This window comes from Serinus canaria, chromosome Z, assembly GCF_022539315.1.
Source record: "Serinus canaria isolate serCan28SL12 chromosome Z, serCan2020, whole genome shotgun sequence".
In the NCBI taxonomy this organism is placed as follows: Eukaryota; Metazoa; Chordata; class Aves; order Passeriformes; family Fringillidae; genus Serinus; species Serinus canaria.
Window position 1 is genome coordinate 73,176,241 of NC_066343.1, and position 69,661 is coordinate 73,245,901.

The window sequence follows — 69,661 nt, forward strand, 5'->3', positions numbered from 1 at the left end:
GATCCTTCATTTGCATGAAGGTTTAAGGCGCTTGATTGGCCTATTACAGTTCTGTCCAGGCTGGCTCGTTTCGCTGGGGGTGGTGCACTTTACTTACGTGTAATACGGTACGTTGAGTACCGTATTTCCTATAACCACCCTTTTAACCCCTTTTACAATAACCAAAGTAACAGTACATGCTTAACGATCTATCAACTATTTTACAACAGTTTCTAACCTATTTTTTGCACTGGGACTGTGTCACACCCTGGCTGGGACAGCCCAGGGGCCATTACCCACATGGGCACCCTGGGCTCATGTCCAGTCGCACCCCCAGACATCTTTCTGCTGTACTCATTGATGCCTTCCCCCTCTTGCATCGCTTGTTTCGTTTTTCTGTTGCTGAGGTTCGTTTGGCGTTTTTTACCATCTTCCCTTAACTGACAGGCAGCTCGATTCAGGGCGTTTAACGCTCCGATTAACTGTTAAACACTTTTCCTTCGCTATTTCCCCGGCTCCGGTGCAAGCCCGGTGCCACCGCCGTGCCGCGGCGGCGCCGCCCCTCAGCCGCCCACTCCCGACAGGCTCCGGGCAGGATGGCGGCGGCGGGAACACCGGGCGGCGATTCCTTCCAGGAGAAGCTCACACGGGTAACGGGGGCCGGCGGGGCTCGCTTTCACTTTTCTTCACAGTTTTCTGCACGCACGCACACACGCACAGACACATCGTTGGTGCTGTTTGCGCCTTATGGTGCGGTGGTTTTCTCCATTGCTGCTTTGTGTGCGCGTCGGCAGCAGGATGAGGGAGGAGGTGCTAGGGAGAAAAAATACTCCTAAAGTTATACGGCTGCGTCCATTCTCCATCAGGTTAATTAGGCAGGCTTATGCAAGAGTTTATGTTCGTTACATGCCGTAGAACTTCCATGCTCTTCAGTTATTACTGGTCATAATCTAACCTTTCTAATCTAATTAGGTTGGATATTAGGGAAAATTTCTTCACTCAAAGGGTTGTCCAGGCCTGGCACAGCTGCCCAGGGCAGTGATGGAGTCTCCAAAGCCGTGTGGATGTGGCACTTGAGGACGTGGGTCAGTGTTGGCCTGGGCAGTGCTGGGGGAATGCTTGGACTTGAAGATGCTGGAGGGCTTTTCCATCCCAAGCAATTCCATGGTTCCACGATCACAGCCCTACCTGGGAGCACTGCGTTGATCTCTTATTTCTGACCTTGTTTCTGATGATCCACCTGCTTCGCAGGGCTTGTGGCTTCGCATTGTGGTGGCTCTCTCCTGTTCTCCTGCAGAGAGACTGTTCCCAGTGATGGCTCAGGAATTTTTGTCCCACACACTTTAACATAGTGTTCACCATTTTCTCTATTTAACATCCCTTGGGTCCTTACTGTGTCTTTAGCCAAGAGGTCACATGAATAAAAAGGTAAAATTTTATCACATGGAGATAAGCAGGTATTCCAAGAAATGAGGGAGATTAAAAAGGATATAATATAGTCTTCTAGACCGCAGAGGGTGTTAAAAGAGGGAAACGAATTTTTCTCCGCTTTTCCCACCCATGCCTCCTGGACTGATATAGGAATTGCTCTTCAGGAACACAGAGTTTGTAGTGGTTTGCATCCTTCTCGTCTGTCAGCTATTTTCTGTCATTTCACATGATTGCTTGCTCTTTTGTCTCCCTTCTCTGGCAGGTTACTGTATGGCTAAAGAAATTATATGGGGATGTGCCTATTCCAAAATATGAGGTGAATGAAAGGACAGTGGATATTTTGCATGAAATTATGGAGTGCAATGAAGAGAGAGACAGGGATGTTAAGTTGCTGATAGAGGACATGAAGGACAGGACAAGCAAATATGAAACAGAAGGTGAGTTTGAAACTCCATTTCTTAGTTCCACCTGAGTCAGGCTGCTCTGAGTGATCTTGAAGATTATATTCTTTGAAAACTTTGGAATATGTGTAAACATATGTAATTGAAACAGACTCAGCTCTTTTTTTTATGCAGTTTTTACTGCAATTTACAGTGACTTAGGATTGCTCAAGGATAATTTTTTAAGTCATCTTGAGCAGGCCATGTATGTGGACAAGCAGGTTAATTGCTAAAACCTTCTAGTCTGCTGGGCTGGATAGCACAGCATGGAAATATTGCCTGGATAGAGAGGGAAGTGTTCCTGCAGTTCATTCAAGAGTCTGAGCTGGTGCTAAGCCGCTGTTAAGGAAAGCCCTGGAGGAGCCTAAAACAACATTGAGATTATTAAGTTGTGCTGAAGCTGCCTAGAGTGACTATTTTTTAATTTGTTTGGGGTTTTTTGAGCAAGTGAGTGGTTCAGAGGACCACAATATGTTTTTAACACACTGTCACTTCACAAGCTTTTCTCAGGAAGGAATTTTACTTTTCTGTGCAAAGGCTGGCATAGTACAGATGAAGATGTTTTTGTGAGAAAACATGTTTGGCTTTTGTTCCTTCAAGTGCCTTGCCACCAAAAAAATAAAAGATGGAGACAGACTTCCTGGGTCTGCCATGAACAAGGCTCAGGCTGAGCTTTGTGGGAGGTGACCTGCATGTGCTCATTGCTGTAGAACAAGGGTGAGCTCTTGTTTGCCTGATGTGAGACAACTGGGAGGGAGTGGAGCAGTGCTTTCTCCCTTTATACACTGAATTTGTTTGACAAACAGAGATATGGCAGCACTTAGGCATGTTTAAGCCTTTTTTTAAAGTGTCTTTTTCCCGCAATAGCAGGGAGGGAGCCAAGTTTCCAGTGTGGGATTGGGTTCTAGCTTTGAAGAGTTCCATAAAAGAACCATAATATTAAAAAAATCACTGCTTTGGGTTGTATATATTTTCCAGCTAAGTACTGGCAGGATATTATTGGTCAAAGCCTTGGTTTTTTGGAAGGAGAAATGTCCAAAGAGGCCAACAAAGACCTCAGTGATCTGGTACAAAGTGCAATAGAACTTGACGTGGAGGACACGTCTCTTTCCAGGTAATTCTTCACACTCTGCATTCCTGGTGAAAACATGTGCTGTTTTCCTCTGTTTTTCCGCAGGAGCAGCTCCAAACTTGGCACTAGGAATCTTATTTGTCAGGCTTATTTTTCTCCTCTTGGGAAGCTTTGGGAGTGTATGGGACCTGAGCACAAAGTGCTAGCACTAGGTTATCCTGGCACAGGAAGGCTCTGAAGCCTGAGAAGGGCCTGGGATGGAATTAAATCCCTCCTTTTCCTCATGCTTTTGTGGTCAGTGGCTGCAGGCTGCTGCCAGTTGGACTGTTGTGCCAGGTATCCCAGGCTACAGCAGTGCTCACACTGCGTAGGCAAAGACTGGGGAACTGTGACTGATCTTCCAGCCTCAGCTCCTCATCCTTGTCTGTCTCACCTGGCCTCAGTTCATGCGAGGAGATTCCCTCTGCCATGGAGAAGTGGCATCTGTTAATCTGTTCTCTTTGGGCCTCTCTCCCTAGCATGGCTTTGGCCCGTGGCACTGCAGCACTTGCAGCAAAGAAGGGGCAAAGTCTTCCTTGGAATCCAATTTTTATGTGATATTTAGGATCTTGGCACTTAGATCTCTCTTCCTGAGCTGGAGTGGGAAGAGCTTTGGGCCACTTGGGAAGAGGAAGATACTCAGATGCTGCTGGGCACATCTTGTGACCTTTTTCAGGGTCTGAATACAGTTTCTCTCAAAGGCAGTGAGGCAAGCCAGGAGGGGAGCACATGGTGGTTTTATTCACCAGAGTGCCAGTTGTGTTGTTCACTCACTCTTACTCGGGTTGCTGGGCTGTTTTCCCTTCCAGGTGGAAATTTGTGTTTGTTATGGAAAGCAAATTCCCTTAGTGTCTTATTTAAATTTACTCCTGCCACAACATCAAGAGGAAACTAAGTCATTTGTTCAAAGTGTGGAGAAACGAATAACAACAACTCTGACTTTCAGAAGAGCTGACTCCTCAGCATTTCCACTGATTCTCTCTTCACCAGCTTCTACAGTGCCATCAATGACATGACCTTGGAAATGTATAAAACGAAATCAAAAAACAAAGAAATGGAGCAGAAATTGAGGACCCTCAGGAAAAAACTAACTTCAGCACTGATGGTGGAAAAACAGTTAGAGAAGTGAGTAATTGATGAGGAAGAGGGAAATATTAAGGTAATGCTGGTGAATTTTGTCTTGGGCCATGTTGGTTGTGGTAACTAACAAGAAAAACTGAACTTTTGAGGGTTTGACACATCTCCAATTCAAAGCATTTGGAAGTATCTATCAAAACCCGTGTGTTACGGATACTTTCAGTAGTCACAAGAGATCTGGGAAAACATCAAACCAATTATTTTAAATCAAAAGTGATCTACAAGTTTTTTTCAGATATAAGTTTCTGTCTTCCACCAGTTACTTTTGTCTGAGGCTGAAGACAAATCTGATTTTCTTAGCGTGGCCTCTGTAGTCAGACTAAGGGAGGCAAAACAAAAGCCATTCTCAGGTAAGAAGTTCCCTTAACCAGTGTGTAGAAGATGCAATAATAGTGATAACTCAAAAAAAAATCAGTGTCAAGTCCATTCCCTGGAGGATGTAATCTGAAGGGCTTTGCCAAGCACAGCACGATCAACCCCAGCCTTGAGTGGGGGCTAGCCCAGATGCTCTCCACAGCTCCCTTCCGGTCTAATTATTTCTACTGGGGTTTTGGTTTTTTGGGGGGTTGTTTGTCTTTTAAAGTGGTAATTTGGCTTGTAAAAGAGATTCCCATGTGCTTTCTGCAGGTCTGCCTCTTGATCTGAGGTTTAGCTCATGTAACAGGTCTCTAAGTAAGTTAAGGAATTATGCACAAGACTATTACCCTTTCATTTTAGGCATATGGCTTTTTTCTTTGCCTCTATTTTCCCTGATCTGTGGGGTTCTGGAGGTAACAGCTGTATATGTTTCCATTGGAAAATCTCACAGGGAAATACAGAGTTTTCTCAGTTTTCTTCCTTCTTGTATTGCAGAGTTTAGCTTGAGCATAGGTAAGTAACAGTGTTTGTATACTGATACATCTTTAAATGTAACAGCTTTTTCTTTCTGTGCCATTTTTCAAGGGATATTGAAAATCTGAAGAAATCTCAGGAACCACTAATCGCCAAAGCTGATACTCAATCCAAGAACACGAAGTTCCTGGAAGCTAAATCTAAGGATCTGAAAATAAGGATCCATGATGCTGAGGTAGGTGGAAGGAGTTTTCTTCCATGACACTGTGATGAGATGACACAGCCATGGTTGGTTGAGCCCAAATTTGTAGTTACAGCGACATTCCATAACCTTCCTAAACACCAGTACTGGAGTTTTGAGCTAACAGGACAACATGTGAATATAGTTCAGTTGTCCCTGATGATCTCTCCTCAGTGCATCCTGTGATCAGTAAAGTGCTGTCTCCTCATTCCCTGAGAAACTCTGGCAGGTTACTTTTTGGTTAAGGTCAAGCCATACCTGATACCTTGACAAACACGAAACATGAAGAAAGTGTTAATTACAATTGACATTTTCCTGAGAAGCCTTTCTTCAGCCTTGCCGTGTGCCCTTCTCCCAGTGCTTTTCTGGAAAGAGTTGTTATTCTTAATACAAATTTTAGCAGCACCTCATTTTGTACACCAGCTATAGCTGTGGCTCCAGTAGCGCACGTGTCTGCTGTGGACAACCTCTCTTCTTCTCTGCCTATTCAGATTTAAACAGAAGGAAATGGTGAAATCTTTCTCCTTGTTGCATTTTGTGCTCTCTCCTGTTTGCAGGATGAGCTTATTGCCAGGGGGTTGGACCAATCCCTGACACATGCGGCACTGGTGAAATCATCTGAGGTAGGTTTTTGTATACAAAAGGGTGTTGCTATGGTGGGACAGGCCAGGCTTGATTGTTGGGTGCTTTCAGGAATTGTAGTTTGCTCTTTGGTTGCCTGAACAAATCTTAATGGTCAAAGGAAGCCCAAAAATAATCCTGTAGGTGGTTCCCATAAACTGGGCCATTTTGGGTGGGTTTGTCTCTCCTAGAGGCATCTACTGGAGAATTTCCACAGAATAAATTCCCTGCCGCTGTAAACAGATCTGCCTCCTTTATTTCTGATCCATGTTATAAACAGTGGATATTCTGTGGACTATATCCCACTACATGGCTACCTGTGTATTGCAGAATGACCCATGTGATTCTTGCTATTTTGTGTAAAGTAAATCTCTTCCAAACACTTGAAAAGAAAGGGGATAAAGTAAAATGAAACCCAAATTCAGAATCACTGTGTACTTTTTTTGTTGTTGTTGTGTCTTTAAACATAACATTTTTCAGCTTTATTGTAAGCCTAGTGGAACATCTTAAAGAAAAACACATTTCTTGAGTTAGTAACTACAGATTTTACATGTTTGTCTGTGCACTCAACACATCTTCATACTTTTTGCAGTTATTTTAGTGGGAACTCAAGTCTTTCTCCTTATTACTTTTGCTATCTTTTCCTTTATGTTTTCGAGTGGAGCAGTGAAAATAGGTTTCCTGGTTTCTCTGTTGTGCTTCTCACCAACCAGCACTGGGTGGCAGTGCTCACATTGCCCAGTGTTACATGAGGGTACTGACCAGAACCCTCATTTTTTGTTGGAATTTTGCATCCAAAAAGCCACAGGCAAATTTTCTAGGCTTGTCATCTTATACATCCCAAGCATGAAGTACGGTTTGACTCCTTGACATTGATAGAACTGCTTTGCCAAGAAATCAGTGAAATGGGCAGCACAGATGACTTTATTTTTTTTATTTAACTTTGATTATTTGAAAAGAGTTCTGGACTGTAGAAGGTGCTTAGTTTGCAGCCCTAAAAAGAAATTACTTCCACTTGATAAGCATAAGGGAGAGTCTTTTTGCTGTGCAAAACTTTGGTTTTCCATGTGTTTTATAGAGGATGAAATCTCTCAAATTCTGAAATGTTGTAGGTAACTGTGGATCTATCTCACTCATTTCCATCAATTCTACAAATGATTTCCTGGAATATTATCTGCCTTTCTCTCTCTGCAGGAACTGGCTGCACTGCGTAAAGAAATAGAGCCATTGAAGACAGAACTGGCATCCTATCTTGATTTACCTCCTGTAACTATTTATTCCACTGTTATGTTGTATTTGCCATCAGGTTAACTTTTGTGGACTTCAGAATGTAAGGGATATATCTTTGTGATGCCTTTGGTGGACAGGTAGATGTCCTACAAGTCTGTTAATAATGCAAAACAAAGACTTGATCTGTATTTATTAATCAAAACCAAGAAATTAAGTTCCTTTGTCAGGCAAATTTTGCTCTAACAAAGTAGACAGATTTGCTGGGTAAATTAGTATTTGGATGAATTAACTAGAAATTGGACAAAGAAATATGGAAGAAAAGGAATCCCCTAGGATAACCAATGTTTTGAGATTTACCAGTATTTTAGCTGTAATGCCCGTCGGGCCATATTGGTGGGCACAGCATGTGGTGCAGAGTTTGGAGCTCTGAACAGGATTTTAAGGATCCTGAAGAAATTGCCAAATGTAGTTTTTGTCCCCTAAACTGGCTGCTCCATCATTTTCTTTGATTTTTGTTGAGGGTGCTGTGTACTCAGCTCCATGAAAATGCAGGTTTCTCTTCTCCCTCATACAAACACTGATGTTTTGCTCCTAGAAAAAAGAAAAAAAATGGCTGTGGCTAGAAAAGTGGGACTGCTGCTCTGTTTAATCCACCTTCCTCCAAGAGGCAGCTTCCTCCTTCCTTCAGGTGGAACAGGACATCCAAATGGGATTAGGTTCTCCAATTCCCTCCTCCAGCCTTGCTGTCGGTGGAGACAGGGAGAGCCCCTGGTGCAGGCAGGAGGAGGGAAGGGAGGTTTATCCTTGCAAACCTATTGTGCTTTGGAAAATTCTTGCAACAAATATTGTTGAAATGAAGTCCCTTGATTGGTAGGTTTGGAAAATTGCTTAAAATGAAGGGGTTTTTTTAGACTTTAGGCCATACCACACTTTTGAAAAATATATGATTGCCCAAACCAAACCAATACTGGACTTTCAATGGCAATAACTTCTGCATGTGAAGTGTGTACACAAAACGTCATTAATTGTCTATTAATTCACCTGAGGCTCATCATTAGACTCTTGTAAAGGTGCAGTGACTCTTGTTTATGATGAAATGCTGATTTTTATGCCATTTTCTCTCATTAGAGCATTCCCCTGGCACAAGTGAAGGTTGAAGAAGCGAGAAAAGAACTTGTAAGAGTTTTTTTTCTTTCCAGGAGCTACATGTATTAATTGATTACAGATTTACCCACCTTAGACTGTAGGCTTAATGTTCTCTTGGGGAGATTTTGTGATGCAGAAGTTGTAGATACTGATCAGGGGAACTGGTGGAGTGATGTCTGAGCTGCAAAGGTAGTTGGGCACAGTGATATCAGTGCAGATTAGGTAGCTATATCCCCATGAATTTTGCCTGTTGGAATGTTTATCCACTCACTGTAGGTCTCAGAAGCTTCCTTGCTCCTCCTGAACTCAGAGGGTTCCAAGCTTATTTTAGTCAACATCTGCCTTGTAGACTGCAATGGGGACATTGCCTTGTAAAACACAGTGCCCATTTCCTCCGTGCTTGTGTAATCTGCAGGTGTGGCTGCTGAGCCAAACACCATAAAGCTGCTTGGGAAGTTCATATGTAGCTTTCCTGAGTGAGCTGAGCCACATTTGAGCCCCATAAAACGTGTGTTTGTTCCTTTGGGCTGCTGCCTCCTTGCTTGTAAAGCACAAATGGTAAGCCTTAAACTTGTGATCAAAAATCACATCTAGGTAAGAGCATTTTGCACATTTTCAGGTGCGACTGCCTGGGTTGGTACACCACTTGTTTTTGATTCAGGAGTACAAGCTCCCCTTACCAGCCTGAGGCTGTTCTGAGGTCAGAATGCTCACCTCGGGGAGGGCCAGTGAGCTGGGACGTGTCCAAAATCACACTGGGGCACAGAGGAAAGGCAGCTGAGCTTGTCCAGCCCTCTGTTTGGAGGTTTCCCTGTGGCTGTCTGCCCTTTGCAGTGACAAGTCCATCCAGCTCAGCACCAGGGTTAATCCATCATTGCTGACAGCCTCCCAGGGTTTGATCACTGCAGATGTGTTTGTTTGACAGCAGTGTGTGGAAGCTGTCTCGTGGTCCCTGATTCCTCTTGGTTTTCTCTCCTCGTAGAAAGCCTTGGATGAAGAGCTTACAAAGGAGATTGAGGCTTTGCCTTTTGAGCTGACATAGCCCAGCAAACCCCAGCTCACCTGAAGGGGGGCCTACGTAGAAGATGGTTTTCCTTCTGTTGCCTACTTATTTGCACTAGCAATGCACTTCAGAACTCTTACCTGTACCTTGGCAGCTTCCTGCTTTATTCTTCTCTCTATCAGCCTGTTTGTAAACTTCACCTATTTTTCATTAAATAGCATCCAAACTTGCTGTTGTCTTTATCAGTTATTTTTTCTTCTGTGATACACACCTGTAAAGCAGCTCTATGGGTAGTGCAGGCAGGGATAGTTTTCAAACAAAACAGAAAAAAAACCACACAGTGAGACCTTTCTAGGTCTGAAAACAGTATTTTTGCAGAACCCCTGTGGGACATGATGATTTTGAAGTCAGATTGCCCTTAACAATTCTACCTCAAATATCATCTTCTGCAAGGGTTCCCTGAGCCCTGTTATTTCCATGCCATCACCACACCAGCCTTCCACACTTTTAGAAGTGGTTTGCATATGCCAGCTTTTAGAAACCGTTTAATTCCAAAGCCAAAAATCAGAAAATCTCCTATGGATTGGGGAAAAGCAAAACCTAGAAAGAGTGGTAGCACCTGAGGACATTGAGCATGGGCCTTTTTGTTGTGGGAAGCATCCAGGCAAATAGTGGTGGTCTCAGTGACAAGCTCTTTGTAATTGGAGTTGCCAGAGATTATGGCCATGAGAGCTTCACTCTCATGGCCATAATTGATTTTCCACTGCTCAGCAGGAAGAGAGATTCAAAATTACACTGGTGTCAAACACGACAAGTGTGACCTCTGTCCTCTCCTTTTTTTTTTTGCTGTGATGGGGAGGAACAGAGGGATGCCCAGAGAGCCACTGCCCATGAGAATCTCCAGCCTCTTTCATACAGCAGAAGGAGTTGCTGTTTAGTTGCAGGTGTTTAAATCAAGCTGTGAGGAAAGGGTGAGTTGCCTTAGTTTTGGGGCTATTTATCTTCACTCCTTCTGGGGCAGGAAATGAGGGCAAAAGCAAGTGGAAAGTTGCTGGGCTAAACTGGCTGAAGAGAAATTACCTCAGGGGGAACTGATGTGAAATTTGGAGCAGGCAGCATAGTGCAGGGATGATTACAGGTACAGCTACTTCTTACAAGTAAAACCCACACAAAAGTAATGTGAATGGTGTTTGAACCTGGAAAGAAGAAGATAATCTGATTTTCCTCTTGTGGTAAGGGAAAGAAATTGTAGTCTTGGAAGACATCAGAACATGGCTGGGTAGACATCAAAGAAAGATCTAACAAGAAAGCTAATGTAAGGCACTGGAGGTCATAGCCTGGCAATTAAGGAATCTTAATCACTGGAAGCTCTTAAAAGCAAATTAGAAATTATTCACTCGAGTGTTTAAAACTTGAGGGAGTGTTAATCACTCTTTGGGATACAAAGATGGGATAGATGAGGGTTTGAGGGTGCTGCCAGCCCCGCTTTTTAATGAGAGCCTCAAGACTTACTTGGCTAAGATAAGAAGACTTTTTATCTCACATGTGTAACCATGACTCCAGGCTTAGGAGGATTTCCCGGGGACTGTGGCACTTCCAAAGCTCCACCTCATCATGAGGTGCTGCGCTGCTTGTGAAGCCTGGGGCTGTTCTCCCCTCCCCACGCCCACGGAACAGCTGCACCTCTCCCCAGCTGCTGCTGTTTCACAGCACATGAAGAGCCTGAATCTAGAGAGCAGCAGGGCCAGACTGTCTGGAGAGCTGCCCAAACACAGACACGTGTTGCTTCCTAACACTGGAAACTCAAGGAGGAAAAGGAAAAAAATCCCCAGCAGCTGCATCCGAGCTGTGTGTCACAGCTGAGCCGTCCCCAGCCCATGCAGCGTAAATCAGGCAGCTGTCAGGTCTGACTGCTCAGCTCTTGGTTGGAAATCGGGAAAAGTCAAATAAATGAGATTTGTGGAGCCCCTTGGGAAGGTTTTCTTTGGTTTTGCATGGGCAGAGTGCCTTGAGAGAACCCTTTCCTTTGGTGTTTTGGGACAGACCAGCTTTTCCCACTGGGGATGGGATGCTGGAGGATGAACAGCTCACTGAAGTCGTGCTGAGACAGGAGCACACCAGGCTGGCTGAGAAAAACCTCTGATTCTGGGCTTCCCCCTCTGCCCTGGCAGCTGTTGAGTATTTCCACAGGAGTCACAGTGGGTGGCTGCCAGCTGGACCCTCGGCTGTTGGATAGTATGGAACTATCACCCAACTGAGAGAGAGTGAGGCTGGGGAGGCCTTCACTGCTTCACTGTCCCTACAGGGCATCAGCTGCTCCACTCTGAGCTCCTAGACTGAGCTTTGGAGACACCTGTGTTAACACCTGCAAGATGAGAGCAGGTGCAGGGGCCAGGCTGAGCTGCAGACATTCCATTTTCCCAACAATGTGCTAGAGGTGTTTGTGTTTTATTGCTGTGTGCTCAGTTCCTCCTCCTGGAAAACATGGGGAATTCCACCAGAAAACAAAAAAAAAACAAACAAAAATCCAAAAAACCAAAACCACACACATAAAAAAGGAGTCATTAAAATGATGAACTAGATGTGAAAAATGGGGATCAGCCTCAAGCAAAAACTCATACACATTTTACCACAAATTGACATACTGTTCTTATCAGGCCAATATGCAAAATAATAACTCCTTTAGGGAAAAAAAAATCCTCTGCAGACTAGCATTGTATTGTGAATCTATTTAAAAGAAAACATTCAAATACTATGCCCAAAATAAATAAAATGCTAGAGAAATGCAGAATCCATCAGGCAAATTTAAGGCTTCTAAGCTGACATATGTATCTTTTTACTTAAAATGCATTGAATCAAAAGGTGGGGCTGGAATCTCTTTTGGCTGTGTCTTTTGGCTAGTACTATAGAAATACTCCATCTGTTGCAAAAATTTCATTGTGGTTCATTTCCAGTTTTCCTTGACTGAAAGCATTCAGAAATCTCCTTTCATTTATATAAATCCTTAGGTAGATGTAGGATATTAAGATTAAACTTTAATTAAAAATAACTAAAAATATTAAAAGTTTAAAGATTTATTTTAAAAGTAAGTTGGTTGCATTTGGTACCACCTCCAGTAAAACAGTCCAAATGTCTTGATACTCGATGCTGTTTTGGGTACTTATAAGCAAAATTTTATGTGTCAAATGGTAATGTGTAAAAGATCTTTCAAATTACATTTAGAAGTGAATGGGTCTTAGAAGTCTGGGAAATGTTTTGTGTTTCTAAGCTGTTCTTTGGATTTTTAAAGTACAGGGTCAGCAGTGAAACAATAGTGATCCTGGTCTCTGTGACCTTGCAGGATATCCTTCACTTTGCCTGCAAGCCGGCAGCTGCTGTTAGTAAAATCAAGCAACTTTAGAAACATTTCTTATTTTGTTAAATGCTCACTTCCCTAAAGAATTTCAGCACTGGGCTGTGTTTCTGCTTCTGCAATTCACAAATATTTCTCCTACAGAACAACACCACATGTGAGTAAGCAGAGGGTTTTACCAATGCGAGTGTGTCTTTAAAGAAGACTTGTGATTCCTTCTGTCTTTGCTTTTACCAATGAGAGTGTGTTTAAAGTAAGACTTGTGATTCTGTCTGTCTTTGCCAGGTCCCACCTACATGGGAGGAGGACATGGAGCTGCCTCCCTCTGCCTTGAAGTCCTTCAGCATTGCACTGTCCTGAACTGTATAAACTCTAGTAAAAAAAAATCCAGCAACTCCAAAATTACAAGCTAATCTAATAAATGCTTCCTCTAGCCCTTTGATAAATATGCCTCTAATGCTAACAAAGCAGCTGTGCTGGTTAATTAGGTTATGTTGGCTGATAAAACCTAGCAGCAAGGAAATGTTTTATTTCTTTTCCTTCCCAAGGAGACTCTGGCTGTACCTCAGGGGTGGATGAACACTCTGGTGTTCTGGATACCTTTTCCATGGTCCCTGTTTGGCCACTGCTGTGGCTGTAGGAGTGCCTGGGTGACCTCAAGAGCAGCAGGAGGATGGCTTGGCTGCATCTCAGCAGCACATTTGTGATTTCACAGACTTGGAAAATGGGTGTTTTTAAAATGTGGCTTGGAAGGTGAAGCATCCTTTGCAGAGGATGCTTAGTAATGTGCCTATGAATGCCTCCAGGATGAGCTCTTAAAAAATCATTCTTCAGGCTGGAGTTGGAGGGAAACTTTTGGGCTGGGGCTGGGAAAGAGAAGGGAGCAGGGACAGAAGAGTGTCCTCCTGCCAGGAGCTGGCTGAGTGAAGCCAGTCTGGGAGCCCTAATGAGCCAAAATGCTCTCAAAACCAACTTTTACTTTGACGAGAGAATGTGGCTCAAGGTTGTGCTCCAGCACTGAGTTTATTTCCTCCCATTGTCCTTGGGGAAGCGCCGAGATTCCCTTTGCTCAGCCACGTTTCTTCCTGGCGGGGGAGTTCTTATCAAGTCCTTGCGGGGTAACTAACGCTGAATTCATTGCACTCTTGGCAGACACAGTCAAAGAATGATAACATGGAGCCAGAGGAGCCTAGAAGATGTGCTGGGCTGAAATCCCAAAATTCCTGGAGCCAGCACCACCTCCAGCCCTTCCCTCTTCCCTTCCTAATCTTTCAATGCAATCTCCCTGATGTTTCAGAATGAGTCCCTTGGTATTTCCCCTAATCTGTCATTTAAAATCTCAGGCAATAAAGCTTTCACCACTTCCCTCAGGGAGACGATTTTTCCAGCCTGTGCTTCTCCATTCAAAAGCTTTCCACAGGGATTCTCAGCTTAGACATGCCCTTCTGTAATTTCACCCCATTAAAATAATTAATGTATCCCCAGCCTTCTCCCTTGATGCCACTTGCTTCATCCAGACATTTACACATGACTGGTGTCTCCCTGCTCAGTTTACTAATTCCGCGGTACTTAAGGCAGTCGGAATTCCTTTTCCTCTCTTTTTGTAAAGCCTGCCGATTCCTTCAGCCGCGGAGTCTTGGAGCTCCTTCCCGTGTATAAGTCTTCCTGCAAATCCAAGGCAGATGCTGTTCGCCCTCGCCCGCGTCCTAATGCTTTCCTGTACTCCATCCAAAACTGCTCTGCCCGTTCCCGACTGCCGTGTCCCAGCGCCTGTGAGCTGCGTGGTGTCCTCCGGGTGTCTTTCAGGAGCCAAAGCACATTGTTCCCCAGAATTGCAGGTTCTGTATGTTATTCCCCCCTTGAAAATGCAGGTTCTGGATCTTATCCGCCCACCCCCCACCCCCGCCGCCCCCGAAATGAAGGTTCTGGACCTTTCCCGCCGCCCCCCCCCGGAAATGCAGGTTCTGGATTTTATTTCCCCCTGGAAATGCAGGTTCTGGATGCTATTCCCCCCTTGGAAATTCAGGTTCTGGATGTTATTCCCCCTCTGGAAATGCAGCTTCTGAATGTTCCCCCCCTTTGGAAATGCAGTCTCTGAATATTATTTCCTCCCTGGAAATACAGGTTCTGGATGTCATTCCCACCTTGGAAATGCAGCTTCTGGATATTATATTCCCCAGGAAATGCAGGTTCTGAATGATATTCCCCCCTGGAAATGCAGCTTCTGATTACACCCCGCCCCCTCCCCCCCCCCCCCCCCCCCCCGCCCCCGAAATGCAGGTTTTGGATGTTATTCCCCCTGGAAATGCAGGTTCTGGATGTTTTTCCCCTCCAGAAGCACCCAGCTGGGTGGTGAAGGTTGATGGTCCCAGCCGCGCAGGAAATCGGAGCGGGCTCGGGGTTCTGCCCTCAGCCCAGCACGGGGAAGGTTTTGTCTTTGCTCAAGTACAGGTTTTGTCAGTGCTTTCCTTCGTGCAGACACCACAGATGATGCATTCACCTTCCTTGACGAGACAATTTTTTCACACGTTTGGTGAGAAGTACCTCACAAAGAACCGGTTTAAAAAATAATTGTGGAAGCCTGAATGCGTGGTTCTGCTTCCAGCTGAATCTCTCCGTCTCTCTTAATATCATTAATGCTTCTGGGGTGGCATGGTGTCTGTTTTTCCCGAGTCCATTCCCACGATTTGGGTGGTGGTGTGGGTAGATTTCCCACACATTTCCAGCCCTGGCACTGAGTCCGTGCCACGAGCAGCTCTACAGTGAATGCTTAATCCTGAATTTCCCCGGTGCTCCTAGCCCTGATCAGGACTTACGGAATGGGCTGAAATTATTTCCTTCCACATTTCCGAGTCTCAGGAAACACCTGCAGCTGTGCAGGACAACCCGCGGGGTGCAGAAACACCCGGACGGTAGTTAACGAGGGAATGGCAATGTTTAAAGTGCGCATTACAGTGATTAAAGTGTGCATGACAATGATTGAAATGTGCATTACAGTGTTTAAAGAGGGCATGACAACGTCGCTCGGGTTGCACCGAACGCTTCCCCCCACGCAGCCCCCGGGGCTTGGGTCTCCAGAGGTGCCTCCCAGACCCAAAGATCCCGGGATTCTGCGGTCTCAGGGAGCGCTGGATCGCCAGGAGCGGTGTCGAAGGGAGAATGTACTCGGAGAGTGTGAGTGGTGCTGGGGGATGTGTGTGACAGGGACAGAGTCAGTGGCAAGGGACAGTGATAGAGACAGGGAAACAGTGACAGTGACAGAGTGACAGGGACAGTGATAGTGACAGGGACACTGAGAGTGACACGGTGACACAGGGCTGGTGACACAGGGACAGTGACTGGGGATGCAGGTTACCGGTGGACAGGGACACAGGCAGACAGACAGGTGGACACAGGGACACTGAGACAGGGACAGGGACACACCCACGCAGTGACAGTGACCCTGGGACACAGAGACACAGGCAAAGAGGGACACAGTGACACAGATATAGACAGGGACATGGAGACACTGTAGCAAGGGGATACAGGCACACAGGGACATGGGGACACAGGGACATGGCATAGGGACACAGGGACACGGGGAGGAGGACATAGGGACACAAGGACACAGGGATGCAGAGACAGTCGCACAGGGACACAGAAATAGGGACATGGAGACGTAGGGATATAGAGACACAGGGACACAGGGGTACAGTCACACGGGGACTGGGATACAGGGATATAGAGACACAGGGACACAGGGGTACAGACACACGGGGACGGGGACTCAGGGACACAGGGACATAGAGACACAGGGACACGGGGACAGGGATACAAGGATATAGAGACACAGGGATACAGGTGCACGGTGATGGGGACTCAGAGACACAGGGACACAGGGACATAGAGACACAAGGACACGGGGACAGGGATACAGGGACATAGAGACATGGGGTACAGCCACATGGGGACAAGGACACAGGGACAGGGACATGGGGGCAGGGGGACATAGGGAAAGAGGGACCTGGAGACACAGGGACCCAGGGACACAGGGACAAGGAGACAGGGTCACGGGGACATGGGCACAGGGACACAGGACAGGGACACGGACATAGAGACACAGGCACATAGGCACACAGGCACATGGGCATACAGACACACGGACACACACACATGGGCACACAGTGACACAGAGACATGGACACACAGACACACAGGCACACAGACACAGACACACGGGCGCACACACACACACAGTGACACAGTGACACAGACACACAGACACAGGGGCACAGACACATGGACACACAGACACACGGACACACAGTGACACAGTGACACAGACACACGGACACACGGACACATAGACACATTGACACACAGTGACACAGACACATGGACACCCAGACACAGGCACATGGACACAAAGTGACACAGTGACACAGACACACGGACACACAGACACATGGACACACAGGCACACGGACACACAGGCACACGGACACAGGGACACACAGGCACACAGACACATGGGCACACAGACACATGGGCACAAACACACAGACATATGGACACAGACACACAGACACACGGACGCACAGACACATGGACATGCAGACACATGGACACACGGACACAGACACAGACACACAGACACACGGACACACGGACACAGACACGGATGCACGGACACATAGACACATGTACCCAGTGACACAGGCACATGGACACACGGGCACACAGACGCACGGACACATTGACACACGGACACATAGACACTGACACACGGGCGCACGGACACACGGGCGCACGGACACACGGGCGCACGGACGCACGGACACACGGACACACAGACACACAGACGCACACGCACACGCCGCCGGGCCCGGCGCGCTCCCGCAGCCCCGCGGGCTGGCGCCGCTCCCGCCGTTCCCTCTCCGGCCGCGCGGGGTCGCTGCGGGGCGCGGGCGGCCCGCGCGGGCGCTCGCGGCGCGGCGGGCGGAAGTGACGGCGCGGCGGCCGCGGTGACATTCCCGGCTCTTCCCGGCCGCTCCGGCTGCTCCCGCGGCTCCGGCTCCTCCGGCCGCCCATGCCCCGGCCGCTGCCCCCGCCGGGCAGGCCGCGAGGGGCCCAGCCTCGCACAGGTGAGCGCGGTGCCGTGCGGGCGGGGGACGGCCCGGCGCCGCGGGGAGGGGCGGTACCGGCCCGGCCGCCGCGGGGCGCGGGCGGGGGCTGCGCCCCTCAGGGTGGTCCTGCTGCTGCCGCTGCTTCTCCTCCTGCCCCGGCCCCTCCGCCCTCCCCTGCCCTGACCCTGCTGGGTCGAAACTCCCCACAGATCCCTGGAGCGGCTCGGGGGCCGCTTTGTCTTTCCCGGGACTTTTTGTAACGTGCCTCTTTTTTTTTTTTTTTTTTTTTGCTCTTCCTGCAACGACTTTTGAAGTCGTGTGAGCTGTTGGAGAGTAGTCCTTGTTTCTCCAAGGGGCGCAAGGGCTGCCTTCTGTGCTTCTCCAGGGGTTTCTTTGCGTCTTTGTTTACCTTGGATGGTTTGTTCCTCTGTGGGAAAATGTGTTTTGTATGGGAAGGATCCTCGAGTTGCTCGTTGCGTATCTAGCCCGGATTCCCCTTGGGCTCCTGACATCTAATGGGTTGCAGATGTGGCTCCCAGCCGCACAGACATCCGAGGGGAATATAAAAGTTAACTGTGCTACTGGTTCCTTTTTAAAAGCGAAACAAGGTGGGCTGAGCAGACTTGTAATATTTTAACTGTTTCCCCAGTTCCAGTACTGCAACTTCATTTGCCTGGAGGCTACTGAACAACAAAGGCCACTTTCTGAAAGACTTGTCGTTTTGTTTGTCTGGTTTTTAAAACATTTTAAAATTTATTTTTAGGGTTACATCGCTTCCACCTTTGTTAAGTAGCATCAAAGTGTATTTGTGTCTTGGTTTGTTAACCGTGTAACAAGGCAGCTTGCCTTAAAGTTTGTAGGTCCCTTGGTGAATCTATAACTGTAATAACTTAGTTAAGCAATGTTGTGGTTGTAACTAGTTGTGCACTTTAAACCAGCACAAAGTACCTAACAACACTTCAAAACCTGAAAAAAAACTGGTGTGTCAAGGTGGCAGAAGTCAGTCCTGTTTGACTTTTTTTCCCCTGACAAGTAATTCTTGCTTTTAAAAGTGAATGAGTAAGTAAATCTTTGAACCCTTGAGCATCCCTTTAAAAATGTAAAATTTATTTTCATTCCCCCTCCCAGAGATTTTATTAGGTTTTAGATCTTCTCTGGTACTTGCCAAGCATCAGACCAAATAATAGTTTCACTTACAGGCAAGGGCTGTGCTATTTCCACTCTTCAGGCTAAAAATTTAAGTACAAGCAGTAGTGCCTCTCCCCTTGGAACAGGAAACAAATGCTACATTTAAAATGTTTCTCTTAAAGCATGCTAAGTTACTTCAGTCTATTAAAAACATAGTGTTTGACCTTGAGGTAGGAACTGAGTGTGGTGCTCTTTTCGGCTCCCCACCCTGTCGTTCTCCTGCCCCAGTGCCACCTGTAATTGCTGTTGCTGTGGTTTGAGTGCTGGGGGCCAGGCAGTCAGGGCAGCACAGCTTTCCCTGCTGCCCTGGAGGAGGGAAACCCGACCTCTGTGGAGGAAACAGGTCTGTAGCAAATGCTCAGGAGAACAGTGAGGTGATTGTCATGTGTTTGCTAAACCCAGACACCCCCCCATATATATATATATATATATATATATATATATATATATATACACATACATACATATAGATAGATAAATATAAATAGATATATGGTAGGAAGACAGTGAGAGGAAGTGTGGGGAACTCATCTGTCCAGCAGCAGTTGTTCTTAAGAGTAATTTTCTGAGAATTTCTCACCTCCAGTGATCTAGAGGAGGCTGGTGCTGTCCGGGCAGCCTCCAAAGAGGGTGGTTATGTGGCTACTGAAAGCCAATAAAAAGCAGTTTTCTGTGGTTCTGGCTTACCAGGGACACTGGTGCTCTGTCTGGGGAATCAAGGGCAGGGATGCAGCAGGTGACGGAAGGCAGTGTGTGAGTCTGGGCAGCTGGTATTTCTGCTCGAGTACATGAGGGCAACAGTTCTGACTCATTTTGAAACACTCGAATTTTTTAATTACACTGTGTCAACTATTTCTGTTTGCTCTCCAGCCCAGTTGCTGGTTGGCGTGGTGAAGAGGTGCAGGGAGGAGGAAGGGCTGTGGCCTTGTGCATCCAGATGTGTGAGGTGTGTGGCCGTGCAGCCTGGCCATCTCTGCCTGCTTGGAGGGAATCACAGAGCACAAACCAGGAGTGGGTGCCTTAAGCTGGGTGCTGTGGAGGGAGGGGAAACGGGAAGGAACCTGAAGCCACCCACAAGGCAGTTGAGAACAGTCACAGCAGACAGAAAATGTTGCCCTGCTCTAGCTGATAAAAAGGATGTAGGAAGGATGTTTGGGTGCCTTTGACAAATGGGCACTGTGGAGGGGGTGGGATTTATGGGGTAAGTTAAGGTTGAGCGAGCAAAGAGTAAATATGGATTATCATGAGGGGCTTTGAACATGAAACATTAAGGAGGTAAGTTGATGTAACTCAATGAGGGCAACAAGAAATAATTGCCTTGGCTGTCCTGACCTCCTTCTCCTTGCTGTATATTTGCCTTTAAAATGCAGAAATCTTTGCCTGGATCCCGTTCACTTTCTTCACTTTCCCTTCTATGTTATCACATCAACTCCCTGCACCACCAAGGATGTATGTGCCATCTTTGACCTGCCTGTACATCAACATCTCACTGAAACATCTGTTAATGAGATGGGGGGGTCTCTACGTACCACACAGGGAAGGGGATGCACACCGAGTGATCCATCTCTCTGGTTTCCCTCTGACCAAAATACCACCAATTATCTAGCGGTATGAAAGCTTTGGAAAGTTTTTTAAATTACTAAATAGTTTCAAGCAACTTACATGTACTTGTCTATAACATTTCAAACTTGTTGTGTTCATGGTACTTTTTGACAGAATTGGGTCTGTGGTCAATCTCAGCTTCTGTGTTTTTATCTGCAGTTGACAGAATGGCTTAGAAAACTGCAACCATTGACAGAAACTGAGCAGCAGATTTAATAACACATTTACTAGATCAAAGTAAAAGATTTAAATATCATAATTGCCAGCATGTAACTTGTACCCTGGAAAAAATTACCAAAACTTGAATATTTTTTGCTGGCTTGAACAGTATTGGTGGTGATGGGACCTGAAAATGAAGCAGCACTGGGAGAGGGGGACAGGCATAGTGCTGGGAAAGAGCTCTGAGATAAAGTGTGGTACAGTGTGTGTCGCTGCTCTGAGACGACCTTCTGTGGAAAGGAAACAACTTTTGGTTTTCCAGAACCAAAATAAATGTTCAGCACATGAATGGGAGTTCAGCCTTTATCACTCTAACTCAGGAGCAGCCAAACTTATGATACTGGAATCTGTGGCAGCAGATGTTAATTGCAGGGAACTTGGACAACACAAATCACTACACAAATAGTACTTTCTGTCACATCTTTGTTCCAGGTTTTTAATGCATAATGCAGTTCCGAGTCTGTGACTTGAGGTTTAGAACACAACGTCCACAAATGTGCAATTTTGAGCAAAAAGAGAACTGGATGAAAGGGACTGTAAATCAAAATGTGCATATGGTGTAAACATTAGCCTGTGCTGTTGCCTGGTCTGAAGGACATAGTCCCTCTCTGAGCTAAGCTGATGCCTCATCAGTTACTCGGTGTTACTGGTTAAGGATTCAAATTTAATCTCTGCTTGCCCATTCCCACTCGTTAGTGTTGCCTCTTCCTGTGTCTGATCAGCATGAGTGGAGCCTGTAGCAGTTTCTTCTGGATGTGACTGGCTCCCTGCAGCTGGGCACACACAGGTTACTCATGCAGGGCTGGAAATGAGATGCAGCTCAGCAGCGCAGGTGTTGCAGTGACACTGTGTCAGATGCATTACTGACTGCTCCAGGAGGTCGAGTAACTTGCCCATGGTCATGAGGTGTGTCAGCTTTATGTTCAGAATGATTCATCTTATTATTTAATAAGGTGTTCAGGGCTTTTGTATCAGTTTGAGCACTCAGTCTGTCTCTCCAATGCTCATAAATGATCTAAGTAGTAGAATAGTGTACAGGCTTCAGCCTTTCTGTGCCTTGTGATATTTGGTCTCTAAGAAGACAGCTTGGAAGCTGTTAATACTCAGTCTGACAACTTTTGAGTCATAAGTGGAACAGGTGGTCACTTTTTAAATAAATGCAAGTTTTTGAACATTCCTTCAAGCTAACATTCTTGTTTCAGGGTGTGTGGATTGTGGATTTGACATTACAGTGAGGATTCTGCAGTGTCCTGCAAGATGCTCTTCTGTGTGATGCTTCAAAATGAGCATTCCTGAAAATGAGCAGGAAGACCCAGACGTTGATTGTTCCTCTTGCTACCTTTTTGCTTTAGTGTCTTGTTTCATGATGCTTGATGGTTAGCATTTCACAACTTATTTTAGAGAAGGCAGATTTCAGTTCCATTCATCCAACATGGGTAGAGGCAAAGTGACTCACAGTAACAGAACAGGGAATAACTAAAAGCCAGATTTTATAATATCAGTTGTCTGCATGATGAAACAATTACCATTTCAGTAATTTGTTTTCCACTGGGACTATTGCATTTTGGTGGTTCCAGTGTGAGGCTGGTGTTCAAACACTTGAAGAAAAAAAAAAGAATCAGGTTGTCCTCATAGCAAGGTGGGGCTGAACCACTTGTGCAAGAGTGCAGGAGTGCCCTTCTCTTGTACTTTGGCTTTCTCATCAGCTGGTAATTCTCCTGGCTCCTCAGCTCACTCTCCTGGTTCATGCTCTCTTGGAATGCCAGATCTTGCCAGAAAGACATTTCTGAGTAATCTGGCAATTTCAGGAAAAAATCTTCGGAAAGAATAGGTCAGGAGAGTTATCTACTAATTCTGTGGTTGGAAATGCAATGATTTAAAGGCTGCCTCCTACTGAAGGAAGTTGGGTGAAATGCTTGTGGGGTCCTCCTCGTGTTTGGTGAGAAGTTTTTTGGAAATGAAGTTGCCCTTGTAGGAAAGAATAGTCTTTTGGGTAGTGGTGCCTGTGAGCCTGTAAGTGCAATTTCTGTTGCCAATTAACAAGGTTCGTCCAGAGGAGGTAACACCTTTTGGTAGCACTCTGAAGAATCTGTGAGGATTTTTACAAAAAGAACTTGTATTTCTTTGACTATTGTGTATTGAAAGCCTTCAAGGTGAAGTTCTATTTTTTACTGTCAGCAAATCATCTTAAATGCAAAATACAGACTTTGGATCCACTCACTGTAATAAGGAAAATCCAGGAATTGTTGAATAAAAATAAGCTAAGGAAGTTCATTGAATATCTTGCCAGGGTTACCTTCATAAGGCCTCAATAATTACTTATAAACCCCACCTCAACTTAAAGTGAGTTTGATAACAGACACCTGATCTCCCTTGTTTGTTTTACAAGATAAAAATGGTTTTTTTACTGTTTAACACCTGTAGTGGATATTGTTGTTTGTCTGTATGGAGCTCTCCAAGCTCCAGCAGCAATACGGCTGTGTTGAATTAATGGAATGAAGTTGAATTGATAATGCAGGCTCCATGTTCTTTTGGGTTTTTTGTTCCATCTCCCCTTTTACTGGGAAAGCTGTTTATATAGTTTGTCTCCTGTTGCTAACCATTAGTTCTGCCAGCTGAGCCACTTTTTCCTAAACTGGAATAATATTGTAAGAAGTAGTTTTGGGGTAAAAGATGCATTTTAAGGATTGTTTGGTTTGTGTTTTTTGGGGGGCTGGGGGGAAAGAGGGGGGTTCATGTTTGATTTTTTAATTTTTTTTCTCCTGTCAGTACTTGCTTGCATGGTTCTGCTGAAAACTGCCTTTTAATTTTCTTTTTCTCTTTATGTAGCTGGTAACTTGGTATCTTCTTACATACTATTATTTAATTTCTGCAGTCAAATACATGCAAAGTCTTTTGTGTGTTGTGGGAAAGAAATATCTGCATTCTGGTCTGTCTGTTCTCTTGAAGTACAGCTCAAATTTCTTCTCCCCTGCCAACTGGAAGTAAATTCTGTAGAAAGATAGTAAAGCCCGTGTTAGAGGCATTTTTGGTTATCACACATGTGACTGGCTTTTGACCCAGTCCATTCTTTTTTGACTACCCAAAGTAGTTTTTGTTCATTTGTAGAGCCAACCTGTGTTTGCTTCATACTGAGACCTGGGACTTGAATTCTTTCCTCTTTTAGGAGCACTTTGGACATGTAAAGACTGCACTGTGATTGTTAGCAATCTGGTGGATGCTGAAATCAGCTGGTACCTCTTGGTGTCAAGAACATCCCAACAGCTGTTAAATTTCATCATTTGAATGCCACATGACTTCACTTTAGTGTACTGATACCATTTATTTTTTTGTGGTATACCTTCTCTAAATCTCTATTGCAGTATTTAGATTTGATACTGCTAGCTCAGAAATTAAAGAAGCAAGTGAATACTATAAGTAGCTATGTGGATTAGAAAATTATTTGAGATCAGGGCTTGTTGGGCTTGCAGCTCCTTTTCAGCCCTTCTGTAGAATTTGGATGTGTCACCTGATGGTCAGACCATAGAATGAGTATCTTATTGCCCTATACCTTACGGCAAAAAAAATCATTGGTGTTGAATTAAAGTCTTTGATACTTTAAAATACCCAAGAGTTGGTTTTGTTTGTTTACCATGGCAAAGATGTGTAAAAATATCTGACCATAAAATATTTACCAACTGTAGAGTTACTTAGTATCTCATAAGTTGTCTTTGTTAAAGGGCTGTCCTGAACCCGCAGCAAGTCTAGTTCAGTGCCTTGAGCTTTTGGGGAGATGTGGAGATGCTGGAAAATTGCTGTGGGATGTGGCACTTGAGGACATGGTTTAGTGGTGAACTTGAGGACTAAACTGGAGGACATGGTTTAGTGGTGAACATGGTGGTGGTGCTGAGTTGAAGGTTGGACTTGATGATTTTATAGGTATTTTTTTACCTTTTACCTGATTCTGTGAATATGGGACTGCTGAGATGTATTTACTGCTTTGAAGTTACATTGCAGTTGTCCTGATCTACCAGTTGGAGTGGTTGGCAAATGACACAATGTTGATTACTTTCAGTATAGCTCAGGTAAATGTTCCTAACTTCTGCTCTGAAAATTAGGATTAATTTGTTACGTGGTGTTCAAGCAATTCAAAATGTGGCTTTTACGTGAGCATTACTTTTATCATGGTAGAACAATAGACCAGTGTTTCTTTTGGACATCTGTTTGTATGTAGTGGGGAAGCACAGAGCCCATTTCATTCAAGAAACAGAAATGGACACGTAAAGTGGGAAAACCTGTTGAACTTTTCATCTTAGAAAAAGGTGGTCCATCCCTGTGATGATCCTCTGTAGGGTGATCTCCTGCAAAGTAATGTGTAGCAGAGAAAAAAGGGAACTTTTGTAGTGTTGATTTCTGCCACTTGTTTTATTGAAAGAAAAAATGTAAAAGTGAGTAATTTAAAGTTTTAGGAACAGGTAGTAATAAAGATATGCTGCCTCTAATTTTTAGAGTAGAGAGCTTTGTAGACTTTAAATTGTTGTGCCCTTGAGAAAAATGGTTTCATTATGAGGAAGAAAGGAGATTCTTAGAAGGCTAAGTGCAGCCAACCCTGCGTGCTTTTATCTGTGTGCAAGGACTATGATTTTTTCATTGTGGGGTTCCAAGTGCAGGTGGTGAATGTTTATGGAAGCCTGTGTGCGGAGTTGTGAAATAAATTTAGCTGGCCCTTGCCTGTTCTTTGAAAGAGGCAGAATATATGCATTAAGCATTACAATGCAAAAACCTGTATTTAAGTGTGCAGTTTTACTTCTTATGTAGGATAAAAAAATGTTGCTTTTCAAGATTGCAAAGGATGCTCTGCAAAGCTTTGTATTAACACATACACTAGTAATTTGTATTCAGGCTTTGGTAATTTGTATATGCAGCCTGTTGAGCACTCAGTAGGAGCAGCCTGTTTTTAGCCTTCATTTATTTATTCAAAACCAGTTGAAACACAGAATTAGTTTAATCCTTTCTTCTTTTGCTTTGTACTGCAATTTTCTTGCCCTCTCTCTTCCAAAGGGTCCTATTCTTTGGGGTTGCTACCAGGCCTGATTTGTGAATCATCTGATAAAGATCCAGCTCCACTCCCAGAAATGTGCCTTAGGTAGAATCGCATGCCAGTGAGTCAGCTTTAGGGCAGCATTTTCAAAGGAACGCTATATAAATTACACAGTATCCCTGTGGGGGCGGCTCAGTGTTATGAAAAATCTGCCGTGGAGCATCGTGCACACACATCCACACAGAGCTGAGTCAACTGTCTTGACTTAAATTGACTGAGTGCTGGTCTCACTTCTGTTTTAAGTACACTGGTTTGTGTGAGACTTAAAAGAAAATTAAGAGGAATGTGTGGTATCTTCGGGAGGAGCTGAACAAGCTGGGAAGTCCAGATAGTGTTGGTATTTCTACTTTTGTCTGGGTGCAGATTGGTCTTTTGTGATAGATGTCTGATTTTTTTAATTTTTTCATTTTTAGTTAATTAAGCATTCTGCTCTCTGGCGTAAGGAATGGCTTTAAACTGACAGCAGGTAGGTTTAGATGAAGTATTAGGAAGCAATTCTTGGCTGTGAGGGTGGTGAGGCCCTGGCTCAGGATGCTCTGTCCCAGGAAGTGTCCAAGGGAAGGGTGGGTGGGGCTTGGAACAGCCTGATCCAGTGGATAGTGTCCTTGCCCTTGGCAGGGGATTGGAACTGGATCATCTTTATGGTCCCTTCCAACCCAAACCGTTCTGTGATTCTTTGATACTTCTATGTGGTTTTTGTACTAAAATGTCACTGGTGAGTTCACTGGATTAATTGTTCATTTTCGATAGAGAGGAAGGTGGTTTGAGAAGAAAGAAAGCATGATTGAGACACCTACAGCGGCAGAGGGTTTTGGTCAAGCTTCAGTAGTGGACAGGTTCATTTGCAGTTCACATCTTAAGAGCTACACATCCTTCTGTCAGAAGAGGGCCTAACTTTGCTTTTTGCCAACAATTCATCCGATATTTTGAAGCATACATGCATTACAGTCAACTCTTCTGTACCCAGGCCATTTGCAGCTTCGGTCCTCTCCCAACCTACCCTCCTCAGACACACAGTCTATCAAGTGCTCGAGTCAGAGTTCTTAATGAACTTGTCTGTGTGTTTACATTTTTAAAAATAGTCGGCTATTTTGCATAATTTTATTAGCCTCTGTTTTATGCGTATGTCGTTACCTCTCTCACACCTCTGATTTTTTCCATCTCTGTTGGGTAAATGTGAGATAATGTAATCCACTGGAGATGGAAATAATTGTTTGTGTAAAAATGAGCCATTATAGCATTTAGTTCCTTATAAATATCAAAACTTTCATATTTAGATGAAAATAACTGACTTCTGTGGCACTGAAGCTGTGAGGTTGGAAGGATCTCTAGTTAACTTTGTATTCTGAACAAATAACTTGTATGCAGCACTGCAGTTTAACTTTTCATTTATGTAGTAACAAAAGTCTAAAGAATGTACATGATGTTATTTGATTCAATAATATAAGTACAGTTTCTCATTTAAAAAAAATATATGGCTTCTAGTTGAATGGTAAGTGGTGAGAGGAGGTGGGTTGTTCAAATTGTTTTCTTTCAGCACTAACTGAAAGGACATTAAAAGGCAGTGTTCTGCTAGGTAATTCTTTTTCATTTCAACAGTTACTAGAATTGGCATAAGAAGGTTATATGACCATAAGCAGGGAAAAGAAGTGGTCTGTTGGACTGTGATTAAGAGGAAATGTGTTAGTAATAAGCTGAAGTGAGTTTTTCAGCAAGCTGCTTTGAAAACCCTAGTACCTGCAAAACAAGAATCTGTCCCATCCATAAGTTCAAAAAAAGAAGAGCTGGTTTGCTGCATACAGGCTAGGCATTCTTTATCATTAGTCAGCTCAATAACACCTAAAATGACAATGTACAATTAAGGTTAGGGTGTCACGGGGTTTATTAAGTATTTCAGGCTGTTGAGAGGTACTCCTTGTTTAGCTGAAGTAAGTTGTAAGTAGAATGAATAACATTCTAGCAGTTAATATATGATATAGGATTTAGTGTGTTGATTGCTTGGCCTGATTAGCTGGATTTGATGAAGCCTTCAGCCTTAAGCTGTGAACTCAGCTAATCTTCCTAATAGCTGATACAGAGGTGTGTTTTATCTGTGTTGTGAGAAGGACATTGATTACAAATGGATATTTTAATTGCTGCTGAGGACTGCTTACCTAGATGAGGGCTTTTGTAGTTAGTTCCTTGTGCTCTGCCACAGAGTAGAGGCACCAAGAGCTCAGACCAGAGATCAGCAGGCAGCAACCACCAGCAGAAGCTGCAGTTCCACATGAGTTGAATGGCCTGCCTGGACATGGAGAAGGACCCAAATAAGGTGCTGTAACGCCCCAAAAATCAGCAGTGAACTAAGAGGTGCAGGCAAGATGGGTGAGGGGCAGGTGCCTAAATTCTGCAATTCCTTGGGGAGTTCTTTGTTCAGGGTCCCTCTCCAGAGACACACAGCTTATCTGTGGCTCTAACACTCTGTTAAATTAGTTATTTTTATAATCTGATGCCTGAAACTCTGCTTTGGCAAACCTGTTGTCTTTAATATAAGTCTTTGTGCTGTAGTACATATTACATGAAAATTGTTCTTTAGGAAGCTACTAACACCTCTGAGGCTTTTTGCTCTTAATCTTTTTTTTTTTTTTTTTTAATTTACAAAAGTCTTTTCCCAGAGCAAATGGTGCTGAGAGGGAATGCTCAAGACCTTCTACTGTCTCTAGGCAGAACCTGTGAGTTCAAGGTGTGTTGATACAAAACAGCAAGCAGCTTTATATAAGATTTGGTTTTTTTTACAGGGGTGATTTGTGCTTACTTTCCCTTCTCTCCTTCCTGTGAGCTCTGGCAGAAAATGTCACTTACTTTCTCATTTTGATTTCTGCTGGCTTATTGAAAGGAATCTACACACAGAAGGGTTGGCCAGTTCTGTGCACAGGAGGGAATGTGATGGTGCAGTCACAGTTAGGTGGGGAAAGAATGGGGACAAAACCCAGAGAGGCTGGGCTGTCTCTGCAAATCTGACCTTCAAAATCCTTCTGGATTTCTTCCCTGAAGTGCAGATTCCCTAGTGTACAAATTGTGTGCCTTTACAAATGAGTCCATGATTTGAAAATATTTCCCAGGATAATTTAATGGTTTTCTCACACTGGTGTATTATATGTGTGACTCGGAAAATAACATTTTCTGTTAGAAAAATCGAGCACAGAAGTTTTTACAAAATTGCCTTTTAAAATTTTCGTTGCAATATCTGTTCAGCAGTTAAAGGAGAATGCCATTTCTGATCAACATCTAATTAAGTATCCATCTGTGTCTGTAAGCATCACAACTTATTTTCAGTGCTGTGTTTCCATTTCAGTAGAAAAATGGTCTTTTCTTGCACCACCTTGAGATTTCCTCCTCTAATAGTGTTACTAGAAAGGTGAGTGGCAAGAAAGGAGTGGGAGTTTTTCAATAAAGTCTCTTCTTGCTGTTCTGTACATTTTGCAGAGGGAACTAAATACAGACATTTTTTTTTTTCTTTTAGACAAGGATTTCCTTGGCATAGGTATTTTTTGCCAAATGGATTGCATTCCTTCCTGAAGTAAAATCTGTTTGAGTCTTGGTAGGGTTATTTTTTCCCACTGAGAGAAAGGCAAAGCTCTGGTTTATATATATATATATATATATATATATATATAAAGGAATTAGTGATGTCTAAAGAGCCAGCTCAATGGACCTGTAGAGTACAAACCTTACCAGGACATGTGGGTTTCTTTCTATATACACAGAAACACCTCAGTGTCATGAAATTACTATGCCCTCTACTGCCAACTCACTGAAAGTCATTGTGTGAGGAATCAAACCAGTGTGGTTGGACTAGTTAAAGATCCCACTTAATATTAAAAAAATCCAGTAAAATAATTTTAATTGAGTGCTAGCAAGGTGGCAATGTGCAGATGAAACATGTTTTTTTCTGGCTGATAGACGAGAGAGATGGAGAGGCAAGTGCAGGTGTTGTTACAGCCCCTTTGGGAGCTGTGAGGTAAATGATGTTTCCAAATAGGACATTTGTGGAAAAAAGTCTCTAGCTGACTTTGGCTGCCCTTTAGCTTCATGTCAAGCTCTGTTCTTTGTGCTCCCAGGCTAAAAGGTTGAACAGTGCAGAAATTGTTCTGCAGATATTAGTATGAATATTTAAGTATGTTTTTATTTGGCCAAGCTAATACTCTTTCGGTTTGTGTCTGAGCAACCAATATTTTCCTTGTGTGTACATTTCAAAACTCTCAGAGAAGATATTTTTCATTTTAAAGTTCATGGCCAGAGGAAATCTGGGAGCTGCACTAGCAGGTACAATACAAATTCCAGTTGTTCATCATCAAGTCTGTGTTTTATTTACCTGTATAATAGGAGAATTATTTGATAGTACAGATTTGTGAGTGAATTATGTACAAATATTGATTTTACTGACATGCATTTATGTCTCAGAAAGTGTGTATTCATCATTTGGATTTGTTGGCATTCTGCTGTAGCCTTGGAAGTTAATTGTTCCTACATGATGTTTACTGTTTACATGAAATTACTGTCTCCAGAAAGTCTTCTTTGAAGTTGCTTTCAAGAGAGGGTTACTCGGTGAAAGTATGCACAAATATTTTTCCTGATATACTTTTCCATAGTATGCATTTTAGTCTGGTTTTTGCAAGGGGATATGCTGAGTTTATTGTTTAGGATTTTGGGTTTCTGTGTTTTTTTCCCTCATATTTAGCAGGTTTGGTCTTGCCATCTCCATCTTTCTTGTGATGTCTGATTCTAACCATCCCTTCTTTCTCCCATGAGTGTTTTCACCATTTCCTTGCACCTTACAGCAGTTCATTCATTAATGTGAGAGAAGCATGAACTCTGTTTTAGTATTCTCTAAAAATGAAGTTTCAGAGTGGGTTAGGGCACACAGGGCAATGCTGAGCTTGGCACAGCACCTTTAGAAGCAGGGAAGTACCCTTATATTGTATATTACATACATGTATGCAATTACATGCTTGCAGGCAGCTTGGGATGGATCAGGAAAACGAAGAAGGATTCTCAGGGTACAGAAAAATCTCTCTGAACCATCCGTGCTTCCTCAGGGTGCTCAAGTGCTCATTGGCCGCCTCTGCAGAAATGTAGTTTTTCAGCTAAGATCTCACTGCTGCATTTTCTTGCCTACACTTTGTTTTTTGAAGTGCCATAAATTTATAATTTACTGTACTTCTGAAGCTGTAAAGGATTTTTTCCATGTCATTCATCTATAAGTGAATGTGGCAATTGAAAGATCTTTATTCCGTGTTGTATTCCAAGAGAAAATTCAGGTGAAATGCAAAGTGTGAATAATGAAAACAGAATGGTAACTATTGATCTCTCCAAGAAAATTTCTTTGAAGTTGCTTCAGGTAGTTTTGGGTAGATAATGTGCAAGTTATCAATCAGATAAATAGCTTGGTCTTTTTATTTGCACTGAAGCAATGCAATTTATCAAATTATAAGTTGGAATTAAATGTAGGATACTGGTGTGGGTACAAAATGTTTTTTGCTTTCAGCCCCTACTGTTTAATGCTTCTTTCCTGGCAGATTTGAGAGAAACTAAATCAGCTTTGAGGTTCTCATATAACCAGTGCTTGCATGGGAGACAATCAAGGACTTCCTGAATGGTGTATCAGATATTCCTAAAACATCTTTGTGTGACTCACCAGCATGGTGGTGCTCTGGTGAGAGCAATCTGTGTGACACCTCTGGAGCCAGAGCCTGTAGCTGTGCCTCTGACAATTCAATAGCACTTCTTTATTTTATAAATCTTTGATATATAAGGTTCCCAGATAGAATGGTTTCACTAGGAACCTCATTCGGTGTGACTCCAGAACCATTTTTCATGGGTGTGTAAATAAAAGAATAATTTGGTGTACCAGGATGAGTTCACTAGGAAAAGGTAAATTAAGAAAACCAACATGATGCTAAGCAATAAGATGCTCTTCTGTAGAGCCAGGCTGGGAGAGCCAGGGAGTGTTCACCTGTACAAGAGAAGGCTCCAGAGACACCTCAGAGCCCCTGCCGGGGCCTCAAGGGACTCCAGGAGAGCTGCACAGGGGCTGGGCACAAGGCATGGAGGGACAGCAGCCAGCCAGGGAATGGCTTCCCAGGGCCAGAGGGCAGGCACAGATGGGATCTGGGGAATGAGGAATGGCTGTCTGGGATGGTGGGCAGGCCCTGGCCCGGGGTGCCCAGAACATCTGTGGCTGTCCCTGGATCCCTGGCAGTGCCCAAGGCCAGGCTGGATGGGGCTTGGAGCAACCTTGGGCAGTGAAAGCTGTCCCTGCCCATGGCAGGGGATGGAATGAGATGGTCTTTAAGGTCCCTTCCAACCCAAATCACTCTGGGCTCTGTAAACCCATTCTGTCTGCCATTCTCACCGAAAGCAGTGAGTTGTTTATGGTAGCACTGTGGAGAGCAGGCTGAGCTACTTGTGTAATTCTTTACTACTGTTCTGTTCCTGTGCAGGCTGCTGCATTGCTGGAGACCACATCTAGCTCACCCAGCCTCCTAGACAACGTGCTCAATGCTTTGAGACTGGAAGGACCTTGCTCTGCAATGAAGATGGAGGCAGTAGGAAAAGCAGAAGAACTTATTGATTCAGAAATTCCGCCAAAGGCTTCTGAAAAGGAAGAGACTGCTCCTGATGAAGACAGGCCTATAGAACTAGAGACACAACCTCAGAAGGACAGCGTGCCCACTGCAGCAGACTCTGCGGTGCTCTCTTCCATGCCTTGCTTGCTGATGGAACTGAGGCGGGACTCCTCGGAGTCTCAGCTGGCGTCTACAGAGAGTGACAAGCCAGCGGGTGGCCGAGTTTATGAGAGTGACTCTTCTAACCACTGCATGCTTTCCCCTTCCTCCAGCGGGCATTTGGCTGACTCAGACACGTTGTCTTCCGCAGAGGAGAACGAGCCCTGCCAAACTGAAGCCACCGCGGAGGGAGACCCTTCTGTGATGTCCGGAGCTGCAGTCGGGAGGAAATCCAGGAGATCCAGGTCTGAAAGTGAGACTTCAACAATGGCTGCCAAGAAAAACCGACAGTCTAGCGATAAGCAGAACGGCCGCGTTGCCAAGGTGAAGGGTCACCGGAGCCAAAAGCACAAAGAGAGGATCCGGCTCCTGAGGCAGAAGCGGGAGGCAGCTGCTCGCAAGAAGTACAACCTGCTGCAGGACAGCAGTACCAGCGACAGTGACCTGACCTGTGACTCCAGCACGAGCTCGTCAGAGGATGATGAAGAGGTTTCAGGGAGCAGCAAGACAATCACTGCAGAGATACCAGGTAGAGGATGTTTTTTAAACTGAACTGTAACGCGCCTGGCATCGTTTCTCAGCTGTCATGCTAAGTTAGATGAGTGACACTTGAGAAAAACCCAGGAGAACTGCAGCTCTGTGTAAATTTGAAGACTGCAGTGTAATAACAAGATGTGGGCAAATTTTAAAAAATCTGTTCTGTGAGGTTCCTGTGCACTTTTGCACACCAGCAAAGCATAGATCTGGTAAATGGGAGGAAGGACTACCTTTGAATTCTGGATTTTTCAGATCTTTGTAAGCCTATATGAACTCATGTCAGTGCTGTCAAATCCCCTTAGATGGTGATAATCTAATTCTTAAGATAAGTGGCCAGCTTTGCTTTAATATAAAAAGCCCACAGCTTGGCAGCTGTGTTAGAAATGGCACGGCACACCTCTTGCCTGTGTAACAGTAAGGCCCTGGCCATTATTGCACTTATTCTGTGCTTTCAGCTCAACACGTCAGTGCATGATAAACCTGCTTAGCCTTATTCTAAGTTCTTTCGGATTGCAGCTGGTCACCTATCTTAGGATACAGATACGATTACACAGGTGCCCAAGACATATTCACACCTAAATTTTCAACATTTTAGACAAAGTTGTTATCATTTTCCTGTGTTGTTAGGATCGGTAATTTCTACACTTTTGACTTTCTGACACATCTGTGTTAAGATGGGAGACAGCAAATTATAGGGGCCTTCTTGTCATTTTATTAGCAAAAGAAAGTTGAATTCTTCAAGGTTTTTGTCTGCTGAGTCTTTGTTATTTTATTAGTCCAAGTGCTGTGGACAGGATTTTGTGTGAATTATTCTTGCAGCATATTATACCGTAGAACCATCATCATATGGCAATCAGAAATAAAATTCGTAAAAATAAAAATACGTTAAAATAAACTTTTTTTGCTTGCCAATTTTTACTGGGTTACATGCCTTTTTGCCTGTTGTGGTAGAAGTTTTTTCTTTTTGAGAAGAATAATGTATTACATAGGGCAAGAACATTTAAAGGAAAACTGCAATATTAAGTTACTGAACTAATGCTTTCTAGATGAATTATTTAAAATACTGCAGCTGATTTTACAAATAACTGACTTAACTGAGTTGATTGTGGTGGATGATGTTGTCACCATGAAAACTGGCATTTTTCGCACACCTGCTAGGAAGCAGGTTGCACAAAGGAAGTAAATGTTTATTATTAGAATGTCTGGAAAAGGCATAATATCCTCCTATAATTAATGTGTAGTAAACTTCATAGAGATCTCAAATTATTTTTACCAATTTAGTAGTTAGTCTTGTATCTTTCAGAGTTTTTGCTTTTTTATTTATAGTATTTATACTTTGGGCAATTTAATCTCAGTTTAAGGCCTGTTGATGAATAACTATTTCACTGATTTTTGGGACAGGTTGTTCCCCACCTCTCAAAAAACCCCAAAACACATAGAATAAATCCCTCAGGTCACATTCTTTTTTTAAGTCATAAAAGTACCTTGTGACCCAGAATGGCACCACATGGTATTTTCAGGTTTCTGAGGGCCATTGTGGGGACCTAATGCCATTCAAGGATTATTGTTTGTGTATCCATGGGTGCCTCTGTATTTGTCTCTCAGTCCTGACCATGAATGAGAGGCTTTTGGTGGAAGGATCCCATCACATGAAGAGCTTGACTATTAGTGATGATTACACCAAGGCCCAGCTTTACCTGCAGTGCAAGAGTGCCCAAACCTTCGTAAGGGAGGGACAATAACATTTATTCTGATTTCACAGCACGTGTCATTTGCTCGGTGCTGAGTTCTGTTTAAGACATTAAAAGGTTTGAGCTGCCCCCGTGGTGCAGTGGGGTGCGATGTGTACCTGCCACATTGCAGTTTTCCTTTAAATAGAGACAGCTTTGCTTTGTGGGAAATGCCTTCCAAGTGCGAGAGAAAAAGTACCCTCTGTAGAGATGAGGTTGTGTTGTGTCCAAAAAACGCTTCCTGTGCTGCTCTTGGGTGAAGGAGACGTTGTGGTTGTCAGAGCTGCGGTGGAGCTGCGAGTCCGGTCAGACTCCCAGCGCTCCGTCGCAGTGGTGGGTTCCCAGGCCATCTGCCATCCCTCTGCATGGAGCTGGAAAAGGACTCGGTTCCTTTTTCTGGCTAGAAGGCCATTTTAGTGCACTTAGCAAAACACTGCGAATAGCCTCAAAATTGAGGGAGTGAATTGAGTGTAGATAGAAAACAATACAGGGTATCAAAAAGCATGATTGGAATTTCAGTCTGCCAGTGTTCTCTGCAGTGGAAGGTTGGAAGGTTTGACTTCAGTGTCAGGACATAAGCATGAAAAACTTTTGCCTTTACCTTTAAGAGAGTTAGTTACCTGTATACATTGATGCAGAAGAGTTTTTTTACAGGCAGCTTGTGTTCCCCTTAGTCTGTGTCTGGACATTCAGCTGCAGTCTTGGTTACTTACTCAACATCACTTATTTTCATATAATTTTCATATTTAGCCTTCTGTTGCCCAAAACCAGCTTTGCCAACAGAGAATCTTTAAAAATTTTAGTGACAGGTAATTTGGCCCTCATTACAAAAATTACACAGACTCTTAAGCTGTCAACAACACAGGTAGTGTTAACAGCAGGCAGTTTGCTTGTGTGTGGTCTGAAAAACTAAATTGCCACATTTGAGAATACAGTAACCTTTCATGTTGTGTCACTAAAAATATTCAATTTAAATAGTGCAATATTTAAATAAACCTTTTTGTTAAACCATCCACATCGCTAGCTCTGAAATATGTTTGGCTAAATTTGTAAGGTAAAGAAAATGTTCAGTGAAATACGTGATGATGATGATGCCATTAAGTTACAAACAGTGCAGTTGTTCAATAGACAGTCAGGTCTCTCTGCTGAGCTTAAAGGTACTGTGGATTAAATTAGTGCCAGGCTTGTTTTTCTCCTCAATGAAGACTGCAGAGTTGAGATTTTACTGGTGATACTTCAATACAAGTGAGCTGCACAGGAGCTCAGCACAGTGCAAGTTATGGAATTCTGAATGCATCCTGTGGTGTTAATTTACACCTGAAAATACAGGTTCAGTCTAAACTTCAGGGGTACTCCTGAGAGCCTTTTCACTGACGTGAGCAGTCATAATCTTTGGCTCTTTGTTTCAGGGAGTGCTGTGATTTCTGGATTGTTGTAGATGAGGAACAACTTTTTACCTTTTAATGACTGAGCCTCTCTGTTGGCATCTAAAATTTTGCCATTCTTCAACACCACATAAACATGGCATAGGAGTCCCAAAATAGATTCTGCTAGGCTTCCTGCTGTAGTAGGAAGTTTTTCCTTTAAACAATTTCCATGTGATGCTGCAAATTAACTCTGAATGAAATTGGCATGAGAACAAGTCTGGGAATCAATATCTATTGCTGTGTAAGCTTCTCTTTTGGAGGAAGCAAGGGATTTTTAAAAAATTGAAATAATACACAAAAATATTTTGCATTTTACCACCTTTGTGGTTTCTACAACTCACAAAAATCTGAATTGAAATGGGGATGACTTATATTTTAGGCTATCCCAAAAATCTGTCAAAAAGTTTGAGTCTTAATGTTGAAAAAGCTGCATCTCACTTTGTTAAACAAAAGACAAGTCTTTAAATATGCAGTTAACCCAAAGAGATGGCATAGGTTCCTTCCTCCTAAGAACTGTGCATAGATCTTGGATAAAGCATCTGCAAAGGATGAATTCAGAATGACAATTATAGTTAATAGATAGGAAAAAGAATTAGTCTGTTAAGAATGATTTGCTGTAAGATACTAATTTGGAAGTGTCTGCAGCAGAATAACACAGAGGAGCCAACCATTGCTAGTTAGAATGAAGATGAAGCATATCTTACATTGTTATGTTGCCAGGCTTAGTAAATTAAATTTCTTTGGATTTGGTTATTCCTTAGATTGTACTTAAGAGATCCCATAAAATCACAATATTGGGGCATTTCTTGGGTGCTGTTTTGCAGGAGGTGTTGTCTTGAAAATGAGAGAGGAATCTTTGATTCTGACCCCTTTGTGACCTCAAATTTCTTCTTCTTTAAACTTAGCATGATTAGAAAACTATAGTTTAAAGTTTATAGACAGAAGAGGGACCAATTAAATAGATGCTAGCATTTTTAATATGTAAAAATGCATTTTTAGGCTTGGGGATTTTTTTAAAATACAAAAAAGATTGAATACAGCTTGTTGTAGTAACTGCACAGGGATCTTTTAAAACATTGTTTTGCTGTTGCTGTTAATTTTAGATACTCTATGAAGGATGCCTTTTAAAATTTGTCTTGCAGGGCTACATATATTTCAATACATACTTTATTCCGTTTACAAAACAGTTTTGTCAACTTTGACCATTCTAATTCATTTCAAGACCTTGAAAAGGTTGTCTCACTTATCAATAGTTGTCATTTAAATTGCAATTAAAAATTAACATTACTTATTTGTATGTCTGTGGAAATCAGAAAGACTGTAAGTTAGTTCCTTGAGTTTAAGTTAAGATCTGGGCTAAAGACAAAGAAACAGAATCATATTGGATGTTCAATACTAGAAGTAAATGAACAGAAGAAGCACTGTTTTTTAGGGAGGAAAAAAAATTATTGAATATACAAAAGGAGCCATGTTTTAGAAAAAAAAGGTACCATTTAACTTAATTCATTTTGGTTAAAATGCAGTTGGAGGGATGTAAATTAGTATAAAGCAAATATTTTTAGCAGAGGACCTGAATGCTGAATTTCCAGCATGTCTGATAGGTAAACAGATGGGCAAGAAAGACTTAAAAATTACTCTTCAGAAATGAGAGAATAACCCAGGGCTTTGTTTAGCTGTTCCTCTAGGATCTGTGTACACCTCATTTAAACAGTTCCTAAAAAGAATGTAGTGTTTAAGTGATACTGTAATTTTGTGTACTCGGTGAAATCCCAATTAAGACTTAGTGCCTTAGGTTTTTATTAGTAAATATTTACTTAGGTCATGCAATGATTTCTCTCATTCTTGGGGTATTTTTTGTTATTATTAAGCTAGAGGGTGCCACAAGTTTCACATTTAGGTATTAAATTACCACCTTCTCTACCTTTATGTAGTTTAAAGTGATGCTTGTCTTGTTTTGGTATTACCTTAGATGACATTTATGTGTTTGTATGGCATGCACATATTGTTTATTATTCCTCAAATGGGTACAGAGCCTCATTTTCTTTGGGGTTTATTGCTTCCTAGATGATTCCTGAGTGAACTCTAGACTTTAAAATATAGTTTCCACTGCCTTTTGTTACTGATATGTAGAGTAAGGCCACAAGGATTGGCCTTCTCTTCTGGCTGCTGCAGTTCTTCCTGATAATCCCAAAGCCAGTCACTTCCACCATACTTTTGATGGATAGCTGGAAGCAGAACAATTTCCTTCCAACCATTCCCTGTTTTCTGCCTTGCCTGGGACTGGCTGTAGGAATGGTGGCTCAGGGCAGAGTCCTGGCTGGTGTGAGGCTGGTCAGGGCTCCGTGGTGTGCAGGTTGTCCCTGCGATGGAGCTGTGTCCATCATGCCTGGCAGAGGATGATGTCCCCTCCTGTGTTAGCATAGCACTCACATAACCCCCTCATGTTTTTGTGTTTTGTGTCCTGTGTTCTCCTCATTCTGTGTCCTTCCCAAAAACAGGCCAAGGGCTTTGGGCCAATTCCACCTGTGTTTAACAGCCTGTTTATAAAAGGGTCCAAGTGCGAAAGCAAAATACACATAATTATTCAGGGTTGTCAGTTAAAAAATAGCATTTTGGATTGCAGCTTAATAGAACTAAACATGTTATGGTTTTGACACCTTCAGTTGAATTCAAAACAAATTGCAAGGGAACTGGAGTAGTTTGGTAAAAAAAGAGACCTTTGTAACAGAATTGTCTGAGACTTTGAGAGTAAAATAATTATGATGCCAAAATTTCTATTATAACCTCAGTGGGTGTAAAATTTTATTATAAGAGTAATACTGTTGGTTAATATATGCTAATTCCTCTCCTGTTGTCATATCCAAGGGGCAGAATTAGAAAAGTTGTTTTCCTCAGTTAACATGCCTTAATAAACAATATTATGTTCTTACTTAATGATGTCTTATCAAATGGCCTCAATGTCTTTAAAGCTGGCTTCAGTCGTGCTGGGGGATCTGGAGGAGCGACCAGGGAAATTCCAGGATTGCTTGACAGGGGCACCGTGTGGGATAGGAACTGCATAGGCAATGTCCTGGAAGAGGCCATGAACTGCTTTGCCGAGATGCAGAGGCAGACAGAGGAGAAATTCCGCATGTGGATAGAAAAGCTAACCCATCTTGACACGGACGAAGAAAGCAAGCAGCATCTGGAGCCCAGGGAACCTAAAATCCAACTAGTTGGCCAAAGAATCCCCCCTACCACACAGTCAGGGGCTTTCGTGCAGATGCCTGATAGCCAAGTGCTTCCTCAGCAGCCCTTTAATTCGTACGTGGGCTATCAAAATGCCGATGCCGCGCTGGAGTTTCCAGTGACTTTTAATAACAATTTTACACCAGTCTTTCCAGAGAATGGGAATATGGCAGAGCCTGATCTGAATAAATCATAAACTTAAAAAAAAAATTAAAAAGAAAATAAATCTGATTTTGCAATCTTGATGTTATTTTGGATTCTGCTAAAAACGAGGTTTGCTTTTCTCTTTGTATGTGTTTGTTTTGTTTTCTCTTTTGGGTTTTATTACCATGATATTGTTTGTTTTTCTTAATTTATAGTGAATATATGTAGTTTAAAAAAAAAAAAATCATAGTATACTCACCTGCATGTGCTACTACACACATATAAACACCTTTAAAGGTGTATGGGAGAAGCTGCCCTAAGCTTTCATCACCAAACTCGGGACAATATAATGTCTAGATACCCCAAAAGCAGTAGGGCTGTGTTTGCTACAATAGAAGCATTCAGGATATTCATCCAGATGCCCTTTTTGCATGTTAAAACATTTGTGTAAGGAAATAAGTTTTATATTTAAAGAGATAAAGCACCCTAGAGATCCAGACTAGATACAGACCCATGAAATTTCCTTAACTCTCTGTTTACTCTCAAGTTTTGCAGCTTGACCGTGCCACACATAAGCTTCTTCATTTTAGGCAGAACTAATAAATAAGCTTACCCTAAAAATTTATCTGTCTATAACAAGCATGCACAGCAGATTTAATTTCTTTCTGTCTCCCATTCAGCAGATCACTCTCTGTCCAGGATTTTTATCAGTGTCACTGCTGTGTTGAACATGGTGTATTTATGGAGGTGGCTGCCTTACCCTGTGTGCACACACAGGCACATGCACACACATCTCTGTGTGCTCGGTTTGGGTCCAGGTCGTCTCCACCAATTCCAGGTGCCTGCTCTGCTCTTCCCTGGGTCTCAGGGGGAAGAGATAAGCCTCACCAAGGATGCCTCCGGGCAGTGTCTTTCTCTCCCAAGAGTTGTCCCTACCCTGGCTTATCAGCAGTCCCTAAGAGATAACTTCAGGGTGAGATGAGTCACCCCAGCCTGTGCACACAGAGGCTGCTGCTTCCTCCTCTGAATGCAGCCCAGCCACATCCTTCATGCTGGAATAAAAACAATCCTGTCTGCCCTCAGATAAGCAGCCATCAGGGGATGGGTTGAGCCTTGGCACAGGAATTTAAAGGAGAGCTTGATAAGCGAACACCTTGGTGGTCTGATAGCTGCTGGCCTGGGTCAGACTGGACCATGTGTGAACACCACTGAAATCATCCTTTACTTGTGATGGGGAATGCCACAGCATCAGGTTCATTTAAGTGAGGCAAGAATTTACTGTTTTGTGAGTCCTTTTTTTGTACTAATAGTTATCCTGAATAGGCAGGCTTGAAACTGTGATGTTTAAAGTAGGTTTAATTTAAACTATATATTAGTAATATTTAATTCTTACTGTTATTGCTACATACAGGGATTTTTGGGTCACCTCTCCAATAAGGCCTTCCTTCATGTGAAGTATCTTCTCTGTAGCTACCAAAAAAATGTATATTTTTAATCAGGTAGAACTTGCTAGAAGTTTCTAATGAAAATGAAATAAACATTTTTACAATGGAAAATGAAAGCCCGCAGTTTAAGTGAAGAAAACACTTAGGTCTCCTTTAGCTCAGTTAACCTAAACACTTAGGTCTCCTTTAGCTCTGCTTTTTAAACAACAGTCACTTTTTCCCTAATTTTTTTAGTTTTCTTTCTTTTCCTCCTGTTGGGAGTAACCACAGTATCTTCTGTAGGTCAAGCCTTTTTTACCCTCCCTGAAGTCAATGGGAGGTTTTCCATCAATTTATGTGACAGTTTGGATAAAACCTGTAACAGGAACTCAAGAAATACTTTTTGTTATCAGTATAATATCTACACTGGTATTTTAAGATTATTCTTGCCCTAGACTGACTTTTTTTTTTAAAGTATCTGAAAAAAAAAATTAGGTTAGAGACCTGTGTTATTTTCAGAGTATCTGTTTGAAAGACTATGCAGGAGATAATTTTTAAGTACTGGGATAAAGTCTTTTCAGATCACCTTCATGCATAATTTTGATACAAAGATTTTGATACGAACTTGTTGGAAAACTCCCTTGTCTGAAATTGTGTGCATTTCAGGTAAAAGTTAAACAAGTTGTTCTATGTTTGATTGCAATTTAAAAGCTTATCCTCATCTGTTTAAAAAGATCTTTCAGGAAAGAGTATTTGTGGATAAAACAACCCCCACCAAAGTGGATCCATCTGGTGTTCATAGATTATATATATATATATATATATATATATATATATATATATATATATATATATATATATATAAATCTCTTTATGATGATAATAAGAGCAGAATATTCTAAAGCATGACAACTTTACAAATCTTCCCGTGCATGCAGAAGCAGCTTTTTGCAGTGACTGGTTTATTTAAAGTGTATGTCTGTAAGCATGCCCGTAGTATTCTTTGTAAGATAGTATAAATGGAACAATTAGGTATTTCAGAAGAAATTGTGTGAGCAGTTCAGTTGAAATTATTTATGTCTCAGACTGAAATACCTTTACATATGTATCTCATAAATGGATAATAACTTAATTACATATGTAGCCAGTGAAATTTCTGCAAATTTTCAATGTATTAGTCAGGTAGTCCTTGAAAAAAAAGGAAAAAATATTGATATAATTCAGGGTATGAATAGATAAAAATTTGTGTTTGGTTACTGGAGGCAAAAATTTAAACATTTTATTTTTTCCATCACTGCTAACTGTTATTTTCAATGCAAATAGCTGTGAACATAAAAGAACAAGCAGAGGATGACAGAAGTTGAACATATAAACTTTAAAGCTGTACTCTTTCTAGGATAAAATTATCTCAAGGCTTTCAGAAGACTGGGGGAATAGTTCCTATTAGATACAACTTTACCCTTATTTCCCCACAAAAGCTACCTAGTTGAAGGCTAAAAACACTTGTGCAAGATCAGTGGCTGTAAATTGTATTGGAAATGGTAAATAATATTTCCTTTCCTCACTCTTTCTACATGGCTCAAAACCAGAGCCAAATCTTCAGCTTTGTCACAAACCTTCTCCTTTGAAAAGAAAAGTGTGTGCTGATGTGCACAGCTGGGTACTGCTCCATGAGTTGGTTTTCCACTGCTCTGTGAGCTGGTTTTCCACGTGGAGAAGTGTGTTTGGCCTGAAACGGAGAGGGGAACCCCACCTTTCTGTTGTTCAGGTGTAGCATAGCCTGCCTGATGAAGGATTTGCCCATAAACAGGAGCATTTCTCTTCTTGCTCTGTATTCTGAATCCAGGAGGTACCAACCTCACATACCAGTACTAGTGATGAGTCTGTGTTTTAACTGTGTGTGACAGTCTTTGTCATCTCTTTGAGAAAACAGGTTCCCAACACATAGATTCAGATTTTATATTTTTTGCCTCCTGGGAATATTTTCACTATATTTTTATGACATGGCTGCAGTTGAGTTTGTCATGATTTCCATTATAAGCTCTTATTTTCAAAGGGCTTCGACTAGAAACCCTCAGGGAGTTAAAATTTCTTCAGATGAAATTTTAACATAAATTTTTATCTTAACCCATTCTGTATTTCATGAAACAGTCTGACTTATCTAAGACTACTTAAGGAATATTGGAAGAAAGCTCATCTACTTTTCAACCCTGAGTTACATTTTGAATGTGTGTTTATGCTCACATCTCATCAAACTACTTCAAAACCACCACTTCTAACAAGTAGGGGAGGAATCAATAGGAGTCTTGCACACACATGGAAAACCACAGTTAATTTAGAGTTTCTCTAATTGCCCTGGGATTTATACTTTGGAAGAAGTATAAATGGTGTGAAGAAACATTTTAGTTCCTTTAAGGAATTTTACTTGTGGTTTGAAAAGGTCAGATGCATCGAGTCAGGTGAGCTGGTGTAGACTGGTGTACTTCCAGGGATGGTTGTGCTGGTTTAAATTTTAACTGGCCTGTTCACAGAATCATGGAATGGTTTGGGTTGGAAGGGACCTTAAAGCTCATCCAGTCCCACACTCCTGCCATGGGCAGGGACACCTTCCACTATCCCAGGCTGCTCCAAGCCCCATCCAGCCTGGTCTCGGACACTCCCAGGGATCCAGGGTAAGCCACAGCTCCTCTGGTTCAGCTCCTATATTACCACTTTAAATGTCAAATTATATGTTTTTAATATGGCAGCTGTTCCAGCCTGGGAGCAGTGGAGCACTGGTACAACCCCAGAGTTGGAATTTAGCAGCAGGTGAAACACAGTGGTTTTGGTTTCATGTTTTTTGTGCAAATGCACAAGAAGTAAGCCTTTATATAAGGGCTCTGTTCACTAAATGTCAGACTGACATTGCAGTAAAAGGACTTCCTTCTAGGAGCAGTTCCTTTTTAGGAGTTCCTGGAAGTCCAGGGACTTCAGTGTGCCGTGTTTTTGCAGGCTTGCCTGTAGGTTCTTCCCAAGGCATTCATGCTCCTTTCAGTGGGGTTTTTAGGGATAAATAGAAGAAGGTCTTTAGGGATAAATATGTGAATGGTGAGGTTTTATTTAGGAAAAAATTTTTTTTAGGAAAAAAATTAACATGAAACATAAAACAACTCAAGGCAATGAAACTTTTTTCAGATTTTCTATTGCAAAAATAACAGTGCAGGGAAAAAAAAGTCAAAATTGAAAACTTTTAGTGTCATTTTTAACAGTACTAGGACAAAATTATTCAGGCAGAAATACACATTTATTTTTTTAAGCTCAGTGTCTTTTAGTGTTTGTGCAGGATTGTTGGGTTATTTTATCTGAGGTGCTTGGGTAAAGACTGAAAAACCAATCTTAACTTCAATGAAAGGGGATTATATTTGGCAGTTGTATTACAAATTGGAACATATTTATTATCACTGTTTTCTCTTTTAACATATTTTGTCTCTTTTTGTATCCACATACTGTATGTGGATGAATTTATAAATAATATTTCAGGGGCATTAAGAAATTAAACTTTAGTCCCGTTGATAGTAGTAGAAATTTTTTACTGGTTTTAATGGGGCTGGCATTTAATCTCATTAAAAACAGAATTTATTCTGCAGTTTTTTGTCCAGAGAATCCTCTAGCTGACCTTGAAGGGAGCCTTTGCCTGATGGGGGTGTGTAATTCAGGCCCGTTGAGTAGATGTTTTTGAAATAATGGGAGTCTGCACTGTGACCACTGCAGTTACATGTGTTAGAACAAATGCACTGTGTGATTTGTACTGTAGAAGCCAAAATAATCAGGCTGATTGATAGAGATGGACAGTACCTTGCAAAAGACGAAGCCAGAAGTTGGTATTTCTCACAAATTTCATTAGTCTCTTGGTGTTAGGTCAGCAAAATGAAGGCACATGGAAAAATAGGCTTATTAAGTTAGCAGGGATTTCAAGTGCAGAGCAACAGAGCAGGGGATTAGTCTGGACCATCAGAGGGTGTATCAGTTCTTCCATGGAAAGGTGCAATCTGTGCTGGGGAAAATGTGATATTTTCTGCAGGGGTGCATGTTTTCTGCGTTTTCCTAATGGAAGTTGTGTTAACACAGGGAATTATTTACTTTATTTAACCACCATGGCTATGTAAGGATGTGACAGTTTGCAAAACCCTCCTGAGACACTTCTCCAAGTAAAACTGGGAAAGAGATCTGGTTGATATACCTGCTACCATAATTGTTGCATTGTTAGGCAGCATCACAGAAAATAACTCCTGTAATGAGATACAAAGTGAATTCCACTTCCCAGTATTCTCAATCCATAGCCATATTCCATGTGCCTTTGCTTAACGCACAGTGAAAAACGCTTTGTTATCTTCATTCATAATTTGCTAAATTAAATCCAAGATATTTTCCATCCAGTCATCAAAAAGCCTGAAAGTATGAATGTTATTCAGCAAGACTTGAATTTTTAGGATTTCTTTTCTTGTGCTATATTAAAAAGTATCCAGTCTGAGAACAGATAATAATTTGATCATGTTGTTTTGATTTTATTTTATTATTATGGTTAAAAGAAACACCAAACAGAAAAGCTTTACTGTGTTAAACAAAGGAAAATGTCAGGAAAGTGGATTCACTGATAAAGTTCACTTTATGATTTTAGAGAGAATGTTGTTACACTGCTACTGTTTTTTATTGTATTTACAATGTATTATTTGCTTAACCCTGTAAATTTTGAAATGTAACTACTGTAACCTGGAATAAATAAATAAGCCTAAATAGCAATGAAGTGTTTCATGTTGCTAAACAACACAAAAAAGTACAAATCTCCAGCCTGCACTCCCCTTTGAGAATTGTTTGAGGGTTCGGGTAGTTTGTGCCATTTGAGCTGCACATACTTTTGAAATGGCAGGTCTGGGTCATGTTTTAATTAATACCAGGTTTCTATTGCTTATCTGAAACAAAAAGGCTGTCACTTCACCCTGTAGTTTTTGTATCAGTATATTATTTTGATTGTGGTCATCTGCATAGGTAATAAAGTCCATTTTATGTTTTGTCTAATCTGGAAGTAAATGGGAGTTACCTGTTAAATTTAAGCATCCAGTGTAAATTAGGGCATTCTTAGGTCTTTAATTACTTTAAAACATCTCAGTATTCTCATTTGTTCCATAGAAATAAATTCAGTTAGAGTAGTGAGGCTGAGACCATCAGTGCCCACGGTCAAAGCCAAGAAGTGGAGGTGAGGCTGGCAGAGGCTGAGTCTCCCAGGGCTCTGTGTATAGCCTTTTTTGCATTTGCACCTTTCCCAAAAGCATTCCTAAGCACTGCTTCTAAACTCCTCAAACATTCAGCAGTTAAAAATAGCCCAGTAATTGGTGGGGAATGTTGTTTTCAGCCAGGCTGAGCTCCTCTGCTTGTTAGCCTTGAGCAAGCTGCAGGCTGCTGCCTGCCTCAGTTTCCTTCATGGACAAAGGATGTTAATAACCACCTCGGAGTTCTCCAGGATACACCAATGGAGAGCTTTTGCAAGAACAAAGTGCTGTAATTATTGTTGCTTTTATTACTGTATTGGTCTGTGTGTCTTAAAACTTGGGGTCATATTCATACCTAAATATGGCTCTGTGTCTCTGTCTTGCAGGGACACTGATGGCCAGCTCAGACCGCCAAAATTAGGGGTTTAATTTTGGATTTATTTTAATCGGGAGAGTCCTCTGGAGATCTCAGTCTTTTTTCCTCTGCTTACAGAGGAAACATTGCAAATTTTAAATCCTATCCCTGAGGCTGGAATTCGTCTTGTGGAACTTGAGCACTATTAAATCGAGGTGCTTGGGCTAAGGTGGTGTCTCAGCTTTTTCTGTTTGCTGGGGGAGGAGGGGAGATGGTGCTCTTGATGCTCCAAGCTGCAGTTTCCAGGCTGAGCTTATCTGAACTTCCTCTCCCTGGCTGCAGTGGGAAAGAGTTTAGGTGTTGAGCTCTGCTCAGCATGCCTAAGCGTAAGAAAGGTGAAGAGAAATAATGACTTGTAATCATAGAATGGTTTGGGTGGAAAGAGACCTTAAGGCTCATCCCACTCCATCCCCTCCACTGTCTCAGGTGGCCCCAAGCCCCATTCTTGGGCACTGCCAGGGATCCAGGGACAGCCACAGCTGCTCTGGACACCCTGGGCCAGGGCCTGCCCACCCTCCCAGCCAGCAATTCCTCATTCCCAAGATCCCATCTGTGCCTGCCCTCTGGCCCTGGGAAGCCATTCCCTGGCTGCTGTCCCTCCATGCCTTGTGCCCAGTGCCTGTGCAGCTCTCCTGGAGCCCCTGGAGGCCCAGCAGGGGCTCTGAGCTCTCCCTGAGAGAGTCTGAACACTCGCAGCTCTCAGCCTGTCTCCACAAATTTCAAGGACTTATTTCTCCACTCAGGTTCTGCCAGCTAATATCTTGTGTTTCCTTTGCAATGATAAAAAGCCTATGCAGTGCAAAGGGACAGTGCTTCTTATGGAAAGGCTGCTTTTAACCTACAGCTGAAATTTTACGCTTGAGTTCCCCATTTTGCGTGTGCTGCCATTATAATGAAGTAATGGATAATAGGAGTGTGGATCTTAGAGCATGGGTTAGGCTGCTGAGTGTTGAGATGTGGCTCTAAGAAAAGCAAGGGAGCAGGTAGCAGATAAGTGATTTAATTTTCTGTGTTGCAAGTTTAAAATGAGAACTGGTATGTGTAGACCTGGATTTTTGTGCATGTGACTTCTGATTCAATTGTTCAGAGTGGAATTAGTTGTGATGAGCTGTGTAAATTAAGGGAGAGTTGGACACTTGGAAATGCTGTCCCCGTGATGACCTCTGCCTCTGAATTCTTTGGGGAAGAGAAAACGAAAGCAGGCTTTCCCTCCCCCCTTATAGCATTAAATGTCAACAGCTGTATTTTGCTGCTGGTCCTTATTAACTTTCAGCCTTGCCTTTTTCAAGCATTTATTGCTTTAGAAATGAATTAATGCTTGTCACCAGGGAAATGTACTTCTTCCAGCTACCTCGGGTTCTCAAAAGATGTAATTTTTCTAAAGTAGATAGTTTAAATTACTGACCAGGGAACCTCCTGACTGTTCTACATTAAGTTTGGTTCTGGTGTGGTTTGTCTTGATGTCTGTTTTTTAATATTTTGAAATTAGGGTCAGTAATTATATGTAGTGTCTCTGTTATAAAGAAAAGATGATGAATTACAACCTATGGTTGTAGTTAACCCTTTTTACCTTTTCAACCTGAAAACATTTTTTCACTTTATTTCCTAGCTGAAGCCAGTTGTCATTATTTCTTGGTACCATTCATTCACTTTGCATCACATCACTGCATGATCACGTACTTGGGTAGGGAAGCATTATTTATTTCCAAATTTAACCAATCCTGTCCCTTCCATGCAGCCCTGAAAAGGAAACAGCTCTTGGATTTTTATAAGATTTTTTTAATATGCCTTCACTGCAACTTCTTTCTGGTTGTGTTGCCTGCAACTTCTTCATTGTTTGGTTCTGTGTGGTTTTTGTTGACTTTTTTTAAACACATGAGCATATATGCTTTTTTTTTTTTTTTGTAAATATGGGGAATCTGAGGATTTGCTGCAGTTTGGTGGCCATTATCTTGGCTTTGTCAGTCATTTACTGGTGATAGGTGTGGATAAACCTGGTGTTGGGGGCCTTTCCAAATTTCCAGATCTGATCCTGAAAGGCAAGGCTGAGAAATGCAAAAATAGATCTCTGCTGTGCTTGCTTTGTAAATAGGCATCTTGTTTGGGGTTCTTTTTTCCAGATTGTTAAATTGGTGGCTATTTCCCTGACAAATATAATTACAGTATGTAAATTATATTGAAAATATTTTTGTTTGTTTGATGTATACTGAATTTAAGCTAAGTTATAAGGTGTGCTCTTTGGAAGTGTGGAAGATACAAGAGTGGAGCTACAGATAACAAGTTTATGCTTGTATTTCCTACTGATGAAGACTTTCACACAAGTTATTTCTATGGGTAGGTGATGAGAATATCACTCTGCATGTATATACATTTATAATACATTTTTGCATGATTATACATGTAGGAGTGGTACAATTTTGACTTGAGACTATTGGTGCCTTTTGTCCAAAGACAATTTAACTCGTGTAGACATGTCTATCCAAAAATCAAATTTCGCTTCTGCTTTTGCGGCTCTGAGTCAGAAGCAAGAGAAACAAAGGCCTGAAGGAACAGTCCCAAGCTCCCGAAATCTTAGATAACCTGTTGAAAAAATGGTCAAATAGTCAATATTGTACTTGACCCTCGTATCTTCTGCACTCAACTGTTTATTTTTACAGCTCACATTATATATGTTCACGCTGAACTCTGATGATAAGACTGAAAGAAAACATGCCTCCCATGATTCAGTCCAGCCCTAACTTCTGCATGTAATTTAATCATCAGCTGTCACAAATAATTAACTGAACATCAGCCAGCTTAATTCTGAACTCGGTATTCCATTATTTTGTAATTGCCTTTTAAAAAGACAAAGATTGCCTTCCAGTTAATTATCAGGAATTCTGTTCCAGTCATAATCATCAGCGTTTCATGTTGCGAACAGTTTGGTCTCTAATACATTGGCATTTAACTACTCATTTATTTTTGTTGGGTCTGTTTTAAGTTTGTAATGTAACATTGTTTCATGGAATTGTTGTTTTGGAGGCAGGTCTGAGCTGAAATATTTTGTGAATTTCTTCATACCTTGTTGCAAAACTGATCTTTAGTACTACTTAAGCAAAATGTCACTCTCTGATGAACTGTGTTGCTAATCACAAAGTAGGGGTTTCTGAAAATAGTCAGTTGAATTTTATTTCAGGCACCAAGTTACTAAAAAGCACCCCCTCCAAAAAAGCCCCTAAAACCAAATTCCATTCTAAAAACCTCAGAAGAACAGCTTTTCAGAGAAGTAAATTTGAAACTTCTCGTTCATCATATTCTTTCTGTCTTCAACAGACACTCAAAACTCTGAAAAGAAACCAGTTTTTCATAAGGCTTTTCATTTTATTCTTTATCACTTTAAAATATTTCATTAGTCATTTTGTAACTCTGAAAGTTAAACTCTGTTCTGAAAGTCCTGTCTTCCTGAACACATTCTTAGTTTATGATTATTTTATATTATCCCATACAAGTTGTACCCTCCAAGTATCACACCCATAACAAAAGGTCCTGCAGCTGCTCGGCTGCAGAACTCCAGGAACCTCCTTGGAGTTAAGAATTGCGAAGGTGCTGAGCTTTGGCCCAGCCTGTGTTTGTGTCTCAGGCTCATTTGTGTGGATGAAGTCTTGGTCCAAAGAAAGTTTTGATTCTCTCATTTGGGGAGGGGGAGCTCCAACCACTTTAATCCATGCTGAGTCAGTGAGCTGCAGATGGGGCAAGGCATTTGAGCTAAAACACTCACATCCTCACAATTGCATTATTTACCCATTCCCTCTGCTTCCACATTAGTCTTTGTCTTGAATTTGCCTGTTTTTTCCCTGAGCCTCTTCTGTTCCTAGCATGCTTTCCAGTTAAAAGTTATTTTCATTCATCACAAGAATTTAGTTGGTACTAACAAAACAGATCAAAAATAGATTTTTGTTGTTCCTCAAGGACAGATTTCAGAATCACGTAAGCAGCTTTATCTCCCTCTTTCTCCTTCATTATGGTGGCCAGAAAATCATATGAGCATCATGTTGAATGAAAAGCATATTTATCACTGCAAAATATAATTTTGTTTCTTGTTATTCTTGATCTTATAAAAAACCCCAACAAACACCATCAAAAAACATCAATTTTGAAAAATCCCCCTGCTCTTGACAGGTGAATGTTATGAAAAGAAAGTTGCCTAATGTTAAATGCATTGTCACCGGATCAGTTTTATGAAAAAGTTAGTTTTATTCAATCAACCCTATAAAAATGTAAGCTGTCACTTGACTTCTGTAAAATTCTCTAGATAAATATCTTGTCTGCCCAACTTAATGTCCTGTGATTAATTTTTTTAAATTTTAAACTGGAGGTTTTATTCTTTAAAGATTGTAAATGTAACCTTGTCAGATATGGAGATGTTTATGTGTTAATGTAAAAGACAGTACACAAATAACTGATACTCTGATAAATGTGTGTTTCTGACACTTGTGTTTTCTGTGTATGCGATGGTCGAAATGTGTCTGCAATCTCAGGCTGTGTTCATTAACTGAAGTTTAATAATTCATGCAATTTACCACTATGTAACTTCAAGAGCTTCATGTAGGATGTTGCATTAATCCTTAAACAAATTACTTGTACTTTTTGAGGTGTCTTTCAGTCTGTGCTGGTTTCTAACCCATGCTGCTTTTCTCCCCTGCAGATGGACCCCCTGTTGTGGCTCACTATGATATATCAGACACAAACTCAGACCCAGAAGTGGTAAATGTGGACAATCTGTTGGCAGCTGCAGTAGTTCAAGAGCACAATAATTCTTTAGGAAATCAAGACTCAGGATCTGCCTGGAGAACCAGAGGGCTGCTGAATGAAATGAGTGCTGATACAGGTTTGTTTAAATTCTCTGACATTTGTGCCTGCATTGCAGTTGGTGGGTATCCCTTTCTTGCTTTCAGTGTTTTTATAGTTTATACAGCTATGAAAGCTCCCTGTGTGGATTTGTGAGAGAAGAGGACAGGTGCTTATTAAAATGTCTGACATTTACTCCAAAATACAAGTAACAAAAATTGACAAATATTCCAGCAATATATTTTTGACACTAATTTTCTTAACTACTTTTCTTCTTTTCCTTCTAATTACTACAGGGAACTTAGATCTGGGGTTTTGGTGGTGGGTTTTTCTTAAATGAAAGTGACCTAATCTTGTTACTAAATGATTGATTATGACAGCCCATGCCACCAACTAGTCAACTGGTCCTAATCTCATTTTCAGGATTGGGATTGCCTGTGTATGGGGTGTGGTTTTTTTTGGTGTTTTTTTTTTTGTTTTGTTTTTTTTTTTTTTTTTTTTTTTTTTTTTTTTTTTGTTTTTTTTTTTTTTTTTTTTTTGGGGGGGGGTGGGGTGGGGTGGTAAGTCTCTTTGTATCTATAAATACAATCATTTATTCTTCCCATATTCCATCTGCATTTCCAATACCCCTTAGGAAATTGGACAGTGTTTCGGATGTTAGCAGGGGTCATCTTCTATCAGCTTCATCCCACAGCTTTTTATGCCAATGTTTTACTTCCTTTCCACTCCTTTTTTTAACTCCCATGTTAGGATTTCAGGCTGCATTAGACACATAAGTCTTGCCTGGTGGAGCGCAACAGGTTTGTGTTTTGTGCTGTTTGCTTAAGGTCTCTTGCCACAGGGCACCCACGTGGGGGAGTGTTGTGGAGGCTCTGAGCTGCTTTTCACTGTGTCTAAGGCTCTAAGAAACACAATTAGGTGGTGCTTACTAAAGAAATGCTCCATTACTATGGAGTCTACAAGTCCACATTTTGAGAATCTCTGTGCATTATTTTCACTGTAGTCCATGACTGGATGTTGTTCCAGCCTTTTTGAAGCTTGCCTTTGTTTTCCAAGCTCACTGCTATTTTTTTGCAGGACAGCAGCTGACTGATAGCTATTTGACCCCTAGCAATCCGAGTCCTTTATTGAGGGATTTATTAAACAATTAGAATAGCTGAAATCACCTGTATTATATAGCACTAGTGGACCAAATGAATGTAAGGAAAGAAAAAGTAATGTTTCTTACCAAGCTTTCTTCCACTTTTTTCTTAAGATGCTGCAGTGCAGGTAGGAAGTTTTTTTTCTTTCCTCTACATATATCCAAGGGGACTTGCAGGTAAAAGAAAACTGGAAACATCAAGAGACTTCTTCATCCCTGGGAATGTTCACATGGATTTGGTCCTGGTTCTATGGCTATGTCAGCAGCTGAAAGGATGAATCTGTTTGCTCGTGCATACACCTTATCCTGCAGCCTCAGTACATCTGACTGCACCTTTGCCAGTGCTGGCCTTTTCCTACCAGGCCTAGGATTGCACATTGGGAAAGCAGAATCTTCAAATCTTGCATCTTGTTTGCAAGCGTAATCTTCAGCCAGCATCTTGTTTAGCAGACTTAAAAGAATGTGCTCCCATGGGAAAAGAGCCACATCAGCAGCTCTATCAAAGTGAAAAATCTTACTACACTATCACATCCTTGTGCATGGGAAAATATTTGGGGCTCTTTTGCAAGCCCTGGTGCTGTAGGACAAACAAAACATCACTTTGGGCATCATCCTAATGTTTGTGCAAATAAATTAACAGCGTGGGCATGTTATTAGGCATGAAATTTGTATGGCCAGAGGCTGTAAATCTGTCTGTCTGTGCTATAATCCTGATTAACACTCAGCTACTCCTGCAGTATTTACTCTGCTAATCATGGTTTTGCTACTGCTAATTGTCTTTTTGTTGTCTGAACTTAAAACTATGGTAATATGTGGAAGATCTTTTAGGACTCCAATTTATATCTCTGGGGATACTTTTTGGGGCTGTTTAGAAGCTGGTCTGCTTTGCTCCTTTGCCAGGCATTACCCTGACAAGATAATGAAGGGAGGTTAGGCAGTAAAACAATAGATATTATATTAATAGGTATTTTAATGTGTTATATAATATTATGGCCATCCCATTCCACCCCCTGCCATGGGCAGGGACACCTTCCACTACCCCAGGGTGCTCCAAGCTCCATCCTGCTTGGCCTTGGATGCTTCCAGGGATCCAGGGGCAGCCACAGCTACCTTGGGTAACTTGTGCCATGGCCTCCCCACCCTTGTGGGGAAGAATTTCTCCCCAGCGTCCAATCCAAACCTGTCCTCTGGCAATGTGAAGCCCTTGGCAAGTGAATTAAAGCCTCTGAGCAATTTCATTTCATGTTTCACAGTCTGCCCAGCCACGTAAAGAAATAGCCATGACCCATTCTTGGGCTTTCTGGCAGTCAGTGATGTTTGCCAATAAATGTTCAGCTCAACTGCAATGCTGGGAAGAGACTGTCTGGGCTATTAATTTGTTTTAAGTTCAGCTGACCAATATTTTTTTGCCTTGTGAAGTGGAAATTCCTCCTTCAGGTACCTAGTAGCACGTGTGTTTCCTTCCCTTGCTAACCCTGATCCAGTCACCAAGGTTCTTGGCTTTCCAAAAATGGCACTTACAGCATGGTCTCTGCTCCTACACAAGAGCTTCACAGGGACTGGGCACAAGGCATGGAGGGACAGCAGCCAGGGAATGGCTTCCCAGGGCCAGAGGGCAGGCACAGATGGGATACTGGGAATGAGGAATTGGTGGCTGGGAGGGTGGGCAGGCCCTGGCCCAGGGTGCCCAGAGCAGCTGTAGCTGCCCCTGGATCCCTGGCAGTGCCCAAGGCCAGGCTGGATGGGGCTTGGAGCACCCTGGGATGGTGGAAGGTGTCCCTGACCATGGAGGGGGTGGGACTGGATGGGCTTTAAGACCCCTTTCAGCTCAAACCATTCTGTGATTCCATTTGCTTGCATCTTTCCCAAGTGCTTAAAGCAGTCATGAGAAAGTTTCCCCAGCACTTGATTCAAGTTTAATTTTTTTCTGTTTCCTTTTAATGTCCCTGGGAGTGTAATCAGTTCTGCTTGTTCACGCACCTTTGAAATCCTGTGGGTCGTTATTGCTTCTCCTCCTCCTCTCATCTTTGAGGAGGTGTCCACTCAAACTAGATACACATAAAATATTTACCTACTCTCAAATTTCCTGCTCAACAAATGACTCTGCCCCTGTGTAGTACAGCTGACCAAGTGGTTTTTCGATAGTAGGCAGTATCAGCTACTTCAAGGCTGCCCAGCATCCCTCAGGCTAATGATAAAGAGAGACAGTGGAATTAATAATTTTCTCTTTTTCCTGGGGAAAAAATAAAAAAGAGTAGAAGTTATATGTTTTAATTAACTGATTTTTCAAGGAATCTATTTTCTGCGGAAGAAATAATAATTTCAGCTGCTTTGTGTTTCCCATGTAAGTATTATCCTGTATGACTCAACACATTCACTAATTGGGGTGAAGAACCTTTTTAGCAGCACTTGGCAGAAAATGCAAAAATGTGCCACACTTGCTGTGAGTATTTAGAGAGGGCTTGTGGTTTGACTGACTGACAAACTGGATGTCATTGAGGAACTGTAATGAAAAAACAGTCCTGCTGCATATGGGACTTAAGTAATCCACTTTTTCTTTTCAAGTATTTGTGATAATGTTAGAGCAGATGTGTGAAGCAGCACTGCCAGAAACTGATTGGTTTGTTGTGTTTTTTCACTGGCCAGTTTCCCCTAGTTTTTTATTTAAAGAAATTAAATCAATTTTCCTTGATGTGTGGGATGTTTCTGTCCAGCCTATTGTTTGGTTATTTTTGGGTTTTTTTGCTATAATATCATTGTGTTCGCTTAGATTGTTTTGTTTCTTTATGTCAAGGAGGTTTAGGGACAGTCTGACTCTTATAAGAGTCTTTCTGACTGTCATAACATTTCAACTGGAAATTCTGGTTGTTCTTGGTGCAACAGTCAGGCTTTGTTCACATTTGTGTGACAGCACCAGCACCAGAGCTGCTGACACTGGCTAAATCCAATGGTTTTCCTGTACCAGGTGATGAATTGTAAGTTGAAAAACTTGGTCTAAAAACTTGGGTTTTTAGTAGGTTGGGAAGCTCTTTTTCCAGCTGATTTCTGGGTCATGTAAGCTGTTAAACACTGTCTGTATTCCCATTTTCCCCATCTCTAGGTCGTTTGGACCCAGGCTTCCTTGCAGGTGACAAAACCTCTTGTGGCAATGCCCAGGCCGATGACGAAATTAACATTGCCTCTTCTGACAGCGAAGTAGAGATTGTTGGAGTTCAGGAACATGCCAGGTATGAATTATTTTTTCTTGCGCTAATAAAAATTTAATTTTATCAGAATGTCTGTGATACCAAAATCAATAAAAAAAGAACTCCTGACCTTTATTTCTCTAGTTGCCCATCCCTGAGTGATGCCCAAAAGGCAGCAAATGTTGCACTTTTCTTTTTCTGTTTTGCTGGCATGGTGATTTTGGAATGTGTTTTTCTTTAGAAAGTGACCAACTTGATAGTTATTCAGATTACAGTTGTGTTTTAATATCAAACATTATCTGGCTAAAGATGTGCAGTATAAAAATACCAAATATTGAGCTACTAAGTGTACATACATTAGAAATTCAGATTTTAAGGGAATACATGAATATACAAATAGCTAATTGAAAATCTTTGTGTAGGTTCTTACTTCCTTGCAAATATTAAGTTTTTTAAACAGCTTCCAATTTATTTAATTAGTCATTATGGGTAGAAATACTATAATTTTTTCAATGTCTAATGTCATAAGATATCCCCTTTAGGTTAAAAATCAGATAATTTTGAATCTTGTGTTTATGTCAAGATTCAAGAGAGGTCAAAGTACATGAGGGTAAGGGTGCCAGAGGTTTCTCTCTCAGTCAGAAACCTGTGCAGCTGTTCTTCCTGGTAGGTATTTTTTTTATGTTACTCTTAATTTTTAGTCTATGGTCTTTCCTTGGCTTAAAATATTATGAAGCATTTAAACAAAACTGACATTTTCTAATAGTGTGGAGTGTGAATTTGGTGGAATAAAACCAAGTTAAAACAGCACATAGACAAGCTGCTTCCAAAATTTTCTGCTGCCTAGTGGGTGCTTGGAGGCAGAAAAGGGTGTGAGAAACATGGAAGAGAGTTCCTTGTCCCTTCCTCGTCCCTGCATCTTTCTCGAGGAAAGAAGAAAAGAAAGAGTTCAGGACCCAATTTCCCAGGCAGGAAACTCCATGGATTATGTGGGCACAGCACTGTTGGATGTGAAAAAAAGGGAAATTTTCAGGTCCAGGAAGGGGATTTAATCTTAGCTTTTGGAACAGTGAGAAAGTCTGTGCATGGCCAGCTCTTTTGGAGGATGGTAATTCCTTAGGAAGCAACTCTCCTGGCTGTTTTTGCAGCAGAACCCAGGGCTTGGAGGGTCTTTGTGCTGATGGTGAGGGGTGTGGATTCACCCTCCAGCACTGGCTGCTGTAAATCTGTGCAGCACTGCACACAGGACCCTTGTGCTTCTGTCCCCTCTTTGAAAGCTTTCCATGCTGCTGCCTCAATAATACTCACTCTCTGTGGGAATGGAAACACCAGCTAAATGCAGAGTTGCTGTTTAAAATGAGTTCTAGTAGATAAGAACTGAAATAATTTCAGCAAATCAGTCTAAAAGCACTCTCCTGTGCTTTCCTTTGCTCCTGCAGACCTGTGTTCACTGCCTCCCAGGAATACTCACTCACACATTTCATTTGTGTGCATCCTATTTTGAGTTTTATTTCTCTGCAGGTCTAGGCTTGCCGTTATGAAGTATTGATGGGCTTCTGGCAGGGTTGTCATTTGGACAAGGGTTAGGTTTTTGATCAATAATTTCTGCATGCTTGGTTAGTGTGGTGTTTGGATCCTGGTTTTTATCATGCTCCCTATTCCATGTCTGGTGTGAGTTTTGACACCCTGGAGTTTGTCCATTGTTTGTAGTTCTTCAGATTCTGAGTAAATTGGTGCTGTTTCTCATCACTGGGATATTCCTTGGCATCTGCTTAGGACACCGAGTCATATTTTTCAGTTTGTTAAATTTTTCACCAGTAGAATTTTTTTAAATCATGCATGCATATAAACCAATTTTCCTCTAGTTTTTCCTAGGAGGTTTTTTGGGTTTTTTATTGCCTTTACTTGGTATCTTCCCTTAGCTGTAGATTGGAAGAATGTTCAGAGCTCATGTTTGACTGAACGTTTTGCTGTTGGCTGCTTGTGTGACTAGTTTGAGGATAAACACTTTTATTTTTTAGAGGTATCTTTTTTTTTGTGTGTGAGATAATTTATGGCTTGTTTTCATAATCTTCAGGAAGAAAACTTAGTCTTAGCTTTGCTCAAACACTTAAGGACTGTTCTCAGAATGGTGCACCACAGTCTCTGAGACCAAACATCATATTTAATTTGCTCTGCCTACAAGCTTTTCTTTCCAGTTAAGCTTAAAAATACTTCTCTTTAAAATAAAGCTTTAAAAGAAAGAAATCCCATACATTTTTTAGACTTCAGGTTCTTATTGCTAATTCCTTGTAGATATATACTTTAAGTATGTGTTTTTATGACAGAAGAAGTAATAAAAGAGCCATTCTGAACATCACATCTAAACCTAGCCAGTGTATCTGAGAAGGCAATGAGACATTTATATTCAGAGAAGTTACAGCTCAGAGAATGAGATTTTTCATTCTATTTCATGAAACTCCAACCAGAACCAACAGAGCTGAGCATAACCTAAGTAGCTTTGGAGAAAATAAATAGCACGGACTTAAATTGGAATAAATAAAATGTAAATGTCAGGGATATTTGATCAGTGCAGGAAATTGGAGTTCCTGAAATACACATGCCTTCACAAAGAAATGGGAAAAGGTTACCCCAGCAGCCAGAGCACCTTGTGTTTATCCATGCAGCCAGGAGGAGCTGCAGCCACTACCAGTAGCTTACAAGAACAAAACAATTTTTGGAGCACTAGGTATCAAGTTTTATTAGTGCCTGTGCAGGATTTACAGCTGGAAATTGAGTGATCATCCTAAAGCCTCTAATAAATTCCTGTCATCACTTCATCATACACAAAATTATTCTACCTTTCATTTTGCATTTATTTTTTTCTAATTGCTTTTAACCCGAGATTCATTTGTCAGTATCTACTATGGATATAATAGGTAAAACTGCTGTGTGAAAGGTACCTGTGTATCGTACTTCAGCAGGGCACTGGAGCCTTATCTTCAAATACACCTTTTAGTCTCATTGGCTGCAGTCACTTAAAGCTTAAATGTTTTGCTGAAGTGGGGCTGAACTGTTGTCAGTGAGCATTTCCCAGCGTGTTTGTAATTTTCAGTTAAAAAGACCAAAAGAAAAAAAGTCAGACATAACAACTGTAATAACATAATTAGCAAGATCTCTTTTGCAATTATTGTAATGAAAGTATCATTACCTCCTTGTTTTAGTGTGGTTCTGATTTAATATTGCAGTATAGCTTTTCATTTTCTCTTAGGCAGCCTCACTTCAGATTTTTCTCTTTTTAGAAAGTCCAATGGGTAAAGCTGCATCAGGAAACTGTGCATGGTACTACACATGGTGGGGCAGACTTCCTCAAGATCCTTGGGATCCATGCACAAATTTTTTAAGGAGGACCATATTACCCTCACTGGCATTCCTTTGGAATAATTTAATCCCTAAATTTATTCCTTTGGAATAATTTAATCCCCAAAGCCCCAGACAGCTTTGTTCACTGGGCATTTGCGATGCCATGGACTCTACGAGTGGAGAATCCGGTTTGGAGGAGGAAGTGCTAACCAGATAATGATAAAACACTGGAGAAGGAAGTGTGGTGGCTGAGCTGAGCAGTGCCCCTGATGCTGTGTGTGTCCCTCTCCTCGCTGCAGGTGTGTGCATCCCAGGGGAGGGGTGATCCAGAGCGTGGCCTCCTGGAAGCGCGGCTCGCCCTTCGGGAGTGCCCAGCCCGCCCAGCCATGGACAGCAGTGGCTCCCCAGCAGAACTGGTCCTCGCCCCCAGAAGTGGTGGATCTCACTCTGGACGAGGACACCAGGCGCAAATACCTCCTGTAAGGCCGTGTCACTGTGCTCTGCCCCCTCCCCTCCTGCCCTCCCTGGCACAGAGGTTCAGTGGTGAAACCATCACCTCCAGAGGCCCCGTCCTTGGCACCAAGAAACCCAAACCCACGGCGTTTCTCCACCTCAACAGGAATGTAGTCTGATTTCAGTGTCACTTCAAATGGTTTTGCCTTCTCCGAGGAGGATTCCTGCCCAGAATTAACAGCACCAAATTTAGAACACATCTGCAGTTACTAACGTGTGCGTGTAAATCTAACGAAATAACTGCGTGCAAACTTGCGTCCTCCCACGCTCCCCACCTCCCAACTCCAGGACTTTTTCAATTTATCAGTATCTTGAGTTTGTTAGTAGAAGTTAGTGTGTTGCTGTGTGAGCATCAGTGATTTTGAGAAATGCTGTGTCCTCACTGATTTCAGTGGAACTGGGGGGTATTCAACACTTCCAAAATTTGGGCCAGGAGTATTTTTACCCAAACTGATTTGGTTATGTTACCAGCAGGAGGGATTGTCTTTAATGCAAATGGCCCATAACATAAATGCACTGAACAGCTTTTAATTAAAACATTTTTTATTTTCAATGTAATTTATAGTTTATACTCTTCAGTGCTGAGTCTTCTGTCCACTTGACTACTGTGTTTCACTGGCCAATTCCCACAGCTTGGAATGGCTAAAATAGTAGTGACTTAGGAACAGCTGAACATTGCAAAAGCACAGGAAAAAGTAATAAAAAGGCCCAGCATTCCTCTCCTTTTTAATTATAGTTTGTTATTATTATTACCTCTATCTGAGTTTTGCCTGGAGTAGATGAAGAAGAGGAATTAAATGTTTTACTCACAGTCCCCATCTCTACTGCTTCTTGTTTGCGTCATTCACCATCTCAGAAAACAAAAAACAAATCCCAAGCAAAGTCCAAAGCTCCAGCCTCTCAAAGGGGTGTTCAGCTGGGACCTGTTCCAGGAATTTGTGGGGCCACTCAAGTGCTTAAAACTCTGTCCTGAAAGATGTTGCAGGATCAGGGTCAGAAACTAAGGTTGTGTTTTTAAATTTCTTTTTCTTAAATTAGTAGTCTGCACCATTTTCCTGTCTTTCAATCATGCCTCTCATGCTAGTTTTGGAAATGCCAAGATTCAGGAAACACTTCCTACCAGAATATTTACCAAAATCAGTGGAACGACTCACTTTAGCGGGCTGCAGTTTCTGGGGTGTGCATGGAAATTCCTGCCCCTTATCTGTCTTTTTGAGCCTTTCCCAAGGCAAAAACCAAAGATTAGACTTTAACAAGATGATATTGTTCACTTTAAATGCCTACTGTGCAATTGAAACATTCCTTCATATTCCAGGTGTTTCTATTGGGAATTTTGTACTGTTCTGCCATTAGATTTTTCACTATTTAAAGCTGAACAATGGTGGTCAGGACATGGGAAGTTCCTTTCTTGTTGGCTGGTTTTCAAAATTTGTTTGGCTTCCCTTAATTTTATCTGTTGGCAAAATAAAAAATTAAAATAGAGTTACCTGTGTTGTCACATAAAGGCAAAACAGCCCAGAAGGGGGGTATCTTTAGTGAAAAACATCTGTTTCTTCCATAATCAGAACAGCTCATGCTGCACTTCACAGAACAGCTAGGTAGGGATTGATATTCCCATTTCCAGCTTCCTAGACCGTTGAACATAAGTGTCTTGCATGGCCAGAAAAATAGCTGTGGTGTTTTTAGTGACCAATTCCTTTCTGTGGGAGGGAGGGGAGCATGGATGGATCCTGTTGGCCCTGCAGCAGGGAAAGGACCCATGCTGCTCAGCCCATCCTTTCTCCTCGTCTTTCCATCAGCTGTGGGCTCACACTCCTGCTGTAAAGGTAACTTTGGAACAGCCACCTCCTGTGGCTGCTTCTTCCCATTTCACAGAGTCTCCTGAAGAGTGGTTGTGAAGAAAGCTGGAGGAACCCTTTTTGCAGTACTTCCATGAAAAATGCAAACTATCTCTCCTTGTTTTTCAGTTGGTATATGATGTGACTTCCACGTGTACATAAAAACAACTGCCTCCTAACCAAACTTCCTCCAACTGTGCACTGTGTTTGTTTAAACAGCTCATGTATGGTAGTCTGATGCAGGTTTTCTTTTATTTAAAACACTATGTATTTTCTCTTAACAAATTTCAAGGCTAGTGATCTGAAAAAAGCAATCACTGGATATAGGTAGGAAATAGTTTGGTTTTGTTTCTTTCTTTTTTTTTTTAATTTTTTTTTTTTTTTCTGACTTCTGGGGTTTTTTTTAAAAAAAGAGCAAAAACTTGCCTGGGTGGTTTTTGCTCTTCTCAGCAGGAAAGAGACAAGTTAGCCATTGTATGGCTGTGAACCAATGCACTTGGGGCCTGGACCAGAACCCACTGGGGTCGGTGTGGGGCTGCCCATCGACCTCAGTGTGCATTGGCTCGAGCCCTTCAGGGTTTAGCAGTTTTCCTGAATTGCTGGAGTATGAACTTGGGATCTTCTGTAGTGAAGACAAATCATTGCTCAGAATATAAATGTTTTAAATGTGCGGCTCTAGTTAAAAATAAAATTTGATTCTTCTCGACACTCACTATTTAGTTCTCATTTTCCATCTAGTATTTAATGGTCTTTGGAGAGAAATAATAATAAAACAGAGTGTTATATATATATATATATATATATAGATATATATATTTTTGGTGCCAGATGAGACCTTCTGTTTTTTGAAACAAGTCTGTAGCATAAAGGTTAAACTATTTTAAGATGAAATAAAATAGAGTGTATTATTTAAACAATATTGATTTGTTGGGTTTTTTTCTTTCCACTTCCATCAAATATGCTGCTGTTTGTCACATCTACAAATAAAATCTTTAAATTCTGGATTACAATTGCTGAAATTCAGCACTGTTTCTTGCTGTAACACATTTAGTTTTGCACATCCAGAATGTTGAAGTGATTTCCTGGCTGCAAAACCTTCCTTTTATCCCTGACCAGGGCAGGACCGACGCTTTTCCTTGTAGCCTTGGTGCCAGGGGATGTGCAGGTACCAGTGACAAGTGGCTGCTGCCCGTCACAGAATCCCAGGACAGTTTGCTTTGGGTTGGAAGGGACCTTAAAGGTCTTCTCATTCCACCCCCAGCCATGGGCAGGGACACCTTCCACTGCCCCAGGTTGCTCCAAGCCCCATCCAGCCTGGCCTTGGGCACTGCCAGGGATCCAGGGGCAGCCACAGCTGCTCTGGGCACCCTGGGCCAGGACCTGCCCACCCTCCCAGCCAGCAATTCCTCATTCCCAAGATCCCATCTGTGCCTGCCCTCTGGCCCTGGGAAGCCATTCCCTGGCTGCTGTCCCTCCATGCCTTGTGCCCAGTGCCTGTGCAGCTCTCCTGGAGCCCCTGGAGGCCCTGGCAGGGGCTCTGAGGTGTCCCTGGAGCCTTCTCTTGTGCAGGGGAACAGCCCCAGCTGTGCCAGGCTGGCTCCAGAGCAGAGGGGCTCCAGCCCTGGCAGCATCTCCGTGCCCTCCTCTGCACTGGCTCCAGCAGCTCCCTGCCCTCCCTGTTTTGGAGCTCATTGTGCCCTGCAGAATCCCCTCCAGAGATGCAATTTCAGCACAGCCCCCACCTCCCCACACACCTAAATCCTTCAGATGTCTGAGCAACCTTCCCACCATTATTTCTGTGACTGCATCCCCCTGTCCCATCCCCCCAGACACCTTCTGCTGCTCCATGAGACTGCCTGACTCAGAGGCTGATGCTACAGGGCAGGTCCTCTCTGGTCAAGGGAGTGGTGCCAGGGTCAGCTGTCTTCAGAGAACCACAAAATTGTATGGGGGAATTTGGAGCCACAAGTAAAGAGGAGGATGGTAAAGTACAACTGCACTGTGCTGAACATGAGGTCCTGCTGCCTGCCTGCCCCCTCACAGGCAAAATGGAAATGGGAATAGGAATAAAAATAATAATGATTATAATTCAGTACCTCTGCTGTGTTTTATATGTATTTATCACATGAGAAAGCTCCCAGTGCAAGTCAGGAAGGTCATTTATCCATGTATTTTAAGTACCAATATGGATAATGAAGGTAAAGTGGTTTTCAGTCTTACTGAGTTCTTGGCATTTGTGGAGCTTAAAAATACAAAATCTGGGCCTGGTGGTTGTTGGAGAGGTGGGCACCAGTCTCACCAAGATTTTATTTTGCATTTATCAGCAGCTGAGGGAGAACAGAACCCTGGAGTTTGGTGCAGATGTGGGAAGAGGACAGATAAAATGCTGAATCTTTTCTTCTCTATCACCAAGAGATACCCAGAGTCTGTAGGCTTCAGGGAACACTGAATGGAAAGCTTAAAATTCCTCCTGTGGCCCTTGGCACTTCATTATGCAGGAACCACTTGACTTTGTGAGAATTGCTATTTGTGAGGCAACACAAAAACTGATGAAAACTACGCACAACCGGGTTAGATTTTATATTTTGTTTTCCCCAGTGAATTAGTTGCAGTGCAGATTAATTCTGTGGCTGAAAGTTTGGTTTGCCCGCCTTGAAATGAGGACTGAAGGGGTTGTGCTAAGTGGCTTTGTTCCCCAGTTCCCTGGAGAATCTGTAAATGGTGCTCTTTGCTGAAGGCATCACCTCCCTTGGCTGAAACACTCCCAGTTTCGCCTCTCCTTTTTGGGGCTGTCATCTCTGGATTTCAGCTGCTGTGGCTTTCTCTCCAGAGCACCCCAGGGATGCAGTTTCCCTTCTGTCTTTACGGGGAAGGAGCAGAATGCCTGCAAAATGCAAACTTGAGATGGACAAACCCTGCGTTTACTGACAACTTTGGTGCAGATAAGGTGAAATCCTCTTGTTACTGATGCTAAAGGGTGGACAAGGATCCAACCCATGGATCCCCCCAGTCTATATCTTGAGTTTTTGAAAAGCAAATTCAATCCTGAGAGTCCTGACGACTGCTGATTCACAAATGCCCCTTGGAAGTTTTCTCATGGATCTGGTTAGTCATCTGGATTTACAATTTAGTTTAAAATTAGAATTGAGTGCCAGCCACTGGGAAGGAAACATCTTTCAGACAGTCTCAGGGCAAAGCTAGAGTGGGCAGGGGGAAAGCTGTCTGGAAGTTTAATTTCAGATAATTTTCTACACTTACTCCCTGCATCAGCAGCTTCGGGTGAATCCAGGACAACCACATCAGAGCTGGGAAAACAAACAAGAGTGCTCTGTCAAATTCATTTTCCATTGCTGTAGGTGCTGTGAATTGAGCACAGCTCCTGGAGCCCGACTGGTGCCTCTGATGAAATGCCATCTGCAGCTGAGCAGTGCTTTTGCTTTGTCCCTGGGTGGCCCGTGATCAGCAGCACCCAAACCTTTCCCACGTTGTTTCCTCCAGATCCTTGTGTGCCTGCTTTAAACTTGGAATTGCTGAACGCCAGTGAACCCCAGTGTCAGGCCAATCACAGACTCACAGAATGATTTGGGTTGGAAGGGACCTTAAAGATTTTCTCATTCCACCCCCTGCCATGGGCAGGGACACCTTCCACTGTCCCAGGGTGCTCCAAGCCCCATCCAGCCTGGCCTTGGTCACTGCCAGGGATCCAGGGACAGCCACAGCTGCTCTGGGCACCCTGGGCCAGGGCCTGTCCACCCTCAGACAGAATTCCTCCCCAGTATCCCACCCTCAGACAGAATTCCTCCCCAGTATCCCATCCAACCCTGACTTCTGTCCATTTAAAGGCTGCTGTCCCTCCATGCCTTGTGCCCAGTGCCTGTGCAGCTCTCCTGGAGCCCCTGGAGGCCCTGGCAGGGGCTCTGAGGTGTCCCTGGAGCCTTCTCTTCTCTAGGTTATACAGAATACAAAACCCCAGTGAGCAAATCCTAATAAAAAGGGGGATAATTTCAAAAACAACCTCACAGCAATGTCTCAGAAGAGGCCTGGCAAGTTGGAAATGTTGTTTAGATCAACGCCCACATAGCAAAAGGAGAATGAGCCCCTGGTGCCCACCTAGGAGACCTCCACAGCTCCCAAGCATTTTCTGTGGTTGGGATGGTGTGTAAACAAAGTCTCAGGCCATTAAAAACCCCATCCCACTTGCAGCTGATGAGTCCTTGACTCCTTGGACAATCTGTCTTTCCTACATCTGCTTGTCAAAAGGAGGAATTAGGGAAATAATTAAAGCAGTCCCAACCTGGGCATGGCACAATGCAGGGAGGGAGATTTCTGTGAGGGGCTGAGCTCCCTGACACTCCCAAAACTCTTATTTTAATGCTTTATTTTCCTAGTAAGCAGCAGGATTGCATACTACAGCCAAGCTTTTGGAGGGGTGATGCAGCATTCCCTCATCCTTCGATGCCCAGTGTAAGGTCTTGCCCTGGACCAGCATTCCCAGCTTGTCCAAGGGTATAGAAAAACTCTAAAATGCCCTTTAAATTATCCAAAATGCCTCAAAAATAGCTTTACACCTACATCTTCTCCTTCCCTGTGTCCCAGGGAGAAACCCCTTTAATTCCTGGGGCTCCAGGCTCGGCTCAGCCTGCCCCCAACCCCACAGAAAGGCTGGGGAGGGGTGGGTGGGTGGGTGGGGGTGAGGGCTCTCAGCAGCACCCTTTTGGCACTAACAATGATTTTTACTGCAGTTTGGCCCCTGATATTTTCTCTCAGGAAGGCCTGGCTGGAAGCAGCCCCTGGGAAGGCACTAGATGGCACCAGAGCCAGAAGATACGGGATCTGGCTGCTGTCTCTGCATCCCCCAGAATGGGGAAAGTGCCCTCAAAAACGGCAAAAGGGCTTCTGGATGTAAAAAACCCAATTTGTTTATTTATTTTTTTTAATTTTCCTAACACTGCAGGATCCAGTCTCCCTGGTCAGAGCCTGTCCATGAAGCCAGCATCATCCCAAAAGGGCCCTTGGAAGAGCAAAAGAAATCAAATAGTCTGAATAGAATACTGAAATTAAATTATCCAGCTGTGATTTTGAAGTATTTAACCACTAATGAGTCGTTTCTCCAGATATTAAGCCCAGGATCTGGGAATGTGGACAGAGGTTGCTGACCTTGCCTTATTTTTGGTTTTTGCAAACCAAGGACCTGATCTCATAAATAAAATAGTTCAATGTCCTTGATTAGTGGCAGAATTTGTGGGATTTTGCAGGAAAGCATGTTTCCAGGAGAGGGCTTTCCTTTCTTCACAGTTCCTGCAGTGATCATGTTTGTATCCCAAAGCTGCTGCTGCAGGGAGCAGGTGGGATACAGGGATGGGGAGAACATTGCGGGGCTACCAAGAAAAGCACACCAAAACCTCTACTCCCCAAAAATAAGGGCAAGATGGAGGAGAAAGGATGAATTTGGGGCCATTCTGCTTGAAACAGGGTGGTGTGCAACATCCTAAAGCCCATGCCTGTCCTCACCTTATGGAGACACCCAGGGAGTAATGAGTATTGGGAGCTTAAAACTCTGATTGAAGGGAAGAATTCAATCAGCCCTAATGTCCCACTTTGGACTCAATGTAGTGAATCTCCACCAGCTCCCATTCTGCAACTGCCACCAGCAGTCAGAAAACTCCCCAGCTCTGTTTTGTCATCTGCCACACCCATACAAATGGAGAATGAAATTCCTCAAAGAAAAATAATTCATTTTTGGCAAAATGTTAAGATACAAATGGGGCATCATAGACTCATTGAATTGCTTTAGTTAGAAAAACCCTTTAAGACCATCGAGTCCAGCAGAGCCAAGGCCACCACTGACCCATGTCCCCATGGGCCACATCCCTGTGGCTTTTAAATCCCTCCAGGGATGGGGCCTCCAACACTGCCCTCTGTGCAGACTGTTCCTAAGTTTAATGACCCTTTCCATGAAAAAAAATCCCTAATATCCAAGCTGACCCTCCCCATGACCAGCCTAAGGCTGTTCCCTCTCCTCCTGTCCCTGTTCCCTGGGAGCAGAGCTGGCTGTCCCCTCCTGTCAGGAGCTGTGCAGAGCCACAAGGTCCCCCCTGAGCCTCCTTTTCTCCAGGCTCAGCCCCTTCCCAGCTCCCTCAGCCTCTCCTGGGGCTCCAGCCCCTTCCCAGCTCCATTCCCTGCCCTGGACTCATGACACTTGTCTCCTTTGCCACCATAAATTGTGCTCCCTCCTGAAATGAGCTGGGGAGAGCTCTGGATGTGTGCTGGGTTCCTTCGAGTGTTGTGAGCTCCCAAAAATCCTCTTTTCAGGGAAAAGGGAAAAAGCACCTCCTGGGCCACATATCTGAAATGGGCTACAGCAAAATTACTGCAAAGTGTTTTCTTTCTCTCCCTTTCTCTCCTCCCAAATGGCTGTTCTTTGGAGCTGAGGTTTGAGGTTTTCACCCATCTTCTTATTTTATCTCTTACTTTATAAAACTGGAAAATTGAAATGCTGCGATATTACACTTTAATCAAATGCATAATGATTTCCTCTAGATTGCCTCTCTCTTTTTTTTTTTTTTTTTTTTTTTTTTTAAGCTAAAGAAACAAGGTAAGAAGCAGAAGAGAAAAAAATTCCAGGGAGGCAGAAAATAAATCACCAAAATAACCTGAGATAAAATGTCAGTGTAAAAAATCTCAAATAAAGCCCTTCCAGTTTCTGAGTCCTCACTTGGGTTTGGGTTGTTGCTGCTCCCAAGAATGGAACAATGGTATTTGCTGCAGAGATTTCCCCTCCTTTTTTGCCCTTTCTCTCTCCAGGTTGCCTTTAGTGTTTTCACTCCCCCTTTTCCCTGGAGGTTCTCCAGTGCTGTTCCAACAAGCCCAACAGGCTTTGTGTCTCCCCCACCTGAGATTTGAGACCCTGAGATTTGAGTTCCAGCCCAAACCATTCTGGGATTCCATAAAAAGGCCTCAGGGAGGTGTGAGATGTCCCTCTGGAGCAAACCAGGGGCTTCAAAACAGCTGGATAAAGCCCTTCCCTGGGGGCTGATCCACTGTCCTGCCAGAGGCCAGCCAAAAAAATCCCCTAAATTTGAAGAAAACTGACACATCGTTTTTTGAGACCATCCTGACTTCCCAAAGGGTTTCACCCGGCTTGGATTTGCAGAGGGGGTGAAAAGTCCCATATCAGGCTGAAATTACAGAGGGCTTTAGGGTGGGCAGAGGGTGGGGGACAGACCTTGCAGCTCTCGGAATTAAGGTCACCCTCAGACCCGCCCCAGGATGGTGCTGATGTGCCACGTGTGGCCCAGGGCTTCCCAGCTGCCCTGCATCACCTTTAAATTCCTGTATATCCTCCTGGATAAGGGGAGATTCCTTCTTCATGGTACCGAGGGGAGAGACATCCCCCTGTCCCTGCAGCACCCCCAAAACAGCCACCCGCGGGGACACCCGTGTCACACGGACACCTGGAGGCCCGGGAGCATCCAGGAGGAGCGGGATTTCACGGCAGAGCCTCGGAAAAAGACGGGAGGATGCCCCAAACGGGGGGTGCTGGACCCCAAAATCTGCCCTGGGGACGGGCAGGAGGGAGCCAGGGGCTAATTTTAACATCAACCTGTGCCTGCGGGCATCTGCGGAGGATCGGGTGTCCCGGGAAGGGCGGGAATGTGTGCGCGGATGCGAAGCGACAGCGGCGAGGGCTGAGCCCCGTGAAATGCTCGGGACAACTGCGGCGGGGCCGGGGGCCACCGGAGCAGCTGCCCGAGGCAACTGGGGCTGCTGGAAGGGCTGCAGCCTCGGCCCGGGGCCAGCAGCCGCCTCGGGGCACCGCGGAGGGGATGCCAGCGTGTTTTATAAGCTGCCGGGACCCGTCCTGCAGCCGGCAGGGTGGGGCTCGGGAGGCGCGGGGAGCATCCCTCCCTGTCGGATCCACGCGTGGGCTGGGATGTCGGATCCACCCGTGGCACCCTGCGGGTTTTTAAGGGCCTAAAGAGGAGTCCCTTTGTCGGGTGGGTGTGGCACGGCCAGCTCGGCATCCCCCCTCGATGCCGGGGTGACCCTTTGAGGGTGACAGAGCAGGTGGGAAGTGGGTGTTCCTCCATGCTGCCGCACAAACGGGGCTCAGGAAGCGTTTCATTGTGGCATAAACATGGAAAATTAGATTAGATTGGATGTGAGGAGGAAGTTTTTATA

General features: G+C 42.9%; 2 protein-coding genes across 3 annotated transcripts; both read left to right on the plus strand.

Moving 5' to 3' along the window:
• Positions 1-511: 511 nt before the first annotated feature.
• HAUS1 (HAUS augmin like complex subunit 1) lies at positions 512-9,401 on the plus strand. Its single transcript, XM_030237446.2, has 9 exons — positions 512-629; positions 1,673-1,847; positions 2,829-2,964; positions 3,952-4,086; positions 5,041-5,164; positions 5,728-5,793; positions 6,986-7,057; positions 8,150-8,197; positions 9,150-9,401. Exons 1-9 carry the CDS (start codon positions 576-578, stop codon positions 9,207-9,209), a joined length of 870 nt encoding a protein of 289 aa, XP_030093306.1. The 5' UTR covers positions 512-575; the 3' UTR covers positions 9,210-9,401.
• An 8,099-nt stretch (positions 9,402-17,500) lies between these two features.
• Positions 17,501-60,453, plus strand: ARK2N (arkadia (RNF111) N-terminal like PKA signaling regulator 2N). Of its 2 annotated transcripts, XM_030236841.2 has the most exons (5): positions 17,501-17,645; positions 32,199-33,012; positions 51,319-51,501; positions 55,703-55,829; positions 59,429-60,453. In XM_030236841.2, the coding sequence occupies exons 2-5, from the start codon at positions 32,289-32,291 to the stop codon at positions 59,610-59,612; spliced, it is 1,218 nt and encodes a 405-aa protein (XP_030092701.1). In that variant the 5' UTR covers positions 17,501-17,645; positions 32,199-32,288; the 3' UTR covers positions 59,613-60,453. The 2 variants fall into 2 exon arrangements, with proteins under 2 accessions (XP_030092701.1, XP_050843189.1); XM_050987232.1 differs by lacking the exons at positions 51,319-51,501; positions 55,703-55,829; positions 59,429-60,453 and adding an exon at positions 39,147-41,747 and having other exon boundaries at positions 17,517-17,645.
• The last annotated feature ends 9,208 nt before the right edge of the window (positions 60,454-69,661 follow it).

Excerpts from the sequence above, each read along its gene's own strand:
- HAUS1 (XM_030237446.2), top strand. The coding sequence starts at position 576 with ATGGCGGCGGCGGGAACACCGGGCGGCGATTCCTTCCAGGAGAAGCTC. Across the intron at positions 5,794-6,985 it reads CACTGGTGAAATCATCTGAG|GAACTGGCTGCACTGCGTAA; the intron begins GTAGGTTTTTGT and ends CTCTCTCTGCAG. Across the intron at positions 7,058-8,149 it reads CCTATCTTGATTTACCTCCT|AGCATTCCCCTGGCACAAGT; the intron begins GTAACTATTTAT and ends TTCTCTCATTAG.
- ARK2N (XM_030236841.2), top strand. The coding sequence starts at position 32,289 with ATGAAGATGGAGGCAGTAGGAAAAGCAGAAGAACTTATTGATTCAGAA. Across the intron at positions 33,013-51,318 it reads AATCACTGCAGAGATACCAG|ATGGACCCCCTGTTGTGGCT; the intron begins GTAGAGGATGTT and ends TCTCCCCTGCAG. Across the intron at positions 51,502-55,702 it reads TGAAATGAGTGCTGATACAG|GTCGTTTGGACCCAGGCTTC; the intron begins GTTTGTTTAAAT and ends CCCCATCTCTAG.